The 72,089-nt window shown below is 42.4% G+C and overlaps 1 protein-coding gene and 2 pseudogenes across 1 annotated transcript; 2 read left to right on the top strand and 1 right to left on the bottom strand.

Annotated features, from left to right (window-relative positions):
- The first annotated feature begins 20,929 nt into the window (after nucleotides 1-20,929).
- On the top strand, nucleotides 20,930-27,934 carry LOC124008275 (annotated as a pseudogene).
- A 2,342-nt stretch (nucleotides 27,935-30,276) lies between these two features.
- LOC124008276 lies at nucleotides 30,277-51,196 on the bottom strand (annotated as a pseudogene).
- A 4,750-nt stretch (nucleotides 51,197-55,946) lies between these two features.
- On the top strand, nucleotides 55,947-71,615 carry trmt44 (tRNA methyltransferase 44 homolog). Its single transcript, XM_046319875.1, has 11 exons — nucleotides 55,947-56,381; nucleotides 56,529-56,646; nucleotides 56,768-56,987; nucleotides 57,161-57,229; nucleotides 57,342-57,449; nucleotides 57,946-58,017; nucleotides 61,071-61,177; nucleotides 61,681-61,864; nucleotides 61,964-62,312; nucleotides 69,807-69,923; nucleotides 70,486-71,615. The coding sequence occupies exons 1-11, from the start codon at nucleotides 56,045-56,047 to the stop codon at nucleotides 70,734-70,736; spliced, it is 1,932 nt and encodes a 643-aa protein (XP_046175831.1). The 5' UTR covers nucleotides 55,947-56,044; the 3' UTR covers nucleotides 70,737-71,615.
- The last annotated feature ends 474 nt before the right edge of the window (nucleotides 71,616-72,089 follow it).

Here is a 72,089-nt window from a genome sequence, read left to right as displayed (position 1 = left end):
AGCTTGTGAAAAGGTACCCGAAACATTTGACCCAAGTTAAACAATTTAAAGGCAACACACTCAATTAGTATTTGGTTGCATGTAAACTTCTGACCCACTGGGAAAGTGATGAAAGAAATAAAAGCTGAAATAAATAATTCTCTCAACTATTATTCTGACATTTCACATTCTTACAATAAAGTGGTGATCGTAAGTGACCTAAGACAGGGAATTTTTACTAGGATTAAATGTCAGGAATTGTGAAAAACTGAGTTTAAATGCATTTGGCTGAGGTGTATGTAAACTTCTGACTTCAACTCTATTTCCGTATGAACTGCTGTTTAGTGGAATGGGATGTCTTTGTTTCAATGTCCACTTTGCTTACCACTTAGAATGCATTGACAGTACATTACTTAATCCTGAATAGTAAACTAGTATGTACATTGGAATGTAACCATGTGATTGGGAGGAGTAAATAAACTGTTCAGTGGATAAGTGGTGAAGTTGTCGCCAAGAGCGGTCATCCATGGAACAAAGCTTTAGCCTTCATTTGACTTATTGGTGTGTCTCGATGAATAACATGGGTGTGGCCCTCAACGGGGTGGGGTTGTAGATCACAATAGTGCCTTTACATCCAACTATCTCTAGCTGCACTGTCAAAATTTCTGTGTCCAAAATAGTCTCCTGTTATAGTGCACTACTTTTGGGCGAATAGGGAACCATTTTGGACGTACAAAGTATCTGTCGATGACTTCTCCATTCTTATCATAAAGCATCGAAGTGGTGTCGTATTTGCTGTGTTTCATTTTAATATACAATGTTTGATTATTGTATTTTCATTGACTTAAATGTAAATGTACTGTACTATTCTGTCTACAATGATATACTATTCGGTGTTTGTGTGTCCAGCACGAACACTATCAAGGAAGTAGCGTTCTAGTGTAATTCGTATTTGTTCATGGGTTGAGTACGGTTTTGACTCTTTATATACTGTTTATGGATGGTGCTCGGTGTGTTGCATTAAGAAAATGGGTCAATCATTTAATTTTGTGGCAATGGACGCTGTTTCGTATCATTAGTGTCTGTCAAAATAAATGGCAGATGGAAGTTTGCCTTATTTCATCTTGTTCTGAGGGCAGAAACGAATGGGATTGGTTATTTTACTGTTTAGAACAGGTGGAAAGGGTGTGGAATATCTCCAACCTCAGCTAATTTCAAAGTTTGGCTGGGATTGAGTCTTAACCGCATAGTAGCGTGCTTAATTTCCAATTGAGCAGACATCTACAGCAGTGGTTCTCAAACCTCTCTTCGGGGACCCCCAGATGTTTTACAATTGAGTTGTAGCTCTGAACTTTACACATTTCTTTTGGGATCCACCCCTGTAAATGTAATTTGCCTGATGACACGCGAGTGAAGGAGAGCTTCGTTTCATAAAAGGGCATTTTGCTCCAAGTTCCCTCCTGCCTCCTCCACGCATTTTGTATAGTATATATTTCTGTTTGTATGACATCTGGAAAGAATTAGAGGGTGCTCAACCAACGTGAGTTGAGGCGCAAGCTAAAAATGTGTAGACATCATTGGAAAGGAAAAGGCGCAACGCTCGCTCACAATAAAAAAAAAATGTTTGTTTTATTTATCAAGTTTAAAAGATTGATGCTTCGGGCCTTCGATGTCCTTCTTCAGATGCATTTTGTATGACATTGACAGTGGTGGAAACGCACAAAATGAGGTTTGATCAATCAACCCAGTCTTCAGGAGGTTGGGATTCAACCCCTGAACCACACACTCTTTAACACCAAGCACATCTCTGTGTAGTTGAGATTGACAAAAAAAAAAGAAATAATCATGCATTGAACACACAAAAACAATTTCCCATTGAGCCGATTCCCATATGCAGTGGTTAATCTCTAAGAATCTATTGCCTCATCCGTACGTCAATCTAAGTAACATAATAAAAAATCCCCATCAAAATTTCTCAGTTGATGCCTCCAGAGTGGTGCAGCAGTCACTACAGATCCAGGTTCGATCCCAGGCTGTGGGAGACCCATGAGGTGGTGCACAATTGGCCCAGCGTCATCCGGGTTAGAGGAGGGTTTGGCCGGCCGGGACTTCCTTGTCTCATTGCGCTCTAGCGACTCCTTGTGGCAGGGCCAGTTGACTTCGGTCACCAGCTGGACGGTGTTTCCTCCAACACATTGGTGCGGCTGGCTTCCGGGTTAAGTGAGCAGTGTGTCAAGAAGCAGTGTGGCTTGGCAGGGTCGTGTTTCGGAGAACACATGGCTCTCAACCTTCGACACTCCCTAGTCCATAGGGGAGTTGCAGCAATGGGACAAGACTGTATCTACCAATTGGGGAGAAAAAGGGTTAAAAGTAAGCAAAATAAAAAATACAATCTGTCAGTTTAAACTAGAGATATACATGTAAGCTTTTTGCAAGGGCTGTGTCTCAATCCACCACATCCTTCTATGTCGGCCTTCCGCATTTGCGGTGAAAGGTGGCCAACCTATAGCGATGTTTGTCAGACCATGGTACAAATTCATATTTTAATATTCAGTTCATATCATATTTACCTGTGGGCCACACCCTTAAACCATGCTTTCCACCCCTTTATTTGTATGTGTTGGGCTATAGCTGAGATTATTCTTTACAGAGTCAAGTATATTTGTCCAGGCCTCAATTGTTCCTTGACTAGCCCCATTCATTCTCGCTGTCAATAATATTAATGTTATAACTTCTAATAGTAACTGTATCCACTTGCAAATTTGGAGAGAGTGAGCCAGCATATTTTTTGCAGCAGTGCTGTCTGCCAGCAGTATTCGTCTATCATTGATTGAGAGATTCAAGGAGCTATCATCTTTAAGTCACATAAAAGATGCAAAGCATTTAATATTTACATTAATGCACTTCTAAATTAATTTCCTAATTTTGTCCCAGAAACATTTAACTGCAGGGCACTCCCACATCAGGAGGAATGTGCCTGCCTGACTTATGGGTAGTGGCGGTTCTCGCTTGTATGGCTCCCTGGGAGAACCCCCCCCCCCAACACAATTTGTGTTGATTTGGCACTCGAGCATCCCCCAACACTGTCAACTAAGAGTCAAGACGAAACCAATTCACCTCGGTGGTGTGCAGACTGGTTTTATATTATTCTTTAAAATGTCACACAAACCAGAAAGAAATGGAACTATGTCTGTGAAACTATATATTCACAGTATTATGAATGAATTGTGGTTTATTTGGTAGCATTTCGTAGTGTGACTGATTATACTAATTGCATTAGTACTGTGCAAAGTTAGAGGTGGGCAATTTGATAGATTCCCCCGCTCCCCCTACCTCGGGCTTCCAGTGGGGAGACCTGAGGTCAACCTACCCCCTCCCCATCTCGTACTTCTGAGTGGGAGACCTTTCCAGGCAGTAGCTCACAAACTAGAATCAGGGCGCCCACTCCGACAAGGTTAATTGACCCACAGTCCCACACGGTGACATGATATCATTGTCGTGACGTGCAAACGATCGATAGAAAACCGATCATGCAAATTTCACTAATCCAATTGTTTTGTGCGGGCACTTCGTGCCGCCCCCAGTAAGATGCCGCCCATGCGACCTATACCTAAATCCGCCACTGCTTATGGAACACAGTGAACATTTGGAGTTGGGGCCAATTTCATGGTAAAATGTTTCCTTGGTATTAAATGCAGTCTGTGAACAAACTTAAAATGTATAAATTGATGGTTCAGATTATGGGATGCCAAGGTCATATTTTTCCGTATTCTGTTCCAGTTGTTCAGATACAAGTAAATCTGTGGACCATACCTTTTTAATGGCTAGCTCACAATATGAGCTTTCCAAAAGTTGTTTATATATTATAGAGACCAGTCTTTTCGGGAGCGCATATAATTTATTTATAAATCCCATCACTGGATGGTTCGGTAGTTGGGTTTCCCAAGGGACTCCATAGGCCAACATAGCTGACCTAAGTTGTAGAAAAAAAAAGATTTGCCTGGTAAAGTGTGTCTTTCAAATCTTGGAATGTTCTCAAACCATTACTGTCCATGCTATTGGCAAGGGTATGGATTCCACATTTGGACCATTGGGGCAAAAGACATCCCTCCAGATTGCAAGGAGCTATTGTGAAACAGAGTATGGGCATGCTTGTGCCAAATTGAAATTGTGTGAGAAATAACATGACCAAAGCGTAATTTACATTGTTTAAGGGATATACACAATATATACAAAAGTATGTGGACAACCCTTCAAATTAGTGGATTCGCCTATTTCAGCCACACCCGTTTCTGACAGGTGTATCAAATTGAGCACACAGCCATGCAATCTCCATAGACAAACATTGGCAGTGGAATGGCCTTAATGAAGAGCTCTGTGACTTTCAATGTGGCACTTTCATAGGATTCCACTTTTCCAACCACTCAGTTCGTCAAATTTCTTCCCTGCTAGAGCTGCCCCGGTCAATTGTAAGTGCTGTTATTCTGAAGTGAAACGTCTAGGAGCAACAATGGCTCAGCTGCGAAGTGGTAGGTCACACAAGCTCAGAGAACGGGACCGCAGAGTGCTGAAGCTTGTAGCGCTTACAAATTCTCTGTCCTCAGTTGCAATACTCATTACCGAGTTCCAAACTGCCTCTGGAACTTCAGCACAAGAACCGTTTGTCGGTAGCTTCATGAAATGGGATTCCATGGCCGAGCAGCCGCACACAAGCCTGGGATCACCATGCGCAATGCCAAGCGTCAGCTCGAGTGGTTTAAAGCTCGCGGCCATTGGACTCTGGAGCAGTGGACACACATGAATCACACTTCACCATCTGGCAGTCCGATGGACAAATCTGGGTTTGGTGGCTGCCAGGAGAATGCTACCTACCCGAATGCATAGTGCTAACTGTAAAGTTTGGTGGAGGAGGAGTAATGGTCTGGGACTGTTTTTCACAGTTCGGGCTCCTTAGTTCCAGTGAACAGGAATCTTAACTCTACAGCATACAATGACATTCTAGACGACTCTGTGTTTCCAACTTTATGGCAACAGTTTGTGGAAGGTCCTTTCCTGTTCCAGCATGACAATGTCCCCGTGCACAAAGCAACGTCCATACAGAAATGGTTTGTCAAGATCGGTATGGAAGAACTTGACTGGCCTGCACAGAGCCCTGACCTCAGACACATCGAACATCTTTGGGATGAATTGGAGCGCCCACTGTGAGCCAGGCCTAATCACCCAACATCAGTGTCCAACCTCACTAATGCTCTTGTGGTTGAATGGAAGAAAGTCCCCACAGCAATAGCGATAGGTAACGATGCTTCCTGGGTGACTATTGAAGATGTGTTCAGAGGGTTCCCGTTTCTAGCCCAGTTTGGGGCAAAATGAGAGACGGAAGCAAGTCTATTTTACATATGGACAGTGGTGGTCAAAGACATGAACTCCAGTGGTTTTAGATGTACAGTATATGTCATTTGGACTGGAAGCTATTGAAAATTAGATATGTATGTGAATTAATAACCATAGCTGTAATAGGATAAATATTTGTTGAAAATCAAAGGGGAGGAATTTTGAAAATATTTAAAGTGTAACTTTTTTAAGAGAGGTCATGGAACACTTTGCAATTTTCTGTAGACCTATAGCTAAAATATGGTAGATAGGAAGGTATTTAAAATTAAATGTATCACAGGAGATAGTCATATAAAAATCAGTGCAATGAAAATGGCAATTCTAATGGGTGTACTAAGGAGTAGGGCAGTCAGTGAGATAACATCAAGTGGTTTATGTATGTGTCATTGGACTGGAAGCCATTGAAAATCAGATATGTACGTTAATTAATAAACACAGCTGTAATTTGATAACTATTTGTAGAAGATCAAAAGGGAGGCATGTTGATCAAATTAAAGGTGTACAGTCATGGCCAAAAGTTTTGAGAATGACACAAATATTAATTTTCACAAAGTATGCTGCCTCAGGTTGTATGATGGCAAGCTTCAAAAGGAGGGTGGTGCTTGGAATCATTGTTCTTACTCTGTCAACCATGGTTACCTGCAAGGAAATACATGCCGTCATCATTGCTTTGCACAAAAAAGGCTTCACAGGCAAGGATATTGTTGCCAGTAAGATTGCACCTAAATCAACCATTTATCAGATCATCAAGAACTTCAAGGAGAGCGGTACAATTGTTGTAAAGAAGGCTTCAGGGTGCCCAAGAAAGTCCAGCAAACACCAGGACCATCTCCTAAAGTTGATTCAGCTGCGGGATTGGGGCACCACAGGTACAGAGCTTGCCCAGGAATGGCAGCAGGCAGGTGTGAGTGCATCTGCACGCACAGTGTGGCAAAGACTTTTGGAGGATGGCCTGGTGTCAAGAAGGGCAGCAAAGAAGCCACTTCTATCCAGGAAAACATCAGGGACAGACTGATATTCTGAAAAAGGTACAGGGATTGGACTGCTGAGGACTGGGGTAAAGTCATTTTCTCTGATGAATCCCCTTTCCAATTGTTTGGTGCATCCGGAAAAAAGTTTGTCCAGAGAAGACACGGTTGAGTGCTACCATCAGTCCTGTGTCATGCCAACAGTAAAGCATCCTGAGACCATTCATGTGTGGGGTTGCTTCTCAGACAAGGGAGTGGGCTCACTCACAATTTTGCTTAAGATCACAGCCATGAATAAATAAAGACTAAAGACTGGTACCAACACATCCTCCGAGTGCAACTTCTCCCAACCATCCAGGAACAGTTAGGTGACGAACAATGCCTTTTACAGCATGATGGAGCACCTTGCTATAAGGCAAAAGTGATAACTAAGTGACTCGGGGAACAAAACATTGATATTTTGGGTCCATGGCCAGGAAACTCCCCGGACCTTAATCCCATTGAGAATTTGTGGTCAATCCTCAAGAGGCGGGTGGACAAACAAAAACCCACATATTCTGACAAACTCCAAGCACTGATTATGCAAGAATGGGCTGCTATCAGTCAGGATGTGGCCCAGAAGTTAATTGACAGCATGCCAGGGTGGATTGCAGAGGTCTTGAAAAAGAAGGGTCTACACTGCAAATATTGACTCTTTGCATCAACTTCATGTAATTGTCAATAGAAGCCTTTGACACTTATGAAATGCTTGTAATTATACTTCAGTATTCCATAGTAACATCTGACAAAAATATCTAAAGATAGTGAAGCAGCAAACTTTGTTGAAATTAATGTGTGTCATTCTCAAAACTTTTGGCCAATATTGTACCTTAGATATGAGGTCAACGAACCCGCCGCACTTGTCTGTTGACCTGTAGCTCATATGGACAGTGAGCTATTGAAAATTAAACCTATCACAGGAAATATGCATGTGACATCAGTTAAATAAAAAATGGCAATTCTAATGGGTGTAGCCTATGGACGAGGGAGGTCAGAGACCTAACCTCAAGTGGTTTTAGATGTACAGTACCAGTCAAAAGTTTGGACACAACTACTCATTCAAGGGTTTTTATTTATTTGTACTATGTTATACATTGTAGAATAGTGAATACTATGAAAACTATGAAATAAAACATATGGAATCATGTAGTAACCAAAAACGTGTTTAACATATCAAAATGTGTTATATTTGAAATTCTTCAAAGTAGCCACCCTTTGCCTTGATGACCGCTTTGTACGCTCTTGGCATTCTCTCAACCAGCTTCACCTGGAATGCTTTTCCAACCGTCTTGAAGGAGTTTATCGCATGGAATAGCTTTCAATTCTCAGAACAAGAAAAGACTGATGAGTTTCAGAAGAAAGTTTTGTTTCTAGCAATTTTGAGCCTGTAATCGAACCCACAAATGCTCATGTTTCAAATACTCAAGTTTAAAGGCGGCCAGTTTTATAGCTCTTTTAAATAAGAACAGTTTTCAGCTGTGCTAGCATAATTGCAGAAGGGTTTTCTAATTATCAATTAGCCTTTTAAAATAATAAACTTGGATTAGGTAACAAAGTGCCATTGGAACACAGGAGTGATGGTTGCTGATAATGGGCCTCTGTAGATATTCCATTAAAATATCTGCCATTTCCAGCGACAATAGTCATTTACAACATTAACAATGTATATGCTGTATTTCTAAACAATTTGATGTTATAATGGACAAAAAGTGCTTAAACGGTAGTGTGGATATTGAACAAAAAGCAAGAAAAAGTTTGTGAACCCTTTGGAATTACCTGGTTTCCTACATAAAGGTGTCATACAATTTGATCTGATCTTCATCTAAGTCACAACAGACAAACACAGTCTGCTTAAATTAATAACACAAACAATTATACATTTTCATGTCTTTATTGAACACACCATGTAAACAATCACAGTTCAGTTTGGAAAAAGTATGTGAACCCTTGGATTTAATAACTGGTTGACCCTCCTTTGGCAGCAATAACCTCAATCAAACGTTTTCTGTAGTTGTGGATCAGACCTGCACAACGGTCAAGAGGAATTTCAGACCATTCCTCTTTACAAAACTGCTTCAATTCAGCAATATTCTTGGGATGTCTGGTGTGAACCACTCTTGAGATCATGCCACAGCCTCTCAATCGAGTTGAGGTCAGGACCCTGACTGGGCCACTCTAGAAGGTGTATGTTCTTCTGTTGAAGCCATTCTGTTGTTGATTTACTTCTGTGTTTTGTGTCATTGTCCTGTTGCATCACCCAACTTCTGTTGAGCATCAATTGGCAGGCAGATAACCTTACATTCTCCTGCAAAATGTCTTGATAAAGTTGGGAATTCATTTTCCCGTCAATGATAGCAAGCTCTCCAGGCCCTGAGGCAGCAAAGCAGCCCCAAACCATGATACTCCCTCCACCATACTTTACAGTTGGGATGAGGTTTTGATGTTGGTGTGCTGTGCCTTTTTTTCTCCACACATAGTGTTGTGCTCCTCCCAAACAACTCAACTTTAGTTTAATCTGTCCACAGAATATTTTGCCAGTAACACTGTGGAACATCCATGTGCTCTTTTGCAAACTTCAGATGTGCAGCAATGTTTTTTTTGGACAGCAGTGGCTTCTTCCATGGTGTCCTCCCATGAACACCATTCTTGTTTAGTGTTTTACGTATCGTAGACTCGTCAGAGATATTAGCATGTTCCGGAGATATCTGTAAGTCTTTAGCTGACACTAGAATTCTTAACCTCATTGAGTATTCTGCTCTGTACTCTTGCAGTCACCTTTGCAGGACGGCCACACCTCGGGGGAGAGCATCAATAGTGGTGAACGATCTCTATTTATAGACAATTTGTCTTAACGTGAACTGATGAACATCAAGGCTTTTAGAGATACTTTGTAACCCTTTCCAGCTTTATGCAAGTCAACCATTCTTAATCTTAGGTCTCCTGAGATCTCTTTTGTTCAAGGCATGGTTCACATCAGGCAATGCTTCTTGTGAATAGCAAACTCAAATTTTGTGAGTGTTTTTTATAGGGCAGGGCAGCTCTAACCAGCATCTCATCTCGTCTCATTGATTGGACTCCAAGTTAGCTGACTCCTGACTCCAATTAGCTTTTGGAGGAGTCATTAGCCTAGGGGTTCACATACCTTTTCCAACCTACACTGTGAATATTTAAATGTATTCAATATAGACAAGACAAATACAATAATTTGAGTGTTATTAGTTTAAGCTCACTGTGTTTGTCTATTGTTGTGATTTAGACAAAGATCAGATCAAATAGCATGACCAATTTATACAGAAATCCAGGGAATTTCAAAGGGTTCACACACTTTTTCTCGTCACTGTATAAACACAACATGTAACAATTTCAAAGATTTAACTGAGTTGCAGTTCATTTAAGGAAATCAGTCAATTGAAATAAATACATTAGGCCCTAAACCTATGGATTTCACATGACTGGGAATACAGATATGCATCTGTTGTTTACAGATACCTTTAAAAAAAAGGTGGGGGCGTGGATCAGAAACCCAGTCAGTATCTGGTGTGACCACCATTTGCCATATGCTGCACATATAGTTGATCAGGCTGTTTATTGTGGCCTGTGGAATATTGTCCCACTCCTCTTCAATGGCTGTGTGAAGTTGCTGGATATTGTCAGGAATACATCAATCCAGAGCATCCCAAACATGCTTAATGGGTGGCATGTCTGGTGAATATGCAGGCCTTGAAATAACTGGGACTTTTTCAGCTTCCCGGAATTGTGTACACTTCCTTGAGACATGGGGCCATACATTATCATGCTGAAACATGAGGTAATTGTAGCGGATGAATGGCACAACAATTGACCTCAGGGTCTCGTCGCGGTATCTCTGTGCATTCAAATTGCCATTGGAAAAATGCAATTGTGTTTGTTGTCCGCAGCTTATGCCTGCCAATACCATAACCCCACCGCCACCATGGGGCACTCTGTTCACAACGTTAACATCAGCAAACCGCTCACACTCGATTGCCATACACGTGGTCTGCGGTTGTGAGGCCGGTTGGACATACTGCAAAATTCTCTAAAGCAACATTGAAGTTGGTTTACAGGAAAATAAATGAACATTCAGTTCTTTGGCAACAGCTCTGGTGGACATTCCTGCAGTCAGTATGCCAATTGCATGCTCCCTAAAAACATGAGACATCTGTGGCATTGTGTTGATAAAACTGCACATTTTAAAGTAGTCTTTTATTGCCCCTGCACAAGGTGCACCTGTGTAATGATCATGCTGTTTAATCAGCTTCTTGATATGCTACACCTATCAGGTGGATGGATTATTTTTGCAGAGAAATGTTCACTAACAGGGATGTAAAAAAAATTGGAACATTTCTGGGATATTTTTATTTCAGCTCATGAAACATGGGACCAACACTTTACATGTAGCGTTTTTATATTTTTGTTCAGTGTATATTCAGTCCCTATTTTGTTTTGTATTTCGTGGATTTCATTTAGAAAAAGCCCATAGTGTCACTCAGAAACCTGCAGCCACTAGTTAGCTGGTCATTTGACATTCAAAGTTAGCGCCGTTCTACTGCGAAACAGCACCACAGAGTTCTATCACAGACAGAACAATGAGACAGCTGTTTCACCAGTTGTATAATGGGAGAAGATGGAGCGAGATCTATTTTGGCTGTCATTCTGCACTTTTTCCCATCAATCAATAGAGTTTGCTGTTCCCAAAAATATAATCTGTTACGAACAGAGTGGACTATGTTTTGTAAACTTTAGTTTAAAAAATGGCGTTGTTTAGGAGTGCAAGGGCGAATTGATTTATTGCAAACGCATACTTCACAGAGTAGCTGTTCCCTAATGGAAATATGCAAATACATGCTAGAACGTGCCAAAAGATATCGCTAGCTCGTGCTTCGCTATGTCCACATTCAGACTTGTTCTGCTCACTATGATTAACCACTATGATTAATTTGCTCCCATTGGAAACGACAGGCTGTGGTCTATCTTGGGTTAGTTATAATAATATTTGGTTCTATTGAGCAGTGACCACTTTTTGATCATGCCCATGACCAAATAATGAAAAACAAGCACTGTAATTTTGAGTTCCACAAAGTGGGTGTGGATGAGGTGATTTTTTTGTTGTTGCCACCTATAAATAAGGACAAACCACCTGGTGCTGACAATCTGGATGGTAAATTGCTGAGGTTGGTCGATGAATACATTGTGACTCCTGTTTGCCACATCTTCAATTTAATCTTAGAAGACTGTGTGCCCTCAGACATGTAGGGAGGCAAAGGTCATTCCGCAACTCAAGAATAGCAGAGTGCCCATTAATGGTTCAAACAGATGACCAATCAGCCTGTTACAAGTGCTTAGCAAAGTTTTGGAAAAAATTGTTTGATCAAATATGTTTTTTTTATATACAGAAAACAACTTAACAGACTTTTCAGCATGCTTAAAGGGAAGGGCACTCAACATGCTCTGCACTGACACAAATTACTGATTGCCTGAAAAAATGTATAGTAAGAAGATTGTGGAAGGTGTTTTGTTATACTTTGTTATAATTGGTATAATTGGTTCCAAGATGGCGTAGCAGTAACTCGTCCTGTCGTATCGTCTCTCTGTAAATATCGTCTCTTTTTCGTTTTAGATATTTTAGATATTTTTTTCTTCGCATATCTTTAAAAACATTTTGCTAAACCTAAGCTTCCAAATAGTCTTCTGCAACCCGCCAATGTAGCTACTTTTCCTAAAGTAGTTATATTTACTTTGAAACCGAAACCCTTCAACTGAAGCTAGCCAGCTATGCTAGCGGTCTTCAGCTAACCTTTAGCTCGGAAAGCTCTCGTCAGTTCGAACAACGCAACGCTAATCCAGAGCATAACGGACCTATTTAATTTTTTACGCCCGGATTCCCACCACAAACGGAACATTCTTCAGCTGGATCTTCACAACTAGCTATCGAACTAAACAGCAACCCTGGTTGATTACTCCTGGCTAGCGTTTCCACCCACGTAGCTTGAAGCTAGCCCGGCCAGAGCTCCTAGCATACTCCTGGGCTTCTATACCCGGATCCACGACCGGTCTATCGATGTCACCGCATGAAGAGGAATAAACAGACTCACCCCATCGCAACGTCCTCCAAAGGCTAACTCTCTAGCCCTCGCTATCTCCTTGCTTGCTAACTCGGCATGCTAACTGCTAGCTTGTTTAGCCCAGGTCCGCTAACTACTACCTTGTTTACCCCAGCTTGCTAATCTGTTAGCTTGTTAGCACAGGCCTGCTAACCATCTGCATCGCCGCGTCCCAAAAACGCAGTGGCCCATATGTACTTTCTATCTCTTCCCGATTTAAAAAAAAATTGTTTATACCTTCCGGAAACCTGCCTCACCCAATGTGATACGGAATCGCTATTATCTTTATTTTTAGAACACACTCAAGAACCTCCAGAAGCTAACCAGCCAGCTAGCTACAAGCTACTTAGCTACCAGCTAGCTAGCTACAAGCTATTTAGCTACCAGCTAGCTAGGTACAAGCTACTTAGTCATTGTTAGTTTTCTTAACCTGGATAACACTCGCCAGCCAAGCCCCCCTGCCCCATCCACCGCTGCCCCTGGACTCTGATCACTTGGCTACATAGCTGATGCACGCTGGACTGTCCATTAATCACGGTACTCCATTCTGCTTGTTTGTTTTATCTGTCGGCCCCGTTGCCTAGTCAATGCCATTTTACCTGCTGTTGTTATGCTAGCTGATTAGCTGTTGTCTCACCCACTGTTTTAGCTAGCTTTCCCAATTCAATACCTGTGATTACTGTATGCCTCGCTGTATGTCTCTCTCAAATGTCAATATACAATATGCCTTGTATACTGTTGCTAAAGTTATGCCCTGAATTATGCCCTGAATATATTCTACCATGCCCAGAAACCTGATCCTCTAATTCTCTGTCCCCAATGCTCTAGGCGACCAGTTTTGATAGCCCTTAGCCGCACCCTCATACTACTCCTTCTCTGTTCCGCGGGTGATGTGGAGGTAAACCCAGGCCCTGCATGTCCCCAGGCACCCTCATTTGTTGACTTCTGTGATCGAAAAAGCCTTGGTTTCATGCATGTCAACATCAGAAGCCTCCTCCCTAAGTTTGTTTTACTCACTGCTTTAGCACACTCTGCTAACCCTGATGTCCTTGCCGTGTCTGAATCCTGGCTCAGGAAGGCCACCAAAAATTCAGAGATTTCCATACCCAACTATAACATCTTCCGTCAAGATAGAACTGCTAAAGGGGGAGGAGCTGCAGTCTACTGCAGAGATAGCCTGCAAAGTAATGTCATACTTTCCAGGTCCATACCCAAACAGTTCGAACTACTAATTCTGAAAATTACTCTCTCCAGAAATAAGTCTCTCACTGTTGCCGCCTGCTACCGACCCCCCTCAGCTCCCAGCTGTGCCCTGGACACCATTTGTGAATTGATTGCCCCCCATCTAGCTTCAGAGTTTGTTCTGCTAGGTGACCTAAACTGGGATATGCTTAACACCCCGGCAGTCCTACAATCTAAGCTAGATGCCCTCAATCTCACACAAATCATCAAAGAACCCACCAGGTACAACCCTAACTCTGTAAGCAAGGGCACCCTCATAGATGTCATCCTGACCAACTGGCCCTCCAAATACACCTCCGCTGTCTTCAACCAGGATCTCAGCGACCACTGCCTCATTGCCTGTATCCGCTACGGTGCCGCAGTCAAACGACCACCCTCATCACTGTCAAACGCTCCCTAAAACACTTCTGTGAGCAGGCCTTTCTAATCGACCTGGCCCGGGTATCCTGGAAGGACATTGACCTCATCCCGTCAGTTGAGGATGCCTGGTCATTCTTTAAGAGTAACTTCCTCACCATTTTAGATAAGCATGCTCCGTTTAAAAAATGCAGAACTAAGAACAGATACAGCCCTTGGTTCACTCCAGACCTGACTGCCCTCGACCAGCACAAAAACATCCTGTGGCGGACTGCAATAGCATCGAACAGTCCCCGCGATATGCAACTGTTCAGGGAAGTCAGGAACCAATACACACAGTCAGTCAGGAAAGCTAAGGCCAGCTTCTTCAGGCAGAAGTTTGCATCCTGTAGCTCCAACTCCAAAAAGTTCTAGGACACTGTGAAGTCCATGGAGAACAAGAGCACCTCCTCCCAGCTGCCCACTGCACTGAGGCTAGGGAACACGGTCACCACCGACAAATCCATGATTATCGAAAACTTCAACAAGCATTTCTCAACGGCTGGCCATGCCTTCCGCCTGGCTACTCCTACCTCGGCCAACAGCTCCGGGCCCCCCGCAGCTCCTCACCCAAGCCTCTCCAGGTTCTCCTTTACCCAAATCCAGATAGCAGATGTTCTGAAAGAGCTGCAAAACCTGGACCCGTATAAATCAGCAGGGCTTGACAATCTGGACCCTCTATTTCTGAAACTATCCACCGCCATTGTCGCAACCCCTATTACTAGCCTGTTCAACCTCTCTTTCATATCGTCTAAGATCCCCAAGGACTGGAAAGCTGCCGCAGTCATCCCCCTCTTCAAAGGGGGAGACACTCTGGACCCAAACTGTTACAGACCTATATCCATCCTGCCCTGCCTATCTAAGGTCTTCGAAAGCCAAGTCAACAAACAGGTCACTGACCATCTCGAATCCCACCGTACCTTCTCCGCTATGCAATCTGGTTTCCGAGCCGGTCACGGGTGCACCTCAGCCACACTCAAGGTACTAAACGACATCATAACCGCCATCGATAAAAGACAGTACTGTGCAGCCGTCTTCATCGACCTTGCCAAGGCTTTCGACTCTGTCAATCACCATATTCTTATCGGCAGACTCAGTAGCCTCGGTTTTTCGGATGACTGCCTTGCCTGGTTCACCAATTACTTTGCAGACAGAGTTCAGTGTGTCAAATCGGAGGGCATGTTGTCCGGTCCTCTGGCAGTCTCTATGGGGGTGCCACAGGGTTCAATTCTCGGGCCGACTCTTTTCTCTGTATATATCAATGATGTTGCTCTTGCTGCGGGCGATTCCCTGATCCACCTCTACGCAGACGACACCATTGTATACACTTTCGGCCCGTCATTGGACACTGTGCTATCTAACCTCCAATCGAGCTTCAATGCCATACAACACTCCTTCCGTGGCCTCCAACTGCTCTTAAACGCTAGTAAAACCAAATGCATGCTTTTCAACCGATCGCTGCCTGCACCCGCATGCCCGACTAGCATCACCACACTGGATGGTTCCGACCTTGAATATGTGGACACCTATAAGTACCTAGGTGTCTGGCTAGACTGCAAACTCTCCTTCCAGACCCATATCAAACATCTCCAATCGAAAATCAAATCAAGAATCGGCTTTCTATTCCGCAACAAAGCCTCCTTCACTCACGCTGCCAAGCTTACCCTAGTAAAACTGACTATCCTACCGATCCTCGACTTCGGCGACGTCATCTACAAAATTGCTTCCAACACTCTACTCAGCAAACTGGATGCAGTTTATCACAGTGCCATCCGTTTTGTCACTAAAGCACCTTATACTACCCACCACTGCGACTTGTATGCTCTAGTCGGCTGGCCCTCGCTACATATTCGTCGCCAGACCCACTGGCTTCAGGTCATCTACAAGGCCATGCTAGGCAAAGCTCCTCCTTATCTCAGCTCACTGGTCACGATGGCAACACCCATCCGTAGCACGCGCTCCAGCAGGTGTATCTCATTGATCATCCCTAAAGCCAACACCTCATTCGGCCGCCTTTCGTTCCAGTACTCTGCTGCCTGTGACTGGAACGAATTGCAAAAATCGCTGAAGTTGGAGACTTTTATCTCCCTCACCAACTTCAAACATCAGCTAGCTGAGCAGCTAACCGATCGCTGCAGCTGTACATAATCTATTGGTAAATAGCACACCCATTTTCACCTACCTCATCCCCACAGTTTTTATTCATTTACTTTTCTGCTCTTTTGCACACCAATATATCTACCTGTATATGATCATCTGATCATTTATCACTCCAGTGTTAATCTGCAATATTGTAATTATTCGCCTACCTCCTCATGCCTTTTGCACACATTGTATATAGACTCCCCCTTTTTTCTCTGTGTTATTGACTTGTTAATTGTTTACTCCATGTGTAACTCTGTGTTGTCTGTTCACACTGCTATGCTTTATCTTGGCCAGGTCGCAGTTGCAAATGAGAACATGTTCTCAACTAGCCTACCTGGTTAAATAAAGGTGAAATAAAATAAAAAATATAAAAAATACTCCAGTGCAGCTTTTGATCATTGATTATAACCTATTGCTGAAAAAATGTGGGTGTTATGGATTTGTATCCGCTGCCTTATTATGGATTGAAAGTTCCCTATCTAATAGAAAACATAGGGTTTTTGTTAATGGACGCCTTTCTCATGTGTATTCAGTTGTGTGGTGAACCACAGGGCAGCTGGGTAGGGCCATTATTGTTTTTACAAAACGATGTTCCACTGACCTTGAATAAAACCTCTGTACGCTGGTGACTCAAGAGTATACACGTCGGCTGCAAGTGTAAATTAAATAACTGAGACACTTAACATAGCTCCAGTCAGTTTTAGAATGGGTAACTAGCAATAGGTTGGTGCTAAATGTCTCAAACTAAAAGCATAATTTTTGGGATAAATCATTAGCTCATTAGCTCATGGTTAAAACATATAGACCCAATGGTTGCTTAAATGGGAAGAGGTCTGTCCATGATAACGCGTTGCTCTCCTTTCTTGACATCTCAGTCGACCAGACAGATACTACAGGCCTTAGTTTCGCACCTGGACTACTGCCCAGCTATGTGGTCATGGGCGGCAAAGAATGACATAGGTAAATTGCAGTTGGTCCAGAACAAAGCAGCATGTATCATACTTAGATGTAAACGGAGGGAAGTGTCAGTAACATGCATGTCAGTCTCTCCTGGCTCAAAGTTGAGGAGAGATGAACTGCATCACTATGGGTCTTTGTGCGAGGTATTGATGTGTTGAAGGTAACGAATGGTCTGTTCAAGCAGTTACATAGTTCGGACACTCCTTGGTACAACACAAGACATGCAACCAGAGGTATTTTCACAGTCCCCAGATCCAGAACAGAGGCTGGGAAACAATATTAAATAGAGCTATGACTACATGGAACTCTGTGCCAGCCCAGGTAATACAAGCTAGCAATAATGACAGTTTATTTTTTAAATAAAAGAACACCTTACTGCAAAAATGGGACTGTGAAGAGACACAGACACGTTATGTCTTGTATTGTAATTTGCACTGTACTATGTGCATATATGTATATATTTCAGTCCTTGACTAACCATTATAACCACTGTTATACAGTTGAAGTCAGAAGTTTACATACACCTTAGCCAAATGCATTTGAACTAAGTTTTTCAAAATTTCCGACATTTAATCCTAGTCAAAATACCCTGTTTTAGGTCAGTTAGGATAACTACTTTATTGTAAGAATGTGAAATGTCAGAATAATACTAGAGAGAAGGATTTAATTAAGCTTTTATTTGTTTTATCACATTCCCAGTGGGTTAGCAGTTTACATACACTCAATTAGTATTTGGTAGCATTGCCTTCAAATTGTTTAACTTGGGTCAACCGTTTTGGGTAGCCTTCCACAAGCTTCCCACAAAAAGTTGGGTGTATGTTGGCCCATTCCTGCTGACAGAGCTGGTGTAACTGAGTCTGGTTTGTAGGCCTCCTTGCTTGTACACACTTTTTCAGTTCTGCCCACAATTTTTCTATAGGATTGAGGTCAGGGCTTTGTGATGGCCACTCCAATACCTTGACTTTGTTGTCCTTAAGACATTTTGCCACAACTTTGGAAGTATGCTTGGGGTCATTGTCCATTTGTAAGACCCATTAGCGACCAAGATTTAACTTCCTGATTGATGTCTTGAGATGTGGTTTCAATATATCCACATAATTTTGCTTCCTCATGATGCCATCTATTTTGTGAAGTGCACCAGTCCCTCCTGCAGCAAAGCACCCCCACAACATGCTGCTGCCACCCCCGTGCTTCACGGTTGGGATGGTGTTCTTCGGTTTTCAAGCCTCCTCCTTTTTCCTCCAAACATAACGATGGTCATTATGGTCAAACCGTTCTATTTTTGTTTCATCAGACCAGAGGACATTTCTCCAAAAAGTACGGTCTTTGTCCCCATGTGCAGTTGCAAACCGTTGTCTGGCTTTTTTACAGTGATTTTGGAGCAGTGGCTTCTTCCTGGCTGAGTGGCCTTTCAGGTCAATATAGGACTCGTTTTACTGTGGAAATAGATAATTTTGCACCTGTTTCCTCCAGCATCTTCACAAGGTCCTTTGCTGTTGTTCTGGGATTGATTTGCACTTTACGCACCAAAGTACTTTCATCTCTAGGAGACAGAACGCATCTCCTTCCTGAGCGGTATGACGGCTGCGTGGTCCCATGGTGTTATACTTGCGAACTATTGTTTGTACAGATGAACGTGGTACCTTCAGGTGTTTGGAAATTGTTCCCAAGGATGAGCCAGACTTGTGGAGGTCTACAATTATTTTTCTGAGGTCTTGACTGATTTCTTTGGATTTTCCCACGATGTCAAGCAAAGAGGCACTGAGTTTGAAGGTAGGCATTGAAATACATCCACATGTACACCCCCAATTGACTCAAATGATGTACATTTCTGGAATTTTCCAAGCTGTTTAAAGGCACAGTCAACTTAGTGTATGTAAACTTCTGACCCACTGGAATTGTGATACAGTGAATTATAAGTGAAATAATCTGTCTGTAAACAATTGTTGAAAAATTACTTGTCTCATGGACAAAACTATAGTTTGTTAACAAGAAATTTGTGGACTGGTTGAAAAACTGGTTTTAATGACTCCAACCTAAGTGTATGTAAACCTCCGACTTCAACTGTATATATTATGTTTCACGCAATTCTCTATTGAATGAACATATTGGTCTAATCCTTGAATTAATGAATTTTATGTGCGCAAGCTAGTACAATGCTAGCTAGCGAACACTTGTTAGTGCCTAGCTTCTAATTCTAAAAGTAATTTCAACACCTGTGCTGTTGGTGGCAGTAACACAGCGTCCTCTCTCTGTCACCAAGTGACATCATGTCTCATCTCACAGTGTCTATTGGAAGAAACTGAAATACTTATTTGCTTATTGGGTGTATTGTATGTACTGTATATCAAACAAGTTGCATAACCACATGCTTTTAGAATGTTGAGTGGCAAATTGCACTTATACATAGAGTACCACAAAATGAGTCACAATACCCATAGAACCTAGCGGTCAAACAGGGAAATGGTTCCAATGGTTTTTCCACCATTCACTTCTTTCTCCCATAAGGGATTTTAGAAAAATATATGGTGGAAAAACGATTGGAACCATTTCCCTGTTTGACCACTAGGTTTTATGGGTATTATGACAACTCCACTGTGGGGCTCTATGGATGGATGTTTTAGATCTTATGTTGGAGAATTATGAAAGGACAAATGTTGTTTTTATAGCGTCTTATTGTTAATGGTTTGTCTGGACTGGGGAACATGTTTAGTGTCATTCTCTCTCTCTTTCACAACAACCCTGTTCTCTCTGCTCTGCTTTTTATACCCCTAACCCACCAATCCATCATTGTCCCCCACGATGAAATCGGGGAGGGGCATGTGAATCTGTCTCTATCCCGTACGTTCATTCATACGTTTTTATCTCAGACAGCACTGGCCTGATTTTGACGAAACTTGGGTGAATGATGCATTGAGATCAGCCATTTACAAATTACGCTGATTGCCCAGAAAATGGCGCTATAACAAGAGACGGAAAATGCAAACTTTGAAAGTTCACGCCCCTCACACTGTTTTACCTAAAGTCATGAAAGGCGATACATCGGTCCCTCTCCTCAAAAGGAACACATGTGCCTTTGGATCCATAGGGTCCACCATGATGTATTTTCCTCAATTTAGAATTTTGTGAAAAACAATTAAAATGCTACTCTTTTGGCACCGATCTGCATGAAGCTTGATTTACAAAGGTCCAGACCAGTACCTAAAACAACATTGCCGCAATTGACCAATACACATTCATGTGGGCGTGTTCTGGAACATAAATGCATATGATTCAGTCAAGAATATTCATATTGTAACACAATTTGGTATACGTGCTGCAAACAATGTCAAGACTCAACATATGCAAGAACATTAATATCAGTGGTGCCATAACGGGCACATGTTTATATATTTTGATCTGTTTAACTCAGAATTGCTGAAATTGGTCTTGCCATAGTTTTCTTTTTGCCTCCATAGAGTCTACGGGAGTGGACAAGTGTCACGTGTGCTCCCTCTCCGGCCTCTAGGTCACCAGGCTGCTCGTTTTGGCGCACACCTGTCACCGTCGTTACACGCACCTGCGCGTCGTCAGACTCACCTGGACTCCATCACTCCCTTGATTACCTGCCCTATATATGTCACACCTTTTCTTGTTTTGTATTATGGTCTGTTTATTTTATTAAAACACTCACTCCCTGAACATGCTTCCCGACTCTCAGCGCACATCTTTACAGAATGAAGCATCATGGAGTGTTTTTTTCGAGTTAGGTGGGAATGAAGTTGGGTCTGGGAGCTGCTATAGGCTTTCATGCCTCAGCCCGGATCGACAGGCTCTCATGCCTCGACCGGCTCGCTGGTCTTTCATGCCTTCGCCAAGATCGCCAGGCTCTTACACCTCAACCTTGATCGCCAGGCTCCCTTGCCTCAGCCGGTCTGTCAGGTTCCCGCGTACCAGCCGGCGACAGGTTCCTGCGCATCAGCGGGGGTGACCAGTCCGCTCATGATCCCGGGCATCGTCCTTTGGGTTGGCGTCCTGCGCCTGGAGCCGTAAGCGCCGGGGACGGGGTACGGTCAGTTATGCTCTCCAGCGCTCTGTCGTCATGCTCCTTCGTCTTAGCCGGATTGACGGCTTTCCTGCGCCTCTGCAGAGGTGACCGGTCCGCTCCGGTCCCTTAGGATCGTCATTTTGGTCGGCGTCCTGCGGCTGAAAGGTCACCAGGCTGCTCGTTATGGCGCACATCTGTCACCATCGTTACGCGCACCAGCGCATCGTCAAATACATGGACTCATCACTTCCTTGATTACCTGCCCTTTGGTTCTTTCCCCATGCATCTTTGTTTCATTTCATGTTCTTGGTTTTTTATTAAATCACCCACTCACTCCCTGAACGTTCTTCACAACTCTCACCGCACATCGGTACGAGTAAATCCGCCTGCCAGCCACTGCTTGTCCACTAAGTCATGTCAGCCCCAGGTAAATATGTTCCACATAATTTAGTTATCATATTATACTGGGGTTGTTTTTCTTCTCATAAATTGCATCTTTGCAGGTAACTGTCTGTGTTCATCGGCCCCTTTTCAGTACATGACTGACGTTATACACAGAAGTTCAACTTTTGGCTTTGGCTGTATAAAGAAAGTAATCGCCGTCTGCTCCCTTTCAACCTAGCATAGAATTACATTTTGTATTAAACAAAATAACTGTTTTGGCATCTCAAACGCCTAAGATGGTTGGTCTTTGCAAAATAACTATTTTGGCTGTAGCGGTTGTCAGCTAGGATGCTAATGTACATTGACAGGCAGTAGCAAAGGCTATCCAAAAAGCCTTAGGTTGGTTTAAAAATTATAATACAGTTGATTTGCGACAATTAGACATTATCTTAGCAGGACACTCGTATGAGCCTCAAAATCCAAAGGTAGTCAAATTCACCCTTAAGCTGCATGTAGGCGTTTTTGGAATTCGTTACATTACCATACGTTTTGCAAATTCGTAACACATACGAAAGGGGTGATGGACATCTACCAATTATTTATTTAACTAGGTAAATCCGTTAACGTTATTTACAATGACACCGGCCAAACCCGGACAACGCTGGGCTAATTGTTCGTCTATGGGACTCCCAATCACGGCCGGATGTGATACAGCCTGGATTCGAACCAGGGTGTCTGTAGTGACGCCTCTAGCGCTGAGATGCAGTGCTTTAGACCGCTGCGCCACTCGGTTACCATGCGAAACGTACAGAATATTACAAAATGCTGACACCAGGTTGGTGTTCTGCCACCAACTTGTGCCCAATGGCCTCATGCTGCAATGTTTGAGAACACAAAAGGGTGTAAATGTGAACCTGTTTGACATCACAAACGGTGACTTGAGTCTCTTCCTGAATGAATAGATAACTGAACTGGTGTTTTTCTTCACCAGGGTTGTAAAATCATTACTTCACACCTTAGCTAATGGAAAACGTTTAGCAACGGAAACAAGTTTCTATTGGACAAATTCAGTTAGGTCACTTCCCATTTTCGTTCTGTTGGGTTCCTAGTGAATACACCCCTGCTTCTACTCCACATTCCTCGAGGCTCTCAACTGAAACTTTACCCTCTCCCGAATTGTTGAAGTAGGAAAAGGATGTATGAAATGTCTTATTTCAATACTAAAAAAGACCATCCCAATTTTGACAAGTCAATTCATGTTCTTACATTTAAATGCACAATGTAAAAATGTTATTTGCTTCCAAAACAAAATATCTTTACTTTCAGCAGTTTACAAAAAGGGAAAGTGCAAACATCTGCTGCTCTCAATCTCCCCACTCTTGGTCTAGGTGTTTGTAATCCAGGAGCAATTTTTCAGTAAAAAGAAAGCTAGTCAACCTTTTCGTTTTCCTACCTTAGAGGTAGGAATGTGGAAATGGGTGCAGCGAAACATCTGGGTGATTCCATGCCAGCGTAGCCTGGAAATATTTTTGGGATCTCAGATTGTTCTGGCAAGTGTCACAGTAACTTCATTGGGAGGAAGGATGATTGACAGTATTTACATTTGTATCACAGACCATTTATGAGAATCATAAGTGGCAATTTTAGTCCCTTTTTAGACCTATACATGCCCTCCTGTAAGACCTAAGATCTGTGAAACGTGTATATGATAAACATCTTGTAACTACTTTTATAGTGTTTTTAAGTATGTAGTTGTCTAGATTCTGAAATGTCATTTTTCATTCAAAATATTAATTTTAAGTACCCATTTTGTGTATTTCTTTAGACATTGTTTGCCATCCAGCCACTGCCTGATAAGAATAGTAAGCAGTGGTCAAAATCCTTCGACTGGAATTCGATTCTGAGCAGGACGACCGCAGATTCTTGACAACAGTTAATCACAAATTCCCCTGTTGCACCATAATGAAACTCCCCCTGGGTATTTTCCCCAATAGGATTTGTGTAATGCTATTATTCCTGTGTATTCGAGATAAGAAAAAGCTTGCTGTGTAAAAGGCTAACTACGTTGCTGGAAGCTTAGATTATGTGAAATTACTTTTGTTCCTTGCAGTTTCCATTGAACGAGTGGTACGTTGTGGGGAGTCCATTGGTGTCCAGCAATACGGCCCACTTTTGTTAACTTTTGTTTAATAACACCAGTTCACACTCTCCACATTTGCATCCATAACTCCATATTCATGTTTAGCTTTTTACCAATATGAATGTATTATAATACTATTTCCTCAGGTTACCCATCCCCTCACCAGGGTCCTGGAAGTTACTCCACGGCACCCTACCCTGTTCCTCATGGTGGGTATGGTGACCCTAACCATGCTCCCCCACTGATTGACTTCCATATGGGCTACAACCACAAACAACTCCACCCAGGCCAGCCTGTGATGCATCAGCCTGTGCCCATGCCGGAATATGGGGTACCTCAAATGGGCCCAGGCTATGGTGGTCCTGGGCCTGAATTCGGTGCACCTAACTCTGGCCCTCCTGCAGCCATCTCACCAGCCCCTGCAGCAGTTGTGCCTGTTGGAGTTCCACCTGGTCTGGAGTACCTAACACAGGTAGGTTTGCTTGGAGAGAGTATCACAACAGGCTGTCAAATACACTGATTTCACAAACCTCCCTCTGCATGGCAAACATACACACAGGGACTTCTGAATGGCACAGCGGTGTAAGGCACTGCATCTCAGCCACAGAGGCATCACTACAGACCCTGGTTCGGTCCTGGGATGTATCACAACCCGGCCGTGATTGGTAGTCTTTTAGGGCGGCGAATAATTGGCCCAGCGTCATCCGGGTTAAATAAAGGTAAAATACACAATCCATATCTCAAGGCTTATAAGTCCTTTAACCTGTGTGTCCCCCCCCCCCTTCATCTACACTGATTTAACAGGTTACATTAAGGGATCATAGCTTTCACCTGGTCAGTCTGTCATGAAGGATGTTCCTAATGTTTTGTACACTATCTCATACTCTGTTCTGCGTTTCAGATTGACCAGCTCCTTATACACCAAAAAGTGGAGTTGCTGGAAGGTGAGCCTGCTAGTCTTATCGGAGTACAGAGAGAACAGAAGTAAAGGCATTGTAAAAATCAAAATCATGAATCATGAAAGTGACCACCGCCAAACTACTGTTTTCCTGTTTACGTTCCTGCGTTTGTCCTCTCACCTTCCCTACCATCCCCTCTTCCTTCTCCTCCCTCCGTTCCCCTCTCCTCAGTGTTCATTGGCTTTGAGACCAACAACCAGTACGAGATCAAGAACAGCCTGGGTCAGAAGATCTACAAGGCCAAGGAGAAGAACGACTGCTGCACACGCAACTGCTGCGGTGCCCTGCGTAGCTTTGACATGAAGATCAAGGACAACACGGACCGTGAGGTCATCCGCCTCATACGACCCTTCCGCTGTGACTCCTGCTGTTGTCCCTGCTGCCTGCAAGAGGTACAATTGGGCGCCTTAGTGTCTGCTTTGTAAAGATCTATGAATGACGCTGAATGGTCCTTTTGTCAGTCCAAACCCTCTCCCAGACTGGCTTGATCTGGTGCCATCTCTTCACCTTTCAGCTCTGTCTCTAGTGAATCACATTTTCTGGCAGGCGAACCACAGAACATTCTGACCTGTGGCATTATTTAGAACTCTGGATCTGGACCCGCTCGGGTCCCTGATAGGATCTCTGGTATTCGGGCACAGGTGGAGCCATGAAGTATAGTACATTTCTAAGGTCCCTTATGACTGCAGTGTCAGACATTAGTTCAGTGTCTATGGAGACACAGCCCCACAGTTACCATGTGAAGCATATTACCTTTGTCATGATAGTGATTGCAACGCCAATATCGGACACCAATGCACTCATCAAATTAGTGCCATATTACCTGCTGAAGCAAGCTTTGCAGTAAGCCAAGCACATGCTATTTAAAGCCACAGTGTACAGACCAAAGCCTGATTTTAAACATGGTCAAATACCTTTCAAATGTTGTGTCCCTCAGCTCGAGGTCCAAGCCCCGCCTGGCACCACCATAGGCTGTGTCCCAGGACTGGAACCCCTGTGTGCCCAAGTTCTCCATCAAGGGGGCCAACACGGAGACCGTAATGAAGCTGGAAGGACCCTGCTTTGCCTGCAACTGCTGCGGGGATGTGAATTTTGAGGTGAAGGGTCATACAGTTTGGGCTTTCTTTCGGTGAAATTGGTTCATAACAGTCCTATTTTAACTAGAACAAACTTTCTTTGGACTTCTTTTAGACCAGAAAAGATTGGCTAAGTTACCCTTTTGTCTACACACTCATCTAATCCTTTCAGAAGTAGGGATGTGATGAGGTGCAGTGGGCAAATCTTTGTCTCTGACCCATGTGTTTTGCTGCACACTCGTAGCTGACGGGGGAAGATGGAGGCAAGCCCATCGGCCGCATCAGTAAGCAGTGGGGTGGCCTGATAAAGGAGGTCTTCACCGACACGGACAACTTTGGCATCCAGTTCCCCATGGACCTGGACGTCAAGATGAAGGCTGTGCTCATGGGTGCCTGCTTCCTCATCGTAAGTCCCATTTGTCTGTTTAAAAAAAAAAAATTGAATCACAGAACTTGACACGTGTCAATCCTATTACTATGCTGATAAGATGAGCAGTTGTTGGAGGAAATTTAGTTGACATTTCTTCTTTTCTGCCTCACAGGATTTCATGTTCTTCGAGAAGGACTGAGCACTTGAGTCAAACTCTCTTTCTGTTGCCATTTGCAATCCCTCCCTTTTATTCTGATTCTGTTTGATACTCCTTCCTTATTTGAAACCTTAGAGGAAGCTGCCAATCCTAGAACTCTTTCTGTGTAACACGTGAGGTCTTATCTGATGAGCTTACATAGCCTCTGGACTGTTTCTGTCTATCCACCCAAATGTAAGAATCAGCAACTGGGCTATGAGACATAGGCCTTAGTTGTCTTTCATGGGTCTCTCCACTGAGTTATCTGTTTTTTTGCATTTGTTCTATCAAATAGATTTTTTTGTTTATCTATGTACATTTGGTGGTTCAGAACAGTATGGAGACTTTACATGTTCTTCAATACTTTTTCAGTGTTTTCTTTTTAGTCACTGCCATGGCAAGTTTTATCATACCAAACTGCTTCAGTTGCATTATTACATTCTAGATTATTTTAGTGTTAAATTGATTACTTACTGTTGTCAAATCCACTTCAATCAGTGTAGATGAAGGGGAGGAGACTGGTTAAAGTAGGATTTTTTTTTTTAAGTCTTGAGACTGTGTATTTGTGCCATTCAGAGGGTGAATGGGCGAGACAAAAGATTTGTGCCTTTTGAAAGGGGTGTGGTAGCAGGTGCCAGGCAAACCGGTTTGTGTCAAGAACTGCACCGCTGCTGACTTCTTCACGCTCAACACTTTCCCGTGTGTATCAAGAATGCTCCGCCACCCATAAGCCACCTTGACACAACTGTGGGAAGCATTGGATTCGGCATCCCTGTGGAACGCTTGTAGAGTCCATGCCCTGACGAACTGAGGCTGTTCTGAGAGCAAAAGGGGGTGCGACTCCAATATTAGGAAGGTGGTCCTAATGTTTTGTACTCTCAGTGTATGTTTTTCCAGGTCTCAGTTGTTCCTTGACGAGCACCATTCATTCACGCTGTCAAACATTTTAATGTTACTACTTCTGATAGTAACTATAGCCACTGGGGAAGTGGGAGAGAGTGAGGTGGCTGCCATCTGAGTCGACACTTTTTTTTTTTTGCAACAGTGATTGTCAGTGATTCAAGGAGCTATCATCATTAAGTAACATAATTGAGGGGAAGCATTGAGTATTTACATTCATCCACTTAAAAAACAACTGTCCCAGAATCAGTTACCTGCAGGGCACGCCTTCATGAAGGAATGTGCTTACCTGACTTAAGGGACATAGTGAAGAGTTGCGGCCAATTTCTTGGTAAACTGTTTCCTTTGGTGTTTAAATAGTGTCATTTTGTTCATGGGGTGAGCATGATGACTCTGTGCACTGTTTAGGGAGAGTGTTATATTTCTATTAGGCAATAAGGGTCTGGTTTCAAACAGTAGTGCTGAAGATCAGCGTGATTGAAATTTAAATGCAAGATTTCTGCATTTGCATTAAACACTGCATATGTCGGCTCAATCGAAAATGACTTTTTGAATTTCAACCATGCGTCTCTTCGGCACTACAGATTGAATCCAGCTCTGGGTCAAACAGTTGTGGTAAATAAAGCAGTTTTGTACCCTTTTTTTCCATTCTGCGTGACCTGCATTTTTACACTTGCGTCTCGATTCAATCCGTATCGCTGGAGAGCTTTGCTGCAGCGCAAAATACAGTTAAAGCCAATGTTCCTGCACTGACGGTCAACGCCGCTGATGCCGGCTCAATCGGAAATGACACATTTCATTCCAGCTACAGCATGTCAGTGTTATGGATTGAATTGAGTCTTAGGTCTGTGATTCAATCCGATCACCTCTTTCTGGCTATCTTCTGCATCTTTTTAAATGTAATGGTTCCGCATTTGCGGAGATCACATTAAAAATGAACACATCTTCCGCCGTCCGGATTGAATCCTGAACTAGGTTTTGCAATTGACAGACGCCACTAGGCCAGTGGCCACTGAGGGTGGTTGGGATGGAGAGGTGCTGATGAAGCCCAGCAAAATGACAGACCTGTTAATTGGAGAAACAGATCCTGTGGCCTTACAGGCTTTTCGTCTCTCTCCAGTCTCCATCCACCTTTTTCCAAGTCATGGGCCTAATTACATTATGGCCCTTAGTCTCATTCCATAACTCTTAACCATTCCTAAAACGGTAGTGGCGATGTGCCAGGAGGGCCTGAAATATAACCAAGCCCTGTAGTAGACAGGACAAAGGCCGGGACCACAAAGGGAGCAGTGCTCTCATTTACCCCCCCCCCTGGACGCATGCTGAGGTGCAGGATCAAATAAGCTCATGTCCTTACCTAGTACTATGGATTCTCCAGCCCTATGTGACCAGCTCCTGTAAAGCTGTAGTTTTAGACAGCATAAGGAGAAGCTCACAATTCACCTCAACTAAAGTGGTAAAGGAAGTCAAAGCAGAGAATTGAGAAACACTTCCTCTGAAAGGAAATTACATTACTCTGTAGATAATCTTTTGATTCTTACAACATCCCAACTCTTGACTGGGTGTAAATTGAGGGGCATGAGTCACATGTACACATCACTAGTGCCATGCACAATTTGTATCAACATTTTATTCAACAAATCTAATCAATGCTAATACAATACAGTGCCTTGCAAAAGTGTTCAGACCACTTGAATTTCTTCATTTTATTGGGGTGAAGTGGGATTCAAATGGATTTAATTGTAATTTATTTGTCGACAATCTACACAAAATTCTCTTAAATGAGGAAGTAAAATATATATTTGACTGATAAATCAAATATTCATAACTAAAATAGAGTTGTTGCATACGTATTGAGCCTCTGTTTAGGAAAGCCTAAATTAGTTCAGGAGTAAATGTGGCTTAACAAATCACATGGATTTGTTTCATTACTAACTCTTTCTCCGTCCCCCGTACACACATCTGTAAAGTCAAGTATTGAATTTCAAGTACAGATTCAACTAAGAAGCTTTTCGAAAGAATCAAAGGATAATGAAAGTGGGCAACAATAACAAATCAGACATTGAAAAGCTCTTTCATCATGGTCAAGTGAATTGTTATGCTGTGGATTATGTATTAAACCACCCAGACATAAAAAATAGTCATCCTGAACTGAGCTGCAGGACAGGAATGAAACTGCTGTGTTGCCATGGGCTACAGAGTTCAATGGCTGTGATGGTAGCAACACTATTGTAGTTAAAATAATAACAAGGCACTAAAGTAACACTGCTAAAAAAACATAGCAAAGGAATACACTTTTTGGCTGGAATGCAAAGTCTTGTTTGGGGCAAATACAACATCACTGAGTAACTGCCTCCTTATTTACATACAAGCATGGTGGTGGCTGCATCAGGTTATGGGTATGCTTCCCTTTAGAAAATATTGGGGATTTTTTCAGGATAAAAAAAACGGGATGGAGCTAAGCACAGGTAAAATCCTAGAGGAAAACCTGCTTCAGTCTGCTTTCCACCAGAGACTATGAGAGGAATTCACTTTTCAGCAGGATAATAACCTAAAAACACAAGGCCAAATCTACACTGGAGCTGCTTACCAAGAAGACATTGAATGTACATGAGTGGCCAAGTTAGTTTGGACTTAAATCTGCTTACAAATCTATGGCAATACTTCAACATTGCGGTCTAGCCATGATCACCAACATCTTGACAGAGCTTGAATAATTTTAAAATTAATAATTGACAAATATTGCACAATCCGGGTATATGAAGCTCTTATAGACTTATCCAAGAAGACTCACAGATGTAAGCGACGCCAAAAGGTGTTTTTAACATGTATTAAGTCAAGGACCTGAATACTTAATGCCATTACTATATTTTAGTTTTTAAAATGTTAGAAATTGTGTGTACATTTTTGACAAAAAAAAATTCAATCAATTTGAGTCCCACTCTGTAACACTAAAATGTGAAGAAATGCAAGGGGTCTGAATACTTTTGTACGGTACTCTATTTACAAATTCATCATGATATACAACTACTTTTGAGAACAGAGAGGACGTGGCTGTCTGTCACGTCATTAAAAAAGACTAAACAGAATTGTAAAAAGGGATCAATTGTATTTTGGACGACTGTAATGTCGTTATGGTTCACTTCATATATATTCCATTCCTTTTTCATCAACCATCCCATCTCTTAAATTCCTCAAAGCTCCTCAGTCCCTCTTCAATTTCGTAAATCTTTATTGTCCTCTGTTTCCAGTATCCCTCCATCCCCACACCTCATACTCCTCGTCTCTCCATTGCAGCAGGGGGTGCCTCTCTCTCTCCATCCCTCCTCTCCCTTTCTCCTCCTCCAGTCCTCTCCTCCCGTACCATTCTGAACAGGTAGCGACTGGCCAGCTGTAGATCCCACTGATAGCGGGACAGGATCCTTAGGCAGTCGTCACGAGAACACAGGCTCAGAGAGTGCAGCTGCTCCATCTGAGAAGGAAGGAGGGAATGAGCGAGAGAGGAGAGAGCACAAGGTTGGTGCATCACATTGAACATTACATAATTTTTGCATTCTTAGTAAACTAGGTTGGTCGATGAAGAATACATTTTGAAGTACATGGAAATAATACATGTATTAAGTATGAATTAGAGTAATTCTGTCGAACCTTGAGTTGTTGCTGGGCCCTTATAGGGTTCCATTCATTGCAGTGAAGTGCGTTCCGAACCTCCTCATTGGTCACTCCATGCACTGCTTCCGTGACCTGACCAATCAGACTAGAGGACCTTAGAACTTCAGGACAATCACAAATCCTGAATTCTGTAATATGTCTAACAACTCAAGAACTAAAGTTCATACATCCATTCAATACCTGTGCTATGAAGGCTTCCCTGGTGTGTTGTACTTGAGACGGGTACCTCTCCCTCTCTTGTTCCCTCACCACCCACTCCTTTTCTTGATTCCTCTCCTTGTCCCCATAGTCATCCAGTGCTGGTTTGGACCATGCCATGTGGGCCATTTTGCCCAGGTCGCTGCCCCCCATGGTCTGCTGCAGCTGGTGCTGGGGTGGCTGCAGCATCTGCTGCTGAGGATTCTTTTGAGGTTGTGGAGGCCACAAGGAACCTGGGGATGGATTTACAGGCCTCCGATCTCAGAACAAGGCCACCTGGGGACTCTTGACGCGTTTGAGGTTGGGCGGGAGCGGTCGAGGTGGGGGGTTGATGCTGGCCTCGCTGAACCGATGGGGATCCTGCTGCACCACAACGCTGCGGGCAACCATGGCGTTGGGGAGGGGTCCACGACGGGGGTTCACCTTGACCCCTCCTAAGGTCCTGCTCTGGGGATCACTCAGGACAGACTCTAGACTCCTGGTCATACCTGGGGACAGATGGATAGTTCTATTAAACATACAGTACCAGTCAAAAGTTTGGACACACCTACTTTATTTTACTATTTAAACATTGTGAAATAATAGTGAAGACATCAAAGTGATGAAATAAAACAAATGCAATCATGTAGTAACCAAAAAAGTGTCAAACAAATCAAAATATATTTGAGATTCTTCAAAGTAGCTCACCTTTGCATTGATCACAGCTTTGCACATGCTTGGCATTCTCTCAACCAGCTTCACCTGGAAAGCTTTTCCAACAGTCTTGAAGGAGTTCCTACATATGCCGAGCACTTGTTGGCTGCTTTTCCTTCACTCTGCGGTCCAACTCATCCCAAACCATCTCAATTGGGTTGAGGTCGGTTGATTGTGGAGGCCAGATCAGATGATGCAGCACACCATCACTCTCCTTCTTGGTCAAAAAGCCCTTACACAGCCTGGTGTGTTGGGTCATTGTCCTGTTGAAAAACAAATGATAGTCCCACTAAGCGCAAACCAGACGGGATGGCGTATCGCTGCAGAATGCTGTGGAGCACCCCCCCACACAATAACACCTGCTCCTCCATGCTTCACGGTGGGAACCACACATGCAGAGATTTCTGCTCATGTTTCTTGGCCAAAGCAAGTCTCTTCTTATTATTGGTGTCCTTTAGTAGTGGTTTCTTTGCAGCAATTTGACCACGAAGGCCTGATTCACGCAGTCTCCTCTGAACAGTCGATGTTGAGATGTGTATGTTACTTTATTTGGGCTATCTTCTGTATACCACCCCTACCTTGTCACAATACAACTGATTGGCTCAAACGCATTAAGAGATATTCCACAAATTAACTTTGAACAAGTCACACCTGTTAATTGAAATGTATTCCAGGTAACTAACTCATGAAGCTGGTTGAGATAATGCCAAGAGTGTGCAAAGTTGTCATCAAGACAAAGGGTGGCTAATTTGAAGAATATCAAATATATGTGTTATTTCTTAGTTTTAATGTCTTCACTATTATTCTACTGTCACGACTCCTACCGAAGGTGGCTCCCCTTCCTGTTCGGGTGGCTCTCGGCGTCACTGGCCTACTAGCTGCCACTGATCTTTTTCTCCCCCTCCTTGTCTGTTTATTAGTTACACCTGTGTTTAGTTAGGTTAATTAGTTGGGCTATATTATCCAGCTGGCCCGTCTGCTGGGTGTGCGGGATTGTTTTATGTGTACTCGTGTATACGCCTGTAAGTCATGGTTGTTCGTGTACGTGAGTTATTCGGGATTGTTTAGTTCCCCTGTGTTTTGGGGCATTTGTTTGAGTGGCATCTTTTTCACCTGTGTGGTGAATAAAGTATAGCGCTACTCTGAACTCTCTGTTTCCTGTGTCTGACTTCTTCCTCTACTACACCCCAGGCATTACATCTACAATGTAGAAATAGTAAAAAATTAAAACCATTGAATGGGTTTTGACTGGTACTGTATACAATATATGTATTTTGTACAAAATAACTACAGTGTACAGCATGTTGAGGGTGGTTTTCACTATGTGATATAAAACTTGTGACCCTCTGCTCTTGAGGCTAGTACACTATGAAGGGTACCAAAGGTCTAAACAATTAGAAGAGCTGTAATGTGCCCAATTAGCTACAGATTGCTACCCACAAGACAATTATATGTATGGATTGAATATTAGCTAATATTATTTGGAGAACATGTTAGTATCAGTCTCATAATAATCAAATAAAGAGTAAATAACTTATTGAAGTTGGTACCTGACATTTTCTGTAAATTGGAGCCGCCCTCTCTCTCTCTATTTGCTGGGCTTCTTCTCCAGTTTACTCTCCTGAAAAGGTCAGAGGTCAGCTAAAAACACAGTATTCAAACAAACATGGGTCAGGGTTGTACACTGACAATATCAAAGGTTCAAGGCATTCATCTTACTTACTCTGCAAGATTTGTTTACCACCAATAGTGGGCCACCAACAAAGATGCAAACAAATTCTAACAACGGATGTCTGTAATGCTAAACAAGACAAGGCAACAATGTGGCATTAATGACAGCAAAAATAGTCAGGAGCCCAGGCTAGCATATAGCATGATGATGCTCAACAGCTATATATCAAAGAATCATCAAAAAGTGGAAACTTGACTGACTCGTCGAGGCATTCCGGCGTGCCCCAGTTACGGTCGGGGTGGGTCTCACTCGGCCCCGTGTGCTGCAAACTGCCCTTCAGGGGGGCCGGGATGAGGCTCGACGCAGCGACGGGGGCTGTGGTGAGAAGAGCAGGGGCGCTGCTGGGGGCGGAGAGGGAGGGAGCAGCCAGGCTCGGGGGGAACCAGCCCACTATCAAGGTCCTTTGGTTCTGGCCCTTCCACTCACACTGCTCCAGACTACAGGAGGGGAACCATACAGTCAAATCATATAAGCCACATGTAGATATACAGTAAGCGAAATAAAAAACACATGGATACAATTTAAATGGTCACATTAAGAAAGGGCAATCATACAATTCCAACAAATGACATAAAAGTTTATTGATGACTTCGAACTACATATTCACAAAAAAATGTACTCTCTAAATCTTTTATTCTTGGCATCTGACTTGAAGGCCTTAGACCACCCCTCTCAAGAATGACCACAAGGTGGCAAAAATGTGAGGATTAGGGTTAACAGTCAATGCAACGGAATTCCAGTTTAAAAGTTTCGCTCTTTGAAGCAATATGTCTAAGTTTAACAATGAACCTCTGTTTCTTCCGATCTCTTTTCTCCATCTCCCCATCCTTCTCCTCTCTTACCTATGGTCTATGATGGTCACTAGGTCGTTGGACAGGAGGGAGAGTTTTCCAGGTTCCACAAAGTCCCGTACAGCACACACCTCCAAAGGCAGAGCCTGGATAGAGAGGGAAGAGGGGAGAGGAAATCATTTTATGCCACGGTCTCGCAGTCCAACCGCCTTTATTTTGGTCACTGGCCATGTTGACTCTTAAATGCTAATGTGAACATGCTTGGGAGCCACTTGATTAGAGTGTATTATGTGAGTATAATGCAAATGTGAGCATACATTTATACATATATAATAAATGTACAGTACCAGTCAAAAGTTTGGACACACCTACTCATTCAAGGGTTTTTCTTTATTTGTACTATTTTCTACATTGTAGAAAATTAAATAACACATATGGAATCATGTAGTAACCAAAAAAAGTGTTAAACAAATCAAAATATATTTTATATATAAGATTCTTCAAATAGCCACCTTTTGCCTTGATGACAGCTTTGCACACTCTTGGCATTCTCTCAACCAGCTTCATGAGGTAGTCACCTGGAATTAATTTCAATTAACAGGTGTGCCTTGTTAAAAGTAAAATGTAAATGTAATGTAAATGTTAAAAGCTCATTTGTGGAATTTCTTTCCTTCTTCATGCATTTTGTTTGAGCTAATCAGTTGTGTTGTGACAAGGTAGGGGTGGTATACAGAAGATAACCCTATTTGGTAAAAGACCAAGTCCATATTATGGCAAGAACAGCTCAAATAAGCAAAGAGAAATGACAGTCCATCATTATTTTAAGACATGAAGGTCAGTCAATATGGAACATTTCAAGAACTTTGAAAGTTTCTTCAAGTGCAGTCGCAAAAAGTTAATTAGTTACCAGCCTCAGAAATTGCTGCCAAAATAAATTCTTCACAGAGTTCAAGTAACTGACACATCTCAAAATCAACTGTTCAGAGGAGACTGTGTGAATCAGGTCGTCATGGTCGAATTGCTGCAACAACAAAAAAAACACTACAAAAGGACATCAATAAGAAGAAGAGACTTGCTTGGGTCAAGAAACATGAGCAATGGACATTAGACCAGTGGAAATGTGTCCTTTGGCCTGGAGTCTAAATGGGAGATTTTTGGTTCCAATCGCCATGTCTTTGTAAGATGCGGTGTGGGTGAACGGATGATCTCCGTGTGTTGCGGTTGGAACCAAAATCTCAAATTCGGACTCATCAGACCAAAGGACAGATTTCCACTGGTCTAATGTCCATTGCTTGTGTTTCTTGGCCCAAGCAAGTCTCTTCTTCTTATTGGTGTCCTTTAGTCGTGGTTTCTTTCCAGCAATTTGACCATAAAGGCCTGATTCACTTAGTCTCCTCTGAACAGTTGATGTTGAGATGTCTGTTACTTAAACTCTGTGAAGCATTTAATTGGGCTGCAATTTCTGAGGAGCTGGTAACTCTAATGAACGTATCCTCTGCAGCAGAGGTAACTCTGGGTCTTCCTTTCCTGTGGCGGTCCTCATGAGAGCCAGTTTCATCATAGCGCTTGATGGTTTTTGCGACTGCACTTGAAGAAACATCCCGTATTGACTGACCTTCCTGTCTTAAAGTTATAATGGACTGTCGTTTCTCTTTGCTTATTTGAGCTGTTCTTGCCATAGTATGGACTTGGTCTTTTACCAAATAGTATACCACCCCTACCTTGTCACACACAACTGATTGGCTCAAACCCATTAAGAAGGAAAGAAATTCCACAAATGAACTTTTACGGCACACCTGTTAATTGAAATGCATTCCAGGTGACTACCTCATGAAGCTGGTTGAGAGAATGCCAAGCGTGTGCAAAGCTGTCATCAAGACAAAGGGTGGTTACTTTGAAGAATCTCAAATATATTTTTATTTGTTTAACACTTTTTTTGGTTACATGATTGCATATGTGTTATTTTCATAGTTTTGATGTCTTCACTATTATTCTACAATGTTGACAATAGTCAAAAATAAAGAAAAACCCTTGAATGAGTAGGTGTGTCCAAACTTTTGACTGGTACTGTACATATAAATATTTACAGTGTTACCTCTGCGACCAGGGTGGTGAGCTGGGAGAAGGTGGGTCGGTTGGAGGGGGTGCAGGCCCAACACTTTCTCATCACAGAGTAGAGTTCCTGAGGACAGTCAGGGGGTCTCTCCATACGCTGTCCTTCCAGCTCCACACGCCAGAGGATCTGAGAGAAAAAAAAAGAGTGGGGAACGTTTAATGACAAAGACATTGCATTGTTGTGATATTGAAGATGTTTGTGGACACGCACGCACGCACGCACACACACACACACACACACACACACACACACACACACACTATTGAATATTTGATTTGGTACAAAGGGCTCAAATATTTCAGAGGTCGTACAAATGCTTAGAGCCTTGTGTCCTTTTGAGTCATGGTTCAACTTCAAGTGCTCTACCTACAAGGTGTACCTGATAAATCTACCTCATTAGCTCTCGTTACAAACACTCATTATTTAATTCCCCTTATAAATTATTTGGCGTGTTAATGTTTCCCATATACTGTATCTAGTAATTCATTTATCCTAAATGTATATATTGTTATTTTCCTCTTTTGCCAGTATCATCTCCTGGAAACCAATTCCATGAGCAGCAGCACTTAAGAAGAGCTCCTCCTTAAATTGTAATTTTTGTAAAAATGTGTACAGTTGAGTTATTTTAGTGCATTGCTGTGTTCTGCCCATCTAGAGGAATTGGAAGATACTTTTTTGTGTGGAAATAGGTTTGAGAGGTTTTGAGAGATTGATCGACTTGGTTCTTGCAGGACTCATCTGCTGAATCATCAGGCAACACAAGGAAATAATGGGATAGGGGGACAATAAACCCAACAAGGACGACAACAAGAATTAGGACATGGACAAACAAACACAAAACCAACAGAGGGAGAAAGACAAAGGTTTTCTGAGGGATTTCTGAAGGATGGTTCAGGCCTTGAGGGAAGCAAGCATTCAGACGAACAAACAAACAAGCAAAAGAACACTTGGAAAGGAGGTGGAAACATTCTGAACATTGAGAGCGTATCTTAATTTCTGTGTCATGTGTTGTGTATTTCTCCCACCTATCTCCTGATTCGAGCTCTCATCCCTTGAACCCCTAGGGGCTCCTCCCTCCCGGGCAGCCGAGCGGAAAAATGAAAACTCCCTCCTCTCTACATTTTCCTCCTCTGTCTCTGCTGCTAAAGCCACTTTCTACACATTTAATACCTTTATTTGTATTATTCATAAAAGTGCATTGTTTAAAAAGTGCATTTACCTATAGGTGCATTATTTAAACAAGTGCTTTCATCAAGAGACACATCACATCATTCTAGAGCATAGTGCATTGTTTAGAGGTCACCGTGGATGTAAGAGGCGGACCAAAAAGCAGCGTGGTTATAATTCATGGTTCTTTAATAAAGAAACTATACATGAATAAACTACAAAACAAGAAACGTGAAAACCCGAAACAGTCCCGTGTGGTACAAACACTGACACAGGAGACAACCACCCACAAAACCCAACACAAAACAGGCTACCCAAATATGGTTCCCAATCAGAGACAATGACTAACACCTGCCTCTGATTGAGAACCATATCAGGCCAAACACAGAAACAGACAAACTAGACACACAACATAGAATGCCCACTCAGATCACACCCTGACCAAACAAAACATAGAAACATACAAAGAAAACTATGGTCAGGGTGTGACAGTACCCCTCCCCCCAAGGTGCGGACTCCGGCCGCAAAACCTGAACCTATTGGGGAGGGTCTGGGTGGGCATCTGTCCGCGGTGGCGGCTCTGGTGCTGGACGTAGCCCCCACTTCACCATAGTCTTAGTCCACCACATTGTCCGCTTCCGTGGCCTCCTAACCACGGCGATCACACCCTGACCAAACAAAACATAGAAACATACTTCTAAATGACCCCACTGGGCAGGGGGCAGCTCGGGACAGAGGGGCAGCTCGGGACAGAGGGGCAGCTCGGGACAGACTGGCGGCACTGGCGGCTCAGGACAGACTGGCGGCTCAGGACAGACTGGAGGCACTGGCGGCTCAGGACAGACTGGCGGCTCAGGACAGACTGGCGGTTACTGGCGGCTCAGGACAGACTGGCGGCACTGGCGGCTCAGGACAGATGGGAGACTCTGATGGCGCTGGGCAGATGGGTAGCTCAGGCGGCGCTGGGCAGACTGGAGACTCCAGAAGCGCTGGAGAGGAGGAAGGCTCCGGCAGCGCTGGACGGAGGAGCTCTGGTGCCTCTGGACTGAGGGGCAGAAGCTCTGGCAGCACCGGACAGGCGGGGGACTCCGGCAGCGCTGGAGAGGAGGAAGGCTCCGGTAACGCTGGACAGGCGGGAGACTCAGGCAGCGCCGGAGAGGAGGAAGGCTCTGGCAGGCGAACCGGGGACACCATGCGCAAGGCTGGTGCCATACATAGCCACTATCTCCTGTATTTCTGACACTGAGTTGGCTCTAGAAAATTTATCCTATATATTTATTCCTCTGGCAGATGAACATGCCCATTTTAAACAATTCAGAGTCAAACAGAGTTCCAAACAGCCTCTGGAAGCAACATCAGCACAAGAGCTGTTCATCGGGAGCTTCATAAAATGGGTTTCCATGGCCGAGCAGCTGCACAAAAGCCTAAGATCACCATGCACAATGCCAAGTGTTGGCTGGAGTGGTGTACAGCTCACCACCATTGGACTCTGGAACATTGGAAATGCATTCTCTGGAGTAATGAATCACACTTCACCATTGTGTGTTATGCCAGGAGAACACTACCTGCCTGAATGCAGAGTACCAACTGTTAAGTTTGCTGGAGGAGAAATAATGGTCTGGGGTTGTTTTCATGGTTCAGGCTAGGCTTCATTTACATTTACATTTAAGTCATCAAGTGAGCGAGGTGCAAATCATCCAGTGGGACAGTCACTTAACAGCATCTAAAACAATTACTTTCCTAGGTATTCCTTAAAGATTTTCTGTGGCAAGGGAAATCATTTTTACTTTCTAGGGTGGCAACATTTTGGGGGAAGGGACATTCCTGTTTCAGCATGACAATGCCCTCGTGCACAGAGCGAGGTCCATACAGAAATGGTTTGTCAGGATCGGTGTGGAAGAACATTTACTGGCCTGCACAGAGCCCTGACCTCAACCCCCTCGAACACCTTTGGGATGAATTGGAACGCCGACTGCGAGCCAGGCCTAATTGCAATACATCAGTGCCTGACCTCACTAATGCTCTTGTGGCTGAAAGGAAGCAAGACCCCGCAGCAATGCTTCAACATCTAGTTCTTCCCAGAAGAGTGGAGGCTGTTATAGCAGCAAAGGGGGACCAACTCCATATTAATGCCCATGATTTTGGAATGAGATGATCGATGAACAGGTATCCACATACTTTTGGTCATGTTGTATAGATCTAACCCTGGGTTTTCTTCTGAGTTATGTGAGCACATTCAGATGAGAAATCAGGCCTGGGCCAAAGCAAGGAAAACTGACTCTATAGTGGACTGGCAATCTGTCAGCCAATTGAGAAACAGATGTACTCTCTCGATTAAGAAAGCTAAATCAAGCTACTTTTTAAGCTCTATCTCTGACTCTGCTTCTAAAGTTGGAAAACAGTAAATGCTCCTAGATTTTGGAAAACCCCAGCGGTGGCTGTGTACAAATTCCTCTTCTTTCCTGCCTAAGCAAGTTCTGTCTGACTCTGGCATCATAACAATGTGTACAGTGTGTCTACACATACCTGTCTGCCAGATAGCCCCCGCCAAGGCTCCTCACAGTAGGTGAACATCTCCCAGAGAATGACCCCAAACATCCACACGTCAGAGGAGTGGGTGAAAGAGCCCACACGCAGACTCTCTGGGGCACACCTGGAGGGAGCGTGGGAGGAGAGATATGGAGAAAAAAGAGACCGAGCGAGAGAGAGAGAGAGAGAGATGGAATTACTACAAACTGCCAATCATTTACCAAAGAAAATTCCATAGTAGTGATATCTCCCTTCTCCACACCGGCTTCCATTCGGTCACACTGTTAAACAATCAATGACTGATCAATGATATATCCCCCCACAAACACCCTGATGTTCTCCTTCAGCTCACCAGGCAAAGGGGATACGTCTGTGGGCCGTCATCACGTAGTGGTCTGTCTCCTGGCTCAGGCCCCTCATCAGACCAAAGTCCCCAATCTTCACCATCTCCCTGGAGGCCAGCAGAACGTTCCGGGCAGCCAGGTCCCTATGGATGAACCTGGGGGAGATATAACACAGGCCCACTATACCGGCTGCAACCAGGAATGGTTCTGCATTTTCATTGGCTAGAAGTGTCTTCCTTCCGCCTCTGCTGAAATTTCATTGGCATTACGGAAATTCCAGTCAATTGAGGATAAAATATATGCATGAAGTTGGTTCAAGGAATTGTTGACGTTTAGGGTTACAGTGACGTTAGTGGCTAAAATTGCATATTTGGTCGTAGTCTGTCTGTAGAGTGGGACTGTTTCGTGCCTCACCTGCGACCCTCCAGGTACTCCATACCCGCTGCTATCTGGGTGGCGAAGAGCCAGAGGCGTGCCAGGGGGTACTCGTGCTGGCGAGAGCGCAGCATGTCATACAGGGACCCCAGACAGGCCAACTCTGTCACCTGGGAGAATGAGAATAGGGTTTTAAAGTCACTTCTTTACACTACATTTTCCCTCCAATTCCCTGAGTGAATTCTGCGATAAACATAACATCTGAATGACCATTCAATGTTTATTTAAATTGGCATGCCTGTATTTCAATAGCAATTCTACCAATTAGAATATTAGCATATGCAAAGGCCCATGCATGAAAGGATTACAATGCAGAAATAGGAAACATACTAAATATGTTTTATACTCCACCTTTAAGAGGATAGAGAGAATGGCACTCTCACCATCTTGAGGGGCTGTGTGAGCACTACTCCGTAGAGGCTGATGATGTTGGGGTGGTCAAGAGACTGCATGGTGGTCACCTCCTGGAGAAAGTCTGTCATGGTGTCTGTCTGTCTGGAAAGGCTACTTTTCAGAGACTTCACTGCCACCGGCAGCTGTCATGGCAACAGAAAGAAGAAGGGGAAGGATGGAGGAGTTAGGTGTACTGATTAATGCCATTTGGGAAAGATTATAGCGTTATTCTAAAATGGGTTTAAAAAAAAAATCACTCATCAATGTACACACAATACCCCATAACGCCAAAGCAAGAACAGGTTTTAGAAATTTTTGCTAATTTATAAAAGATAAATAAACTGAAATGTCACATGTACATTCGTTTTCAGACCCGTTACTCAGTACTTTGTTGATGCACCTTTGACAGTGATTACAGCCTCAAGTCCTCTTGGGTATGATGCTACAAGCTTGGCACACCTGTACTTGGGGAGTTTCTCCCATTCTTCTCTGCAGATCCTCTCAAGCTCTGTCAGGTTGGATGGGGAGAGTCGCTGCACAGCTATCTTCAGGCCTCTCCAGAGATGTTCGATCGGGTCCAAGTCCGGGCTCTGGCTGGGCCACTCAAGGATATTTAGAGACTTGTCACAAAGCCACTCCTGCGGTGTCTTGGCTCTGTGCTTAGGGTCATTGTCCTGTTGGAAGGTGAACCTTCGCCCCAGTCTGCGGTCCTGAGCGCTCTGGAGCAGGTTTTCATCAAGGATCTCTCTGTACTATGCTCCGTTCATCTTTCAATTGATTCTGACTAGTCTCCAACTCCCACCCGCTGAAAAACATCCCGTCAGCATGATGCTGCCACCACCATGCTTCACCGTAGTGATGGTGCCACGTTTCCTACAGATGTGACTCTTTGCATTCAGACCAAAGACCTTAACCTCGGTTTCATCAGACCATAGAATCTTGTTTCTCATGGACTGAGAGTCCTTTAGGTGCCTTTTGGCAAAGTCCAAGTGGGCTGATATGTTCCTTTTACTGAAGATTGGCTTCTGTCTGGCCACTCTACCATAAAGGCCTGATTGGTGGAGTGCTGCAGAGATGGTTGTCCTTCCGGAAGGTTCTCCCATCTCCACAGAGGAACTCCGGAGCTCTGTCAGAGTGACCATCAGGTTCTTGGTCACCTCCCTGACCAAGGCCCTTCTCCCCAGATTGCTCAGTTTGGCTGAGCAGACAGCTCCAGGAAGAGTCTTGGAATGATGGAGGCCACTGTGTTCTTGGAGACCTTCAATGCTGCAGACCATTTTTGATACCCTTCCCCACATCTGTGCCTCGACACAATCCTGTCTTGGAGCTCTACGGACAATTCCTTCGACCTCATATGGCTTGGTTGTTGCTCTGACATGCACTGTCAACTGTGGAACCTTATATAGACAGGTGTGTGCCTTTCCAAATCATGTCCAATCAATTGAATTTACCATAAGTGGACTCCACTGGAAATAAGATGCACCTGAGCTCAATTTCGAGTCTCTTAGAAAAGAGTCTGAATACTTATGTAGAAATTGTATTTTTACATTTATTTTTAATAAATGTACAAACAATTCTAAAAACCTGTTTTCACTTTGTCATTATGGGGTATTGTGTGTAGATTGACGAGGGGGGGGAAAGTGTTTAATCTATTTTAGAATAAGGCTGTAAACTAACAAAATGTGGAAAAGCGGGAGGGGTATGAATACTTCACGAATGCACTGTACTTCAATGCAAATAATTTTTGATTTCTGTTATGCAATTTCTATTGATCCTTTTGAAGGTACAGTATCTTGCCCTGTGACTTTCTAAACTGTCAACCTAGCTCTGCCTTTTACTGTTGGTGAGTAAAATAAAAGTTAAATACTGTCTCACCAGAAGCAACATACATTTGAACAAATCCACTCACCACTCTCCCAGTGGGGGTCTGCCACTCTCCTCTCTTCACCACGCCGAAGGAGCCCGTTCCCAGCTTCTCCCCCAGAGTCAGCTCATCGTCCTGGATCAGACAGGTGAGGGCCCGCCCCCCTTTCTCCTGGCCCGACCCCCCGCTGCCCCATTGATCACCCCCCCTCCGGACCACACCCACTGATAGCCTGGGGGACCAACAGATCAACATGAGTGACAGGTGAGCATTCCAATTATTATGTTGTGTCAATCAGTAATGTCTGGTACTTATTTCAAAGAACTCACCACTACCTTGTAAACAAATGGTATATAATAGTAAATTGCATTCTGGAGGGACTTGAGAGATGTTTAACCTTTCTTTAATTAACTAGGCAAGTCAGTTAAGATCAAATTCTTATTTACAATGATGGCCTACACCAGCCAAACCCAGACGGCACTGGGCCATTTGTGCTCTGCCCTATAGGACTCCCGATTACAGCCGGTTGTGATACAACCTGGATTCGAACCAGGATGTCTGTAGTGACGTCTCAAGCACTGAGATGCAGTGCCTGAGACCACTGCGCCACTCGGGAGCCCCATGTAAAGGTCTTACCTTGGCCATCCACGATTTGGGCCTCACGCTGATCTTGAAGTTTTTCACAGCCTCCCATAATCTTCTCTGTCCTACACGTAGACAAATATTCGATATAAAATATATGGCCATACAACATACAAACAAGGGTTACACTTCACATGAATACCCTCTTCATAAGGCATTTATAATCCCATGTGAACTATTCATAGTGCATTATAATGCACAACATAGGGGCTTTTCATATGAAGTGTTACCAAAAATAGCTATAGAATCATTTTTAAAAAGGACAACGGTGTACTGACCTGGTTTGCTGATGCCAATCTGTTCGAGGTCAGACTCTTTAACGTAGGCGAAATGCTCTACGCGGGTGATGTTGAGGCTGTCCCGGACACGCAGGTAAAACCTCTCCAACTGGACCTCGGCCAGGAGGTGGTACAGCCACTGAGTGTCCTGTTCCATCAGCATGACCCTGTGGGTCACCACAGCACTAGGCAAACTGGCGAACCAGGGACCCCCATTATATGTTAGCAACAACAATTGTTTTCACGTCTTGTCTTATCATCAGGTGAATGATAATGACAAGGAGAAGTAATCATAGTTTTAAAATGAATAGATTGGGTACATAGTTTTTCATTATTCTGACCTCCCCACATTGCATTTGGGAGAGGAAGTGTAAACTCTAACGGCTGATTAGCTAGAAAGTTAACTCCAAACACATTTTTGCTAAAAGTAGCTGTTTAGCTGATTTAATTAACAAAGGTTAGCAATGTGTTGGCTAACATTTACAGTTGAAGTCTGAAGTTTATATACACTTAAGTTGGAGTCATTAAAACTCATTTATCAACCACTCCACAAATGTATTGTTTACAAACTATAGTTTTGGGATGTCGGTTAGGACATCTACTTTGTGCATGATATAAGTCATTTTTCCAACAATTGTTTACAGACAGATTATTTCACTTATAATTAACTGTATCACAATTCCAGTGGGTCAGAAGTTTACATACACTAGGTTGACTGTGTCTTTAAACAGCTTGGAAAATTCCAGAAAATGATATCATGGCTTTAGAAGCTTCTGATTTCTTCTGACTTCTAATTTACATCATTTGAATCAAGGCCTACCTTCAAACTCAGTGCCTCTTTGCTTGACATCTTGGGAAAATCAGAAGAAATCAGACTAGACCTTAGAAAATAAATTGTAGACCTCCACAAGTCTGGTTCATCCTTGGGAGCAATTTCCAAACACCTGAAGGTACCACGTTCATCTGTACAAACAATAGTATGCAAGTATAAACACCATGGGACCATGCTGCCGTCATACCGCTCAGAAAGGAGACCCGTTTTTACTTTTTGGAGAAATGTCCTCTGGTCTGATGAAACAAAAATAGAACTGTTTGGCCATAACGGCCATCGTTATGTTTTGAGGAAAAACGGGTAAGCTTGCAAGCCGAAGAACATCCCAACCGTGAAGCACGGGGGTGGCAGCATCATGTTGTGGCGGTGCTTTGCTGCAGGAGGGACTGGTGCACTTCACAAAATAGATAGCATCATGAGGAAGCAAAATTATGTGGATATATTGAAACAACATCTCAAGACATCAGTCAGGAAGTTAAAGCTAGGTCACAAACAGATCTTCCAAATGGACAATGACCCCAAGCATACTTCCAAAGTTGTGGCAAAATGGCTTAAGGACAACAAAGTCAAGTCAAGGTATTGGAGTGGCCATCACAAAGCCCTGACCTAAATCCTTTAGAACATTTCTGGGCAGAACTGAAAAAGCGTGTGCAAGCAAGGAGGCCTTACAAACCTGATTCAGTTACACCAGTACTGTCTTGAGGAATGGGCCAAAATTCACCCAACTTATTGTGGGAAGCTTGTGGAAGGCTACCCGAAACGTTTGACCCAAGTTAAACAATTTAAAGGCAATGCTACCAAATAATAATTGAGTGGTTTTTTAAACTGCTGACCCACTGGGAATGTGATGAAATAAATAAAAGCTGAAATAAATAATTCTCTCCTATTATTCTGACATTTCACATTCTTAAAATAAATTGGTGATCGTAATTTACCTAAAACAGGGAATATTAACTTGGCATTGGGATTAAATGTTAGGAATTGTGATAAACTGAGTTTAAATGTATTTGGCTGAGGTGTATGTAAACTTCCGAGTTCAACTGTATGTCCAAGTCAAGAAAGCTTGCTAGCAGCCAGCGGCTCTGGCACTTTCACCAGTCCAGTCATTACCAGTGATAACCTCAAGGGAGGATGCATTTCAAGTCAATTACAAGAAACAGCGCCATGAGCATTGCCTTGTTTCTTTTTCCCATCAGATGCACCAATTGAATATGCATAATTTAATTGAGAATTCACTCATGTTGTTCAGTGGCGGGACATTAGAGGAAGTCGAAGAGCTGTTACCAAAGGAGGCAGTACCTGTTCTGAGTTGCAATTGAATAACGAGGCAGCCTGTTTTACAGTAACTAGCTATGTTCCCAGTTCACACACAGGCCTCTTGTCATCTCATATCATTGTCTGTCTGTGGACTTCCGCTTCAGGGAATTGGCGCCATAAAACAACCGGAGTTATCAGTGGAGAGAAGGGTGAGTCAGAGGCCTACATTCCTGTGTCAAGTACTCTGGCAAACTCTAACCAGTTCTCACATATACAGTTGAAGTCGGAAGTCAGAGCATGCACAGACCAGCTGGCTGGTGTGTTTACGGACATATTCAATCTCTCCCTATCCCAGTCTGCTGTCCCCACTTGCTTCAAGATGGCCAGCATTGTTCCTGTACCCAAGAATGTAAAGGTAGCTGAACTAAATTACTATCGCCCCGTAGCACTCACTTCTGTCATCATGAAGTGCTTTGAGCGACTAGTCAAGGATCATATCACCTCCACCTTACCTGTCACCCTTGACCCACTTCAATTTGCTTACCACCCTCCTAGGTCCACAGACATTGCAATCGCCATCACACTGCACACTGCCCTATCCCATCTGGACAAGAGGCATACCTGTTAGAATGCTGTTCACTGACTAAAGCTCAGCATTCAACATCATAGTACCCTCCAAGCTCATCATTAAGCTTGAGGCCCTGGGTCGCAACCCCGCCCTGTGCAACTTGGTCCTGGACTTGCTGACGGGCCCCCCCCAGGTGGCGAAGGTAGGAAACAGCATCTCCACTTCGCTGATCCTCAGCACTGGGGCCCCACAATGGTGCATGCTCAGCCCCCTCCTGTACTCCCTGTTCACCCACGACTGCGTGGCCATGCACGCCTCCAACTCAATCATCAAGTTTGCAGACGATACAATAGTACTAGGCTTGATTACCAACAACGACGAGACAGCCTACAGGAAGGAGGTGAGGGCTCTGGGAGTGTGGTGTCAGGAAAATAATCTCTCACTCAACATCAACAAAACAAAGGAGATGGTTGATGCACAATTGAGAGCATCCTGTCAGGCTGTATCACCGCCTGGTACGGCAACAGCACCGCCCACAACCGCAGTGCTCTCCAGAGGGTGGTGCGGTCTGCACAATGCATCCCCAGGGGCAAACTACTCGCCTTCCAGGACACCTACAGCACCTGATGTCACAGAAAGGCCAAAATGATCATCAAGGACAACAAACACCGGAGCCACTGCCTGTTCACCCGCTACCATCCAGAAGGCGAGGTCAGTACAGATGCATCAAAGCCGGGACCGAGAGACAGCTTCTATCAGCTTCTATCTCAAGGCCATCAGACTGTTAAACAGCCATCATAAACACAGAGAGGCTGCTGCCTACATACAGACTTGAAATCATTGGCCACTTTAATAAATGGAACACTAGTCACTATAATTAATAATGCCACTTTAATAATGTTTACATATCTTGCATTACTCATCTCATATGTATATACTTTATTTTATACTATCCATTGCATCTTAGCCTATGCCGCTCTGTAATTGCTCATCCATATATTTATATATTCTTATACCATTCCTTTACTTAGATTTGTGTGTATTAGGTATTTGTTGTGGAATTGTTAGGTATTACTTGTTAGATATTGCTGCACTGTCGGATCTAGAAGCACGAGCATCAACATAATACACACGCAATAACATCTGCTAACCATGTGTATGTGACCAATCAAATTGGATTTGATTCTATTTGAGACAGACACATTGATGCAGCCTGAGGTGCAAGGGGCTAGCCCGGAGAAGCACTTTCTCATGTCCAAATAGATTCCCAAAGACAACTCCCAAACCCGCACCCAAATATCACATCAGAGACACTCCATGGAGCAATTCTGTAGTACAGACATGTGTGCAACCAAACACTGAGGTCATTTCTCACGCACGTCCCATTGTTTTAAATGCCCAGTACATTCAAAAACTAGATGTTTCTGTTTTTTTATACAGTATTTTACCACACTATGAGGTTGGAATAATACTGTTAAATTGTTTTGTAAAAATATGATAACACCCTTTTAGTGTAAGAGCTGTTTGCAAAGACCGCCTGAAATTTCAACCTGTCACCAGGCGGTAAATTAGTCAATAGACCAATAAGAAAGAGAGTTCCAAAACGTTCTGTCAAGAACAGCTAGTTTTCAGTTTTCCCCTCCCCACTCAGACCACTCCCAGACAGTCCGAACAATATTCTTGCTTGAGAAATATATCTTTGCTAAGAAGCCTTTTTTGTCTCTTTTTGACCATTTTAACTGAAAACAATCATAGTAAGGTACCCATAAATTGTTATCCAGAAATGTTACACAGGAATGATTTGATATGAGATTTTTTTTTAAACAACTGCTTTTAGGGTCATTTCGCTTTATGTACACGTGTATACATTTTAACCCGCTCAGCTACTGAATAATTTTGGGTGGTAACTAACCTAATGTAGCAGGCATAAAATAAATGCCTAGATCCACTACATATTGGTTTTGACAAGAAAGAAAAATGTTTTGGTGACTGACTATTGTGGACTGGTCTCTATCTGTTTCATTTCAACCAGAACCTTACAACCTCTGGGTCACAGACCGAGAATTCCAATTGAAGTTCAGCTTATGAACCTTGAGAACATAATTCTCCTAACAGTAACTGGAGACGTCTAAAAACCCACTGGACACATTATCCTTGATAAGCAGGCTTTCTAATAAAAACAGTTTGACAAAGAATCATAATGACACAATAAACTTGTATAACGTCTCCTTACAGAGAAAGGCTCTTGTAACAGAGAATGCATGGACTAACTGACTGACTCAACCAGTACTGTCACCAATCAGTCAACAAAAAAGCTTCCTGGAAGTTGAATAATTATTTCAGGTATACATGGTGTCCTGAATATGCACTGTAACACCAAACTCTCTCAGCCATGACATAACTTTTCCCATTTGTTAAATAAGTATTTGTTCATAAATCCAAATTCATGCCTAAATTGAGAAGAAAATCACTCAAAAGCTATACACTAATTCTTTGTCAAGAGGAGTTTATCCTGAGCTTGCTGGTACAGATGTAGGATCTTAATTCGATCACGCTGTTGCAGGAGAACTTTCGTGAAATGCAGGAAATGTAAGACTTGTAGTTTATTTGAGGTTTAAAAAGACTTCTGAAGTTTGTAATTCTGCAGTAGCAGTAAATATGAACAACCAAACACAGAAATGTCAGACTTGAGTTTCCCTTATGAAAAAGGCATCAAACACAGGGAATTTCAGACTTGAGTTTCCCTTATGAAAAAGGCATCAAACACAGGGAATTTCCATGCAAAAGGCCCAATGAGCACTAACACGAAGTTTATGGGAGCACATCAAATTGTGTCAAATGAAAGCTAAGAGTATATATTCATGACACATTAAGGCATATATCAAATGTTTCAACTATGTTCCAACCTAAACATTTTGAATAAAGCAAAGGCTTTGATTTCTGGTCAAACAGGTGGAAAAGAGGTCTTAGAAAACATCTAGTAGAGAAAGTGTTGAAAGGTATTATAAATACATCAAAACACAGTAATGTTGATGTAAAGACCCCTGCCAACTAATAGCAACATTTATATTTAGTTTTGCAGAAATAATTTGCCTTCTGTAAGTTTAAGAAATATTGCCTTGTGTATTGTCATTCTTTTAACAAAAACTCACATATCTTTAAGACACAGAATTATCAAATATTTCTACCACATGAGGATAATGAAAGTTCACAGAACTAACAAGTACCGGTAGACCCACCAAATAGTTATAGTGTTTTTACTGATACAAATTTGGTTTAGGATTTATTAAGTGATTAAAACACTTCAGAATTTTGCTAAATTGGACCTCATTTGAATAACAGCCACTGTGTAAAATAATAAAACCGAGAGGGATTTTATCCCTTCTGTTACCAAACTTTACATCTGCACTGTTTTTCAAGTAAATGTGTTTTTGTAAAATGTTCAGTGGAAATGGTTAACATTAGTCCCTGTGCATAGAAGTCTTTGGTTTCTTTAACTTTGCAATACAAGTATTTTGTTTGGCATACTTTTAAAAGAAAAAAATAGGAGTAATTATGTTATCATGGAATTGCCACCTGTAGGACTATATAAAATTAGAGTATTGCACAATTGTAATCTATTAGGTCAGCATTAAAATGATTATCCATTTCTCAACTTAGAACAAAAGGCTCTGAATTATCTGGTTCATGCACTCAAAAGTACGCCTTGGAGTTTACTGAAGCACGTTCAAGAACAATGAAGCCTTTCTCTAATATTTTTTTATTTGATTCATTCTTGCCCATCAAAATCTCATTGCCATATTTTCTCATACGAGTTAGCTATCCATAAAAGTAACTTTTAATTTGTTACACAGGATTTAATATTAAATCAGTAAAAGGGGAGGGTAGAACAGTACCCAATAATGAATCAATCATTGAAAGTAGACCTACAGGTGTTGACCTATGTGTTATTTAACACAACATAGTCTACTGTAGTTGTGGGACGCCATGGCTTTGTCTTTTAGAATAAAGACTGTGGACTTATTGTAATAAGGCAAGGCTGCTATATGGTGGGGCAAATTGATACCGAAGTTCAGTTAATGTAGATAAACTCTAAATACTAACCGTCAATAAAATGGCCCACGGTCCACCAGGGCCACGATCTTCTTATTTATGAACCCAGCTTTCGGATATGCTAGAACAAATCAAGGTATTCCCCAATAGGATCGTTAGACCTAGGCCTACGGATAATCCACATCACGTTCCATACTGTTTTTCTTAATTTCGTAAATAAATGATCATGTTTTTTTAAATTTTTTTTTAAGTTTGTCGGTTTAATCTCATAGCAAAATATCCTCTCTTCAACTGGTGTTGAAAACTTTAGCAGCAGCATTCAGTGTTTTTTTGGCTACCTGTCCACATTGCTCTCTCCGCCTCTTCCTAGTATTTTCACTCCACCCCTTTTCAATTTCCACCTGTGCAACAATTGCCTAGCCACCTGCCTACACATAAAATAATAGTTATTTCACAAAAATATATTACACATAATGCGGTGCAAGCGCACAATAATTCAAATTATATGGGCATTAATAATCATACATTGTCATACCATGTATGTGGTACAATATTTTGTACTTGTTTGACCAAAAAAACTTGAATCTGATTCAACTTCCCTTTTATGTATGTTTTAACATTATTATCTGTCTTGGTTGGTTGATTCCGAAATGCGCCAGTAGCAATGAGTTTCTTTCACTCTCTTAACCATACCTGTCTGCTCCTGCATAACCAGACTCGATTTATGCCTCTCGCATAACCTCTGATTTGAATGTAAACCCAGACAGCAACACAGTGGAGTGCCCCCTCCTTGCACCTTGTACTTCCAGGTACTGGTGGTACATGTCACGCCTTGGTCTTTGTATTTTGTGTTTTTGGTATATGTTTGGGTAGGCCAGGGTGTGACATGGGTTTATATGTTGTGTTTCGTATTGGGGTTTGTATTAATTGGGATTGTGTTTGATTAGGGGTGTGTCTAGTTAGGCTTGGCTGCCTGACGCGATTCTCGATTGGAGTCAGGTGATTCTCGTTGTCTCGGATTGGGAACCGTATTTAGGTAGCCTGAGTTCGCGTTGTATTTTGTGGGTGTTTGTTCCTGTCTCTGTGTTGTAGTTCACCAGGTAGGATGTAATAGGTTTCACGGTCCGTTTGTTGTTTTTGTATTTTTGAGTTATTTCATGTACCGCAATTCCTTCATTAAAGTCATGAATAACCTACACGCTGCATTTCGGTCTGATTCTCTTCATACAACAGACGAACGACGTTACAGTACAGTACCTCCCAGTCACCTCGCTCCCTCTCGCTATACACAACACACTAGAAAGGGCATGGAGATCCATTCAAAAGACCTTTCAAATAGGAGTGATAGTCAAAGAAGCCGTTTCCATTTCAAAAACAGTGTAAACGCGTTTTATTTCATGCCAATAACATATGGATATTGGCCAAGATGATATTGTATAATTATATTCAAATCAAAGTTTATTTGTCATGTGCCCCTAATACAGTTAAATGCTTTCTTACAGGCTCTAAACAATAGTGCAAAAAAAGGTATTAGGTGAACAATAGGTAAGTAAAGAAATAAAACAACAGTAAAAAGACAGGATATATACAGTAGTGAGGCTATAAAAGTAGTGAGGCTACATACAGACACCGGTCAGTCAGGCTGATTGAGGTAGTATGTACACGTAGATATGGTTAAAGTCACTATGCATATATGATGAACAGAGAGTAGCAGTAGCATAAAAGAGGGGTTGGCGGCAACACAATGCAGATAGCCCGGTTAGCCAATGTGCAGGAGCACTGGTTGGTCGGCCCAATTGAGGTAGTATGTACATTAATGTATAGTTAAAGTGACTATGCATATATGATAAACAGAGAATAGCAACAGGGTAAAAAAATAGGGGTGGGGGGGGGGGCACAATGCAAATAGTCCGGGTAGCCATTGGATTACCTGTTCAGGAGTATTATGGCTTGGGGGTAAAAACTGTTGAGAAGCCTTTTTGTCCTAGACTTGGCACTCCGGTACCGCTTGTCATGCGGTAGTAGACAGAACAGTCTATGACTGAGGTGGCTGGAGTATTTGACCATTTTTAGGGCCTTCCTCTGACACCGCCTGGTGTAGAGGTCCTGAATGGCAGGCAGCTTAGCCCCAGTGATGTACTGGGCCATACTCAGTACCATCTGTAGTGCCTTGCGGTCAGAGGCCGAGCAATTGCCGTACCAGGCAGTGATGCAACCAGTCAGGATGTTTCAGCTGTAGAACCTTTTGAGGATCTCAGGACCCATGACAAATCTTTTTAGTTTCCTGAGGGGGAATAGGCTTTGTCGTGCCCTCTTCACGACCTTCTTGGTGTGTTTGGACCATTCTAGCTTGTTGTTAATGTGGACACCAAATAACTTGAAGCTCTCAACCTGCTCCACTACAGCCCCGTCGATGAGAATGGGGGCATGCTCCTGTTCCTGTAGTCCACAATCATCTCCTTAGTCTTGGTTATGTTGATGGATAGGTTGTGATTCTGGCACCACCCGGCCAGGTCTCCTCCTCCCTATAGGCTGTCTCATCGTTGTCGGTGAACAGTCCTACCACTGTTGTGTCGTCTGCAAACTTAATGATGGTTTTGGAGTCGTGCCTGGCCGTGCAGTCGTGGGTGAACAGGGGGTACAGAGGGGGACTGAGCACGCACCCTTGGGGAGCTCCAGTGTTGAGGATCAGCGTGGCAGATGTGTTGCTACCTACCCTTAACACCTGGGGGCGGCCCTTCAGGAAGTCCAGGATCGAGTTGCAGAGGGAGGTGTTTAGTCCCAGGATCCTTAGCTTAGTGATGAGCTTTGAGGGTACTATGGTGTTGAACACTGACCTGTAGTCAATGAATAGCATAGCAATGAAAAGCACTTCATGGCTACGGACGTGAGTGCTACGGGCCTGTAGTCATTTAGGCAGGTTGTCTTTGTGTTCTTGGGCACAGGGACTATGGTGGTCTGCTTGAAACATGTTGATATTACAGACTCAATCAGGGACATGTTGAAAATATCAGTGAAGACACCTGCCAGTTGGTCAGCACATGCCCGGATCACACGTCCTGGTAATCTGTCTGGCGTGCAGCCTTGTATATGTTGACCTGTTTAAAGGTAATAATAATAATAATAATATATGCCATTTAGCAGCCTCATGTGTGCATATTCTATGTTGACCTGTTTAAAGGTCTTACCCACGTCGGCTATGGGGGGAGCGTCCGGACTAGCTGATGCTCTCATGCATGCCTCAGTGTTGCTTTCCTCAAAGCGAGCATAGAAGTGGTTTAGCTCGTCTGGTAGGCTCGTGTCACTGGGCATCTCGCGGCTGTGCCTCCCTTTGTAGTCTGCCACATAAGACGAACGTCGGAGGCGTTGTAGTGTGATTCAATCTTAGCCCTGTATTGACGCCTATTTGATGGTTCGTCACAGGGCATAGCAGGATTTCTTGTAAGCTTATGTAACGGATGTGAAACGGCTAGCTTAGTTAGCGGTGTGCGCTAAATAGCGTTTCAATCGGTGACGTCACTTGCTCTGAGACCTTGAAGTAGTAGTTCCCCTTGCTTTGCAAGGGCTGCGGCTTTTGTGGAGCGATGGGTAACGATGCTTTGTGGGTGACTGTTGTTGATGTGTGCAGAGGGTCCCTGGTTCGCGCCCGGGTATGGGCGAGGGGACGGTCTAAGGTTATACTGTTACACTTAGGATATTTACTCATTTAAAATGAATTGTTATGGTGAAAATAAATAATTGCAATATCAGATTTTGAGTCATTTGTTTTGTAGGAGTAATGCATTGCTAATGTACTATTAATTCACCAAGTGGATTGAGAAAGATAAGGACCCAATAATAGTGTACCAAGTTGTGATGTGATATTTTGTTTATGAATCTAGAGGATGAGTATGTGGAAGTGTTTTAGTACTCGAGACCGAGACAGTCCAGCCAAGACTAAAAAAAAACATAATTATCAGGCTCTGTTCAGTCAACGCATAAAACCAACCTTTATTTTGACAGGTAGTCCTGCTGAGACCATGGTCTCTTTCACAAATGAATCCTGTATCAGACACACACATCAATACATATCAATACACGATATGTAAAACACAATCATATAAAACAAACACGTTTTTAAGTAAAAGGGTCCTCTATCAGCCTTCTGAATTGCCATAAGAGGCATTTACCTAAATCAGTGGAGATTGTCATGCTGAAACAGGAAAGGGCCTTCCCCAAACGGTTGCCACAAAGTTGGAAGCACCGAATTATCTAGAATGTCATTGTATCTTGTAGCGTTAAGATTTCCCTTCACTTGAACTAAGGGGCCTAGCCCGAACCATGAAAAACAGCCCCAGAATATTATTCCTCCTCCACCTAACTTTGCAGTTGGCACTATGCATTGCAGCATTCTTCTGGCATCCGCCAAAGCCAGATTCCTCCGTCGGACTGCCAGATGGTGAAGCTTGACTAATCACTAAAGACAACCTGCTCCAGAGCTGTACACCACTCCAGCCAACGCTTGACATTGGGCGTGGTGATCTTAGGCTTGTGTGTGGCTGCTTGGCCATGGAAACCCATTTCATGAAGCTCTCGCTGGTCCTGTTCTGTGAGCTTGTGTGGCCTACCACTTTGCAGCTGAGCCATTTTGTTCCTAGAAATTTCCACTTTACAATAACAGCACTTACAGTTGACCGGGGCAGTTCTGCTGGGCAGAAATTTGACAAACTGACATGTTGGAAAGGTGGCATTCTATGACGGTGCCACGTTGAGTGTCACTGAGCTATTCGCTATGGGCCATTCTACTGACAATGTTTGTCTATGGCTGTGTACTCGATTTTATACACCTGTCAGCAACGGGTGTGACTGAAATAGCCGAATACACACATTTAAGGGGTGTCCACATACTTTTGACCATGTAGTGTATGTCCAATTGAATGGTGCTGGACAGCAGAACTCTGACTTGATTAAAACATATATATAATAATAAGAAACAGTATCGTTTAATATGTTGAGATTAAATATACCACACCACCCTCTGCTGCCTCTTTTTCGAACAACCATATTTTCTATCATGCGCTCCATCATTGCGTCATCAACGAGCGACAAAATCCATTGAACGTAAAAGTTCCCGGAAGTAATTTTGGTAAACACACGTTTGCATTTTGTTATGCTGTTGTGGCATGCAAGTTACCCTTTTCTAAACTATGCCGAAACTCGTTGCGATAAAATGTACAGAAAAATCTAATACGGGAGGATTTTGGTCTGCCATTGATGTTTGGATAAAGAAACCACACGTTGTGAACAAACGTCTTTGTGGAGTCAAAGAGACACAGAGTAAGAATGTTGGCTGTGAAGAACTTAGAAACATTCTGCTAACTCATGGAAGTGATACTTCAGAGTCCAAGGATATTCTTACTTTCTTGAATAGTGGCGTTGAACTCGAACATGACCAGGAGAGACTGTGGTCTTTTTGTGTGAGGACATTCATTCCTAAAGTAAACTGTTATGGCACAACTGTACATAAAGATATTATACTCAAAGGTAAGCCTTAAATTACATTCAGCTGATGTTTAAGCTGCTTATCATTGAGTTCTGGCTGACTTTACAACATGTACGCAACACAGGGATTTGAATACAGTCTCATGTGTGAAAGTGTCCTGTGTGTTATTTTTTACTCAACATTTTCAGACTTTAACACTCAAAGAGTAAGCTTCTTACCAGTTGAAGAGAGTGAGGAAGGGACTGCCTCTTTACGGAAGAACAACATCTATCAGATACATCTCCTGGCTGAGAAGGGTGATGAATGGTGAGTGTTTCCATGTTTAACCTCAGTGTCTGCTTCTTCACCCATCCTTCCATTGATTCAGTAATGCTTGGATGCATTGGATAGTGTCTGCACTGGTTTGCTCTGTAAATCTAATCTCCAGGACACTAGAGTTACATCTCATGCGGCCTGATGACTGGTTCAGTGACGGGGTGGCCTACCCCAAACTGCCCTGGCTCAGTGGGGAGCTCCTGCCCAAACTGGTGCGCTGGGCCACGGAGAGTAAGACCAGTGAGTTCAAGAGCACCCTGTCTCTCCTGCCAGTAGAGAAGTACAGCATCATGTACCAACAGCTGAAAGACAAGTACAAGGAGATGGTCAAGGTATGGTCAATGTATGATTAATATGGTCAAGGTATGGTCAATGCATGGCCAGTGTATGGTTAATATGGTCAATGCATGGCCAGTGTATGGTTAATAGTTCATGGTCAAGGTCTTTTACAGTATAGATTTGTCACAACAGTCCTGAATGCATTAATATATTTGTCTTTGCATAGGTATGGCCTGAAGTGACGGATCCAGAGAAGTTTGTCTTTGAAGATGTTGCCATCGCTACCTATCTTTTGGTAGGTCTCTTCTGTACATGGACAGTAACTACAACAATGTATTTGATGGAATGCTAATATGAGTAAAATGGCAACTCTAATGACAATAACACCATTGTCTATTAATGCACAGGTCCTATGGGGTGAGGAGCGAGCGGTGAAGGGTCTGACCGTCAAACAGTCCTTTGTGGATCTTGGTTGTGGAAATGGTCTCCTGGTTCACATTCTAAGCAACGAAGGGGTATGTGTGATAAACAATTCACTAGGTTGGCCAGAACACAGTTATATAATATAACCTGATATGCCCTGGTACTGAATAGTAACACCAGGATTACGGGCTGAAATACTCCATGTGGAAAACTGACCTCTCTAGCAGATCTCCTTTAATTTACAAATGTCCACTGGATGCTTAATCAATGACAGGGTAGCCGGCGAGTCGTAAAAAGCTTTAGTCTGCGTCCCAAGTAGCACTTTATTCCCTATATATTGCACTACTTTTGAACAGGGCCCATAGTGCACCATATATGGAATAGGGTCCCATTTGGGACGCAGACTTAATCTGTGCCAATTCCAGGCCAATGTTCCATTTAATCAGTGATGTGATTTAACGTCCAATCAAAACGCTGGATATCCGTAATTGAAATTACACACAGGGTAGGTGGAAAGTGTGTCACTATACCCAATGTTCATTTGATGAAGTGATTAAGGACTGACCGTCATGCCTACTTGTGTTTCAGCACCCTGGAAAGGGCATCGACGTGAGGAAAAGGAAGATCTGGGATATGTACGGCCCCCAAACACATCTAGAGGTGAGGAAGGGCTATGTGGAACTCTGTTTTAGGATAGTGGGGTTTTTTTTCTGCCTAGATCAACTACTTGACTTAGGGGTGTGTATATACTGCACAATAACAAGTTCACCTGACACAAGACTGAATTCAAACATTACACTGGACAATACTCTGGATACATTCAGTAACATAATAAGAATATTCTTAAACATTTTAGTTGCAAGAAAAAACGATTACAAGGGTTTGACTGAGCGGTCTAACAGGTGTCTCTAAGTGACCACACACCTCCAAACTGTGCACAGTTCCTAATTCATTTCAATGACCTTTTGTGACTCAAGGAAAGAGCTTTCAGGGTCATTTATTTTGCTCTCCTGGCTTTGCCATTATGGAACTGAGGCAAGCACACATGTAGTTTTTTTGTTTGGAACACAGCCTTGCGTCCCCACCATCACACAATTACTGTTGTTGTTTTACGTAATCCAAAAACGTTCCATTTATAAATCGCAATGTGGGTCAGATGGGCATTGTTTGAACGCCTATTCTTTTGCCAACATGGCTAGCTAAGTTATAAAATTCAAACTTACAATGTTTGGGTTTCAAAAGGTACTTCAGACAAACATATTGTAATTTTGGTGAGTCATGAGTCCATTCAAGTCCGTGCTCTGCAGCAAATTTTCTTCATAATATGACAAACAGGCTCATTCTGTTCAGGACAACCCAGGGAATAACGCATGTCATCCTTGTTTCAAGTTTTAATGTCATGTGCACAAGTACAGTGAAATGCCTTTCTTGCAAGCTCCAAACCCAACAATGCAGTAATCAATGTCAATGTAGCACAAAAATTATAGAAGTTAGAACAAAAACACAGGAGAAATAAAAACAAGAAATAAGACGAACACAAGAAAGTAAGAAGCTATATACAGGGTCAGTTCCAATACCATATTTACAATGTGCAGGGATACTTGAGTGGTAGAGGTAGATACAGTGCCTTCAGAAAGTACGCAAGCCCTTTGACTTTTTTGAAAGGAACACACCTGTCTATATAAGGTCCCACAGTTGACAGTGCATGTCAGAGCAAAAACCAAGTGAGTCAAAGAGGTCAAAGGAATTGTCCGTAGAGCTTCGAGACAGGATTGTGTCGAGGCACAGATCTGGGGAAGGGTACTAAAAAATATCTACAGCAAGAACACAGTGGTCTCCATCATTCTTAAATGGAAGAAGTTTAGAACCACCAAGACTCATCATAGAGCAGGCCGCCCAGCCAGACTGAACAATCGGGGGAGAAGGGCCTTGGCCAGGGAGGTGACAAAGAACCCAATTGTCACTCTTGACAGAGCTCTAGAGTTCCTTTGTGGAGATATGAGAACCTTCCAGAAGGACAACCATCTCTCATGGTGGTGGCAGCATCATGCTGTAGGGATGTTTTTCAGCGGCAGGGACTGGGATCGAGGCAAAGATGAACGGAGCAAAGTGCATAGAGATCCTTGGTGAAAACCTGCTCCAGAGCGCTCAGGACCTCAGACTGGGGCGAAGGTTCTCCTTCCAATAGGACAACGACCCTAAGCACACGGCCAAGACAATGCAGGAGTGGCTTCGGGACAAGTCTCTGAATTTCCTTGAGTGGCCCAGCCAGAGCCTGGACTTGAACCCGTTTGAACATATCTGGAAAGACCTGCAAATAGCTGTGCAGCGACGCTCCCCATCCAACTTGACAGAGCTTGAGAGGATCTGCAGAGATGAATGGGATAAACTCCCCAAGTACAGGTGTGCCAAGCTTGTAGCGTCATACCCTAGAAGACTCAATGCTGTAATCGCTGCCAAAGGTGCTTCAACTAAGTTCTGAGTAAAGGGTCTGAATACTTATTGCACTTAATGTAAAAATAATAATATAATATAATAATATATGCCATTTAGCAGACGCTTTTATCCAAAGTCATGTGTGCATACATTCTACGTATGGGTGGTCCCTGGGATCGAACCCACTACCCTGGCGTTACAAGCGCCATGCTCTACCAACTGTACATCCACTGCATTCCAATCAATGACAATCTACTATTTTCAACCCATTTACAGGGACTCTTAGTGGAAAGGGTTCATGGCTGCCTCAATCAACTTAATTTTGAGGGCTTTGTGGATATTTTGTGTTCCCATTTTTTGAAAGCAAACAAAACTACCGCAGTATTTGAAATATTTATGAATACCAGATTAATTCACAAGATATGTAGGTATTATATGAACTATTTTGTTCACCTTTTCAAATGAAGTCATATGACAATCACATATAGTCTAAATCACAATAGATACACATGGAATTGCACATGGTGTTGCGGGGAATCCCACACGTTGTTAGACACGCTCTGCTGTGCTGTACTTTCCCATTGCCGCCCGGCTTCAATGTTTCATCAGAAGACACGCTGCTGAATGTTCCCTTGCATCTATTATTCACTGTGTGTAGACCAGGCAGGAAGTAGCTAGGCGAGGTAGTTGTTCCCATAGGGACTCAATGTACTTTTAGCTAACGGCTCGGGGTTCTTTCTGGTATCCTTATTGTCGTTGATGGGATATGATGGGGTGTATAGAGCATGGAAGTGGTCTGCAACACCGAAAGGGGTTTTCCTTGTTGTCATTTTTTGTGTTCCTTTCAACTAGTTTCCTTAGTTGTTCCTTAGTTTTTGCCTGAAATCCCTTATTTACTTTTATTGTTGTTATTTAAAAGTATAAAACCAGTTATTTCTCTAGTCCATACATGGCAAGAGGCACAAAATGTTGCTTTGAAAAGTATTTTTTTGAATTTGTAATCTCATCTGACTTTGTATTTCAGACCACCCTTCTTCATATCCACTCAGACACTAAATGAGCTGAGATAACAATCACATTAAACATTATTCTCCTTCAATATTAAAAGTTGGTAACAGAGTTGTTATTTCGCGACAGAAAGCGGCTGGGGGTGTCATAAGCCATTTGTAATTCAAAAATGATTAATGAAAAAAAATCGAATTACTGTCGGCGGTACTTCTCTCTGATCTAAAGAAGCCTGTTGTGCTTTTGGTTGGGGGCCTTTTTTTCTATTCCAGGAAACGGCAATCACTCCCGGTGATGGCTTCTTATTCCCGGGCACAGACTGGCTGATTGGAAACCACTCGGACGAGCTCACACCGTGGATCCCCGTTATAGCGGCCAGGCAAGTCATCAGCAGAAACAATTTGGCTTAGCTGCCTCAAGTGGCAACTGATCTCTTGAGTTTGAAATCATGTTTTTTTCATGAGTTGGGAAGGGGGAATGGAGGTGTGTTGGTGTGTGAAGTGTAGTGTCTGATGCAGCAGCCACCTGGTGGGGATGTTGAGCTTGGCTCTAACTTTGCATCGACTCTCCTGTTCTGGTTTGAACGCTCCAACAACCTCCATCGATTTGAAATTGGCCTCATCTCCTGCCTTAATCTCACATTTTTCTCACCCCACTTTGAGTCAGTTGTACTTACATCCGTTGTACTTGTGGTATTTTCTCACCTCTATGCTGCCTGCTATCTGTGGTTAGGGCTCTCTTAAAAAAAGAGGTTCCATCATATCTCATTTAAAGTCACCTGGATGAATTGAGGATGGATAGACAATTATAAAGTAGATTGATAACTGTGACCAAACCACATGGTTTTGATGTGTAATTTCGGTCACTTTCCTCCCACTTTAGGTCATCCTTCTCCTGCCGGTATTTTGTCCTCCCGTGCTGCTTCTTTGACTTCTATGGGAAGTACCAGCGGAGACACTGTAAGAAGTCCCAGTATAAGGAATACATTGACTTCATCTCTGAGGTCAGCACAGCCTGTGGGTTCAACACAGAGGAGGACTGCTTGAGAATCCCCTCCACAAAGCGGGTATGCTAATGCTAACAATGACACTTGAACACACAGTACACGCTAATATGTTCATGCAAACCACTCATGTTGTTTTAATCTAACCCCTTTGCTTTACAGGTGTGTCTGGTAGGAAAGTCGAGGAGCTACCAGCTGTCGGATGAGCCGCAGGCAGAGGAGGGGAGAGACAAGTATATACAGGGTCGTCAGCCCTGCTCCGGGGTCACAGTTCGAGAGTCAAATGCCGAGGATGAAGCCGAGCACCACCACGACCACTCAGAGACTGACAGGATCCACGGCACCAACTGGGGAGCTGGATTCCAGCCCCGAGAGAGGATCGAGACAGTGCGGAACTGTGCCGCCCTTCCCCGGGACTTTGTAGATGGTATAGTCTTACGTGTGGCCACCTCTCTGCTGGGGTTGACCAAGGACGAAGGTGGGGATGTCCCCGGCACCTGGAACACGGGAGGTAAGAGAATGGGCCTTTAATAGCTAAACTGTCAATCAAATCACAAGGTAATCTCTCCCTCAAAATACAATAAAGTCTCACTCAGTCTGCATTTACATGAACTCTAATTGAGGTCATAACAGGTTTAGGAAAACAGAACATGAAGTACATATCTGATCTTGGATTTATTACTATTATGGCGTGTATTGGATTGTGTACTACATGGTGTATTGTTGATTCAGTGGAATTCAGGATGATCGGGTGTGTGCAGGAACTCAATGTTGGTGGCCCATCATGCCCTTAACCCACCCCACCTCTTTCTGTATCTCTACCTCTTCCTGTCTATCAATCCCTCTCAGCACCAATAGGAAAGCCCCTGGTGGCGCAGCACAACCCTGCTTTGAACCCTGTCAGCGTTTCATCCTCTGCCATTCAGCACCACATTCACACACTGCCCCCATCTCTCTTTTATCAACCTTTTCCGGACTTTCCCCTTCACACACACACACACACACACACACACACACACACACACACACACACACACACACACACACACACACACACACACACACACACACACACACACACACACACACACACACACACACACACACACACACACACACACACACTCCCCTGCACTCTCCCCTCCCCCTGTACGATGGATGAGATAAGAAGAAGAAGAAGTCTAGTCAGAGAGAAAAAAAAGAGGGGAAGAGACAGAGCCTGTAATCCAGGATGGAGATGACTGGATGAATAATGCACTCTGGCCCATCTTTTATGCATGAGTCTGTATTTGTGTTGAGGTATTTCTACCAGTTACTTTATGGCGCTGCTCTGAAAAGAGGGAGGATTAGCGGGGGTTAAGCCGGGGCAGCTTGCATGGACAGTGGCTAGCTCCCGAGTTTCAATGTGCCATTTTAGATGGCAAAGCAAAGTGCTACTATTAAAGTGGAACTGACAGCGTTTTAACTACTTTGCAAATATTAAACAAACAGACAATCATAATATCAGTAACAAATACCATATTCCCAGTTTATGCTTCAAAACCATTTGACTCAAAATTCCATGACACACAATAAGACATTGTTGACATAATTGATATATCAAATCAAAAACCATATATGCAGTTCAATGCATGATTTATATAATTCACCAATACATTTCTTGGTAGTCCAAAAACTATTGCTATCAGGTTGTAAATCCCAGCTGGCCTGGTACGTTGTTTGCTGGCTCCACCCATTTGGGATGCGCTGTTTCAGTTTCCATGACTCAATATTTTGAACAAAAATGGAAGACTAACTAAGGCTGGAAATGAGATGATACATTGTTTAGATCTAGGACATAATCATTTATAATGGACTTTTTCAGACATAACATAGGTACAGCAGATCCCCTTATTGTATGGGACACTTTTAAGTGTGCCTTTAGAGGCCATGCAATTCAGTACTCACCTATAAAACAAAAGCAATTTAGATCAAGAGTCCATATTAACAAAGGAAATTGAAGGACTAACAGTACAGTTAGATAGCAATAAACATGGTACCATAGAGACACAGAATAAGTTAGAGGAAAAACTAAAAGAAATGGAGGAACTTATTCAAGAAAGATCCAGTGTAATAGATTATAAAAATAAAGTGAACTGGATGGAATATGGGGGAAAATGCACCAAATTATTTTTCAATCTTCAATATAGAAATGCTACCAAACAAAATGTATTAAAACGTGTTACAAATGATGGAGTCACGCATTATTCACCAAATTATATTTTGAAAGAGGAAGTAAAGTACTTTAAGAATATGTTTTCGTTTCAGGGTCCTCCATCTCCACTAACTGAAACTAATTGTATGGATTTCTCCCCTAATAATATTGTAAAATTAATATCTGTACAGAAGGACTCATGTGAAGGCCAAATTACAGAGGTGGAACTGCTTGATGCAATTGGGGCCTTTAAGGATGGGAAATCTCCAGGGCTGGATGGCATACCAGTGGAAGTATACAAAACTTTTTTTGATATACTCAAAGGACCATTATTAGCATGTTTTAACTACTCCTATATAAATGGTAGATTATCAGACACGCAACAAGAAGGTCTGATATCATTATTACAGAAACAGGACCCAAGTGGTATCTATAAAGATCCAGTCCATTAAAAAAATTGGAGACCTCTTACACTTCAGTGTTGTGATGCAAAAATCCTAGCAAAATGCTTGGCGCATAGAATTTAAAAAGTATTGTCAGATATTATTCATCCTAATCAGACAGGTTTTTTACATGGACGATACATTGGAGTTAATATAAGACAAGTACCGGAAACAATAGAATACTATGAAATATTGGGGACAGCAGGCCTGGTTTTCATAGCTGATTTTGAAAAGGCTTTTGATAAAGTACGACTGGAGTTTATAAATCCCTAGAATATTTCAATTTTGGGGAATCTTTTATAAATGGGTTAAAGTTATGTATAGTGACCCTAGGTGTAAAATAGTAAATAATGGCTACATCTCAAAGTTTTAAGCAAAACAAGGTTGTCCACTATCGGCATATCTATTTATTATTGCCATCGAAATGTTAGCTGTTAAGATTAGATCAAACAATAATATTAAGGGATTATAAATCCGTGGCTTAAAAACTAAGGTGTCATTGTACGCTGATCTTTTAAAACCACAATTAGAGTCTCTCCACAGCCTCATAGAGGATCTAGATACTTTTGCTATTCTCTATTGGTAAAATGCCAATTTTACCAATAAAATGGTCTGATGGAGATGTGTACATACTCTGTATACAAATCCCAAAATAAATAAATAATCTCACTCCAATAAATGTTTATAGAAAGTTAGCAAAAATAGATAAGATCTTGCTACCATGGAAAGGAAAATACCTGTCTATTTGTGGAAAAAATCACCCTGATTAACTCTTTAGTAATATCAGTTTACCTATTTGCTTATGGTTTTGCCTACACCTAGTGATCTGCTTTTTAAATTATATAAAATATTCCATCTTATTTGGAACGGCAAGCCAGATAAAATTGAAAGGGCCTATTTATATAACGAATATGAATTTGGTGGGCTGAACTGATTAAATATTAAAGCATTAGACCTCTCACTAAAGGCATCAGTCATACAAAAGTTATACTTAAATCCAAACTTGTTCTCTAGTAAATTGGTATGAATGTCTCATTCTATGTTCAAGAAGGGACCTTTACCCTTTATTCAGATTACACCTGCTCACTTTCGGTTGTTTGAAAAGGAAATAATCTCCAAAATATCTTAATTTTTTAAAACAAGCCTTAGAAAGTTGGTTGCAATTTCAGTTTAATCCACCTGAAAAGACAGAACAAATACTACAACAAATATTGTGGTTAAATTCAAATATACTAATTGATTTTTAAAAAAAAAAAACTATTTTTCGAAGAATTAAAAATTTTAAAAAGTATAAATTTTTGTGAATGATATCATAAATAGGACTGATGGAGTTATGTCACACATGCAGCTAACACAGACATACGAAAATGTCTGCTCTACCCAAAATTACAACCAATTAATTGCAGCATTACCACAAAAATGGAAGAGGCAAGTAGAAGGGAGAAAAAAGTAAGGAACTTGTATGTTGGCCCTGTATTAAAGAACATAAATGGTTAAAAAAAGTGTGATAAATAAAAACATATACCAATATCATTTAAGGACCAAAAAACTGACAGCTGTTGGGAAGAGATTTTCGATGTACCCATTCCATGACACATGGTTTATGAATTGATACGCAAAACAACGCCGGATGCAAAACTTCAAGTTTTTCATTTAAATTACTATACAAAATTATTGCTACTAATTTAATGTTATATATATGGGGGATACAATCTTCCCAGGTCTGCAGATTATGCTGTGAGGAGGCGGAGTCATTAGATCATTTATTTTGGCATTGTCCATATGTAGCTCGTTTTTGGTCACAGGTCCAGGAATGGCTGAAGAATTGCAACATTTGCCTAGAACTAACGCTGCAGATAGCAATACTGGGTGATTTGAAAAGCCATAGTCAATCAAGCTCTGGATAAGAGCGTCTGCTAAATGACTTAAATGTAAATGTAAATCAATAATATAATAATTATTTTAGCGAAATTTTTAATTTACAATCTGTAGAAGCTATGAGAGTAGAAAGGTTCAATTCATTTGTGAAGCATCACAGCACAGTTGAAAAATATATGGCAAATAGAAATCCAAAATGTATGATGTTGAGAGATAGATGGGAGAGGTTGAATGCAGCTGAAGGGTGGGACTAATAGCAAGATAAACCATGTAAAACATACGGGGTCTGTAAAATGTATATAGGTTCAGATCTTTTGTGAAATAGCAGTTACAAATAGAATTCCAACTGGATGGACTTCAGAAATAGAGGAAGGACTAAAAACAAACAAAAAATAACTATTGTAAAATAGACTGTCTTTAAAATGTGTATAAGATGTATAAATTGAAGGTAAAAGCTGAAGTGTTTATTAGTTTACTCCAATTGGGGGATCGGTGGAAGGGTTTGCAGGGAATAATAATAAAGTTATATTCTTTTAAAAAGCATGTATGTCTATATAGGTATGTGTATGTATATATGTCAATATGCATGCGTGTATGGATATATATATATTTACCCCGAAAATATATGGGGGATTGGAAATGATGCAGACAATTACATTGATGGAACCAATATTCTTTCTGCAATATTAAGCTGATCCACCCCTTTAGAGAGAAAAAAAGGCTGGAAATGTCAAAACAATCAAACTAGAAAGGGCAATGATCACAAGTCAGTCGTAACGTGGCTAATAGGTTAGCGCACATGTGTCAAACATAAGGCCCGCGGGCCGAATAGGACGCAAGCGAATATAAACAAGTCAACAGTTGAGTCATCTACTAATTATAGCCTGATTGTGCTCGCATCGGTGAATTCAACTTCAACATATTATGCACATCTGCAAGCAAAGGCTGGACAAATGTTATTTATCTCTTTTGGCCGAGGGGGTGTGGTATATATCTGGCCAACATAACACGTCTAAGGGCTGTTCTTATGCACAGCTCAACGGGGAGTGCCTAAATACAACCCTTAGCTGTGGTATATTGGCCATATATCACAAACCCCCGAGGTGCTTTACTGCTATTATAAACTGGTTACCAACGTAATTAGAGCAGTGAAAATAAGTGTTTTGTCATACCCATGGTATACAGTCTGATATACCACGGCTTTCAGCCAATTAGCATTCAGGGCTCGAACCACCCAGTTTATAGACCATATACCACATGTATGACAAAACATGTATTTTTACTGCTCTAATTATTTTGCTAACCAGTTTATAATAGCAATAAGGCACCTTGGGTGTTTGTGGTATATTACCAATATACCAGTGCTGAGGGCTGTATCCAGCCACTCCGCGTTGCGCCATGAATAAGAACAGCTCTTAGACGTGTTATATTGGCCATATATCACACCCACTCGAGCCTTATTGCCTAAATATATCATCCTATGTACACAAGTGGACATTATAAAGGGCCATGTTTTTTCAAATCCACTCAGGTGTATTTCATGGCCTTTGGCGAATGTGTTTTAATGATCTAAAGTCACGCTGGTGCTACCGCCTGTAAACACACAGTTCAGTTCAAAGTGAATGATGGCAGGCCAGTGTGTAGCTCTGATTGACTATGGTGCACCAGGCTGCGTAGACTCCGGTCCTGGACGAGGAAGATGTTTTTTTTAAAGGTTATATTAATTGGCCAAACGCACTGCCGGTTTCCCACTCTATATCGCTGTAGAATTCTTTTTACAAATGCCCAAATATTCTATGAATTTAAAACGTGAAAATGACCATATTTAAAGGCTCGCTTGTCAGAAAATGTTTTTAAAAAAGAAAGAAAAACGGTTTAATTCCTCCAGAGGGTGTATTTGAAAAGATTTTGCTAAGATTTCATGTTGCTAAAACGCTGTGAGTTCCACTTTAAGTATTCACTATTTTAGCATACAGGATTGAATTCAGGGTAAAAACAATTCCTCAATGGTTTGAGAGCATTTCTCTCTCCACTTATACAATAGCACTAAATAAATACTTGCTAACCCGCAATCAATGTTAGCTGAGCATCTAGCTAGGAGCCATTTAATACACTCAGTAATACGATGTCACCTTGCTGAGTGTACTTTTTAAAGCCCACAGCATTACACAAACACACTATCTATGGACAATCCATTAATAACAGTTTGGGAGGCCAGTCCAGGTCCAAACTGAATCCACATTGTCAATAGCCCCACTTATCCCATTAATCTCTATTAGCATTGTAGGCTCTAGTCTCTTAAGGGCAGCTGTAAACGTAATATTAATCTTATATTAAGGCCCTGGGCCCCCTGGCGTCTGTGCTCTGACTGCTCTCTGTTCACACATACGTTGGCATACTATTCCTAGCTACTGTGCCAGGCTGCAAACAAAACTTGAGTGTCTTGAATTGTTACGTAATGTGGTACAGTACTAAAACAATCATCTCTATGTAATCAAAGTAGTTTATGTATAATGTCTTTGTATACAAAACCAACAGAACAGTTTTGAAGTTGATAATCAAGAGTGGAGGGGTCTTGATTGATTGACAAGTATTGCGCTGATTTGTTAGTAAGGCTTTACCACAGCAGAAAAATTACAATGGGTGCCACGACAACTCGTTCTGATATAATATATATGATATAATAAAATAAAATAACAAGGAGCATGAGGGAAGGGAACCAAAGGTAGAATTGCACTCCCATATGCCAAAGAGAGAAGATTGTCATTTATATCAACCAAAGGTCAACATAGATTGAATTATCCATGGAGAAGGGGAAAGCAAAGACAGAAATACCTTCATGTCCATGAAATGGAACTTAAAAGATTGGCTAGCTGCTCTGCTGCAAACTCAGATGTGAATTTATATCTCGGATTACAAATATTGTGGAAACACCTAGACTTTTTGGCCATGTATATGCATTATCTAAGACCCATGGGGAATGGGTTCGTTTTAATATGGTGGTGGTAGGAAATAACAGACAACAATGTCTCAGGATTTATTTTAAAATGGCCGCTGGGAACTGTGCTGGCAAAAATGTCCTCTGTTATTATGATTTTAATTGACTTCACAGCTCTGATGGTCTGACACCTTAGACGAACTGTCAGAGAGAATAAGTTATTTTCTGAGGTTCTAATTTATCACAACTCCCTTGTTGTCTCTTGTTGCTTTCCAAATGGGACCCTATTCCCTTTGTAGTGCACTGCTAAAAAAGCAGTGCAGTATAAAGAGAATAGGGTGCCATTTGGGACTAAGCCTTGGTTTCATTCCAAAAGTCACTCCTACCCACCCAAGTCCTTTTCCTACAACGCCAATGTCATGTTCATCACAACCCCATCATCTCCTATGGCTTTCTCATCCCTTTGTCCTAGTCCTCCATTATTGAACCCTTAACCACCCTCCTCTTCTCCTTTTTCATTCCAAATTGCACTCTTGGCTCTCTCCTCTCCAGGCAGGCTGTCCGTGAGAGAGGTGGCTGAGTTGTTGGAGCAGGAGACTCTGCAGGTCCTGAAGAAAGAATGTGGCGGTCTGCAGACCCTGCTCAAGAACAACCACCAGGTCTTCAGAGGTACGTGCAGCACAAACCCCGTATCCACACACTCCTCTTAAAGAAGATTGACCCCCAGAGCGACGGCACCTATTCCCTATATAGTGCACTACGTTTGGACCAGGGCCTAAAGGGTTAGGGTAGGGATGTTTGGGATGCTGCCATAGATATATATACAGTAGATACTATGTGGAGATCTGCTGTGTCTATTTCGGCACCAAACATCACGTTAATTGTGTTCTTATTTGCATACTCACTATAAGGTACCTCATTTTGGAACTTTTGGTGCTAACATGATGGCTATTAAGTTTGCTGAACTGTATATCATTAGCTCTGGGTCTGCATACATTAATCTTACTGAAGCAATCCAGGGCTTATTGGAATGCAACATACAGATATGAAATGCTTGAAAAAGTCGATGGAATCATTCCCAATCTCAGCTTGAAAGAATTTGCATTTTGCAATCTCTCTTAAGGCTTGCTTCTTTAACCTGATTTACAACAGGCCTGGAAAATACCTAGTCAATGCAAGAAAAAAGGTTTTTACTAAATTCCCCCCTATCCTCCACTCTTCTTTCCCTCAGTGGAAGGTGGTATGGTCCATATCCGGGACTGGCGGGTACAAGCCCAGAGGCCTAGAGGGCTGCAGGGTACCAGGGCTGATTCTAAGCGGAAGCACCTAATCTCTGGTGCCCTGAAGACCCGGGCCTGCTGGTTCCACGTCCACCACCCTCACGGATGCCCACTGCAGGCCGAGGAGTGTGCCTTTGCTCATGGCCCAGACGATCTCCGACCTTCCACCAGACCACTCAAGAAAATGAAGTGCTCCAACTGAACACTCAATTCAGTTTGGACCATTATTGCAATGTTTTATTTCAATTGTACTATTTTTGTTTAGTATTTTTTATTTTTTAGATGTGGAGTTGATGCTGTGATATGATGCTACAAGAATAGCTGTGACTGTCAGTCATACATAAATACAGTGCGGTCCAAAAGTATTGACACCCTTTGATAAGGATAATTGAAATACCCAGCTATATTGTAAGTGAAAAAATTGAGGAAAGAGATTTTGTTTTTACAGTAATATTTATTTTCTCAAAAGGTAGGGGTTGAAATGTTTGACATCTCTAAAGATTCTTAGAAATAAAGTAGTCAAAAGTTGAGTATTTGGTCCCATAATCCTAGCACGCAATGACTACATCAAGCTTGTTACTCTACAAACGTGTTGTATGCGTTTACAGTTAGTTTTGGTTGTGTTTCAGATTATTTTGTGGCCTTTTGAAATGAATGTTAAATAATGCATTGTGTCATTTTGGAGTCACTTTTATTGTAAATGAGAATTGAATATGGGACCAAATACTAAACCTTTGACCACTTTATTGATAAGAATCTTTAGGGGTTTCAATTTTGACCCCTACCTTTTTTATCTGAGCAATTGTATTCGAATAAAATAATATAATTTCCCATTTTTGGGGGATAAAATACAGCTCAGTATTTTAATTATTTATTTTCCACAGATATTATTGCTCATCATTATCAGCAGGTGTCAATCATTTCAGACCCCACTGTACATACATACTTGCGCTTGTAACTAATTCCGCATATCGGAATTTTGAGACCTAAGTCTGGTTAGATAAGTACATTTTAGTTTTTAGTAGTGGAGCTACTCTGCTATTTGGTTTGCAGATCTCAAATATAACATCGCAAATATAAACAATACTGTCCTATTGTTCTTACTACCACACCTTCATTACTCAACTACATACACAGAGGTGCTTTAAGGTCCAAAACGGAGCACAAGGAAGGCCATATTGGCTTAAAACTGTAAATGTCAGGGCCATGAATTATTTGTTGCGTGGTGTTCATGGGGTGTCCTGTGTGTTGCCCTCTGTGTCCCTGTTTTCCCTCCTGTGTTCCTTTACCACCTGGGATCGTGACCCCGTGGCTGAAAGGTCACATAGAGGCAGTAGAGGGCCGCCCAGAGACCACCATAGGGTCAGGAGCTGGGTCTTCTGCAGAGGAGTCTCGGGGGGGGCTGTCAGTGCACTCTCTCCATAGACCTCTATCTGTATGTCAGTTATGTCCTAAAACACTACACATTTGTTTATTATTATAAAAAAAAATAACTTTAGCAATCCTTGGTTCGGCTACCGCCTCGTACCTATGGCTGCGTCACAATAAAGCACAA

Source organism: Oncorhynchus gorbuscha, linkage group LG21 (genome assembly GCF_021184085.1).
Source record: "Oncorhynchus gorbuscha isolate QuinsamMale2020 ecotype Even-year linkage group LG21, OgorEven_v1.0, whole genome shotgun sequence".
NCBI classification, from domain to species: Eukaryota; Metazoa; Chordata; class Actinopteri; order Salmoniformes; family Salmonidae; genus Oncorhynchus; species Oncorhynchus gorbuscha.
This window is presented reverse-complemented; position numbering and strand designations above follow the sequence as displayed.

What these genes read in the sequence shown, in the direction of transcription:
- trmt44 (XM_046319875.1), top strand. Translation starts at nt 56,045, where the DNA reads ATGCCGAAACTCGTTGCGATAAAATGTACAGAAAAATCTAATACGGGA. An exon ending in GCCCCCAAACACATCTAGAG is followed by an intron (nt 58,018 to 61,070) that starts GTGAGGAAGGGC and finishes TTTCTATTCCAG; the next exon opens with GAAACGGCAATCACTCCCGG. An exon ending in ATCCCCGTTATAGCGGCCAG is followed by an intron (nt 61,178 to 61,680) that starts GCAAGTCATCAG and finishes CTCCCACTTTAG; the next exon opens with GTCATCCTTCTCCTGCCGGT.